Genomic DNA, 72,089 nt, shown 5'->3' with positions numbered 1-72,089 from the left:
CTTATATTTAAATAATTTATTCAAAAACACTGCTTTCAACTTTGTTTAATTGGGCAATTTTCTTTAATGGGACGGTAACTTTTTCTTATTTTTTAAACCAAAACTTTCTCATATTTTCTCCTTCTTCAGTTGGGAATAGGTAAGATTAATATGTTGACAAAAAAAAGATTAATATATGCGTCTTCTTTTCCTAATACTGTATTTTAAAATTTATTGTAGTATTTTTGATTGTTTTATTTAATTTATATTCTCATCTTTGAATTATTTGGGATTCATATGTTATCGTGGTTATAATTTTCTGTTGTTTCTTTAATTATGTCAAATTAATTTTCTTCTAATTTCTCAACCTTGATTGGTTGGTGATAAACCCTTTTTTTTTTGCAAACAAAAAATATAGAAAAAGAGATTAAGAAAAATATACAGTTAATTATTATTTCTAAATTTTATAAATACTCACTTCTATATAAACATAGATCATCTCATATTTAAAGAATTTATTCATAAACATTGCTTTCAACTTTGTTTAATTGGGCAATTTTCTTTAATGGAAAGGTAAATTTTTCTTATTTTTTTAAACCAAAATTTTCTCTTATGTTCTTCTTTTTCAGTTGGGAATAGGTAAGATTAATATGCTGACCCAAAAAAAGATTAATATATGCGTCTTTTTTTCTAATACTGTATTTTAAAATTTATTGTAGTATTTTTGATTGTTTTATTTAATTTGTATTTTCATCTTTGAATTATTTGGAATTCATATATTATCGTGCTTATAATTTTCTATTGTTTCTTTAATTATGTCAAATTTAGTTTTTTTTTCTAATTTCTCAACATTGATTGGTTGGTCATAAACCCTTTTTTTTTTTTGCAAACATAATTGTTACCATTATTCATTCAATCCCAAAGAAAGATAATGAGTAGAAGCTTATCAACCTAATGATGGATACAATAAGCTAATCAAACACAAGCTTACAACAAACATAGATAGATAGATTGGAAAACCATAAATTATCGTTGTTGATAGATCTATATGAGCTCAAAGACTGTGACACTCTGGTTTGCGGAAATGTTTAAAACAATTGATTTGACCACATATGCCACCAAAATGTACTTATTTTTTGGTCAAGGATCCTGAGAGAACTTCATGATGGGTGACCTTTTGTCGGAACTGTGCGAGTGAGGATGAAACACAGAAAAAGATCATTTGTTGATTTGTAGGGTGGTAAACAAGTTTTTAAGGCCCTCCAGACGTAACAAACCGGCCATCGAATATGGGTGGGTCCATAGGCCGGGAATAGATGTAAGGCCCATTTAGGAAGGTTGACCCATGGACTGAGAGTGGACATGGGCTCACTAAGCAAGGTGGTGGTTGAGGCGTTATAGAGACAGAGGCTACATCATGGTGTGTCAAAGACCCTTCCACGAATACATTGGAAAATTTAACATTAGCTATTATCAAAAGATTTGTGACGTTAGAAAAATGTTTTTACTTTCATTGTTTGTCAGAGGCTCGGAGCAAGCCATTTTGAGATAGCAAAAAGACTTGAACATGTTATCTCCACACAGGAGGAGGACAAAGCCGAGGTTCTCTCTATGGTGGAGAAGGTTGGACACAAGGTTATCTCCCCAGGGGAGGAGGGTGGAGGAGGTTGGACGCAAGGTTATCTCCCTAAGGGAGGAAGGCAAAGCCAAGGTTCTCTCCATAGTGGAGGAGGTTGGACACAAGTTCTCTCGATAAGAGATGAGGGTGGAGCCGAGGTTCTCTCCATAGTGGTCATACATTATTGTGATGATACATAATTGATTAGTATATTATGTAATATATTTTTTATTTAAAATATTTTTTGAGCCTACAATTTTAGTAATAAAAAACTATGCAAAAGCGAAAGTAAAATAGTTGGCTTAATATGTTCATATAGACATTTTCTAGGTGGTGATAAAGAATATATTTGTAACATAGAGTATATTTAGGTGTATAAAAAAACACTTTTAATAGTAACATACATAAAAGATTTGTAAATCGATATAAATTAGTGTATTTTAACAAAAATAAAGTTTATAAAAAACATACAACAAATTTTATTTTTCTTAAATTTAATTTAATTTATAAAATTTTGTACCCGCACATCGGGCGGGTCCTCATCTAGTTATAAAATAATAATAAAATTATTGTTATATTATTTTAAAAATTATTTCGTTTGAGATAATATTTCTTTTTAATTGTTCTATAAGTCTATATATGTCTTTTTAATACTAATTATTTTAGAATATTATAATATTTTATTTTTGATGTATATTACAGTTTTATATTGTTTATTTGTTGTATTTGCATCAATATTTTGTGAAATATGAAGTAGTAATTTTAATATTATAATTATGAGCAAATAAAATTTATTTACTTATCAACTATATAAATTTAGTTTTACCAACCTTCCAATGTGAAAATTTAAATAAACAATTTCTTTCCATAGATTGAGTAATATATCTTTTACACTAAAAAAAGAGTAATAAATCTTCGTTTTTAAAAATTCAAATCACAACATATGCAAAAAACTTTTTTTCATATTTATTATATGAAAATTCCAAACAATTTTTAAATAAAATAAAAGAAATATGATAGGAGAATCATAATTTGAAATCTTAATAATATCTTTCAAATCTAGTTATTAAAAATAATTTTATTGTCTATATGAATATAAAATCTTAGTTTTTGAAATTTTAATTGGTTTATATTTTATAATAAATACTTAATAATTTTCGTCCATAATTTATTAGAGAGAGAAAATAATTTTTTAATTAATAACTATCTGTATTTTTTTAAAATCTTACCTGTTAAACTTTTTTTATTTTTTATCAAGTACAATTAGCTTTGATTTGAATAGATTTTTTTCATTTTATCTGTCAGCGTTTTTTAATTAATTATATTTGTTTAATTAATTAATTAATTAATCTTAATTAAAATTTTCTATTAATTGATTTTTTTGTTTTATCTAGTTTTAGTTAATAAAATCTATATTCTTTTATGAATTTTGGAAATTTTATTTTTAGTTGTGCTGGAATTTTTTTTCCCTCGGTATCTCCCAAGTGAACTTGGATTTTATTTTCTTAGATTAATTTATTACGATTCAACATGCAAGTTCGGGCTTTGTTAATTTCCGATGAATTATCCGAAATTAAAATAAGGTTCGTCCAACAATGGATCACACAAGTTTAATTTAAAGGTCTCATTTCGTCATTAGTTTTAAGCTCGTGGTATGGCTAAAATCAACATTACTCGTTTTATAGCATTTACGCTCGTTTTATAACAATAATCGTATCTTTTAAATTTACTTGTAGTTTAATCCTAATAATTATTGTTAGTATTTTTTTTTATTATAAAGAGACAGAGCAAACTAAACCTTTATAACAAAATCTATCACTTCAAAAAAATCGATCGACCATTAACGTACAAAGATGATATCGATAAATTGTTTATCGTTTCTCTTTTTTGTTTTCGCCTTAGGCCTTACTATGAGGAGTAGTAGCACAGCCTTAACATACTCAAATTCCGTGTGGATCAGAAACCTTCTTCATGAAAAGAATGATCTCATAGTCCATTGCAAATCCACGAAACAAGATATGGGATACCATAGAGTGCATCCAACAGGTTCCTACAATTTGGTAACAATTTATATGGTGAGCGGTTTTGGTGTCATCTATGGCAAGGACCTGATTTCAAGCACCACCATGTTTCTAATGTTTACTATGGAAACGTATGGGAAGCTAAAGAAGACGGAATCTACTTATCACATATTGAAGATTTCCGAGATCTCGAGCAGTCAGTTTTTGTGTATGGTTGGGATGTTCCTCTGTCCAGAGCTTCCTCATTGGGATCGAGTTGTATCTCTTTAAGCTTATTAGTCACTTCCTTGTTTTTGTTTTATTTATCTAGTTTTGTTTACAAATTTTATTTTCTTTTATGAATTTTGGGAATTTGATACTTAGTTGTATTGGAAAATTTTACCAAGTGAACTTGGAGACTTTATTTTCTTAATCTGCGTCCTAAATGATGATTTTTTTTCTTTCTTTCTTAGATTAGTAATATTTCCAAGTTCAACAAATGAAAAATGTGTGTCCATATAGAAATATTTTTTTAAAATTTACCGACGTATTGTATTAACTGGGGAAAGTATAGGCAGATTTTAGTAGTTGTTTTATGGGTGCGCAGCGTTTACCTTAGATTGGTGTGTGATATTCTCGATATTACCTTGTCAGCCACAAGTTCTATTGTCTTAATTATGTGGACACTTATATTGGCCTATTGGGATGGTGTTTCAAACGTCGATCTATCATATTTGAAAGGAGAACAATGGTCTAAGATGGCATCAGCGGGTACATCATCATGATTCATGTCTCATAATTCACGTCATGAAGAAAGCGGTTCGTAATTGCATATCCTCGCTAGACTACTAGGAATCATACAAGTTTGGAGGCATCAGTACTCGTTAGTTAGTTTCAAGCTTGTGGTTGTAGTTAAAATCAACATTACACGTATTATAGAATCCAGTTCTGTTTTCGATTCATTTTGTACATATATAAAACCTCCATTTGTTGATCAACAAATTTAAGTTCGACATTGCGTAACAACACTTTATACATAATTGAGATTAGTCGGTTTTCTATCAAAGTTGATCTTAGAGTTGTATATGAGATATCCTTTCGATACGAAGAAAAGATGGTAGTGTGATTCAAATCCCAAAGAGAAAAAGGAACACAAAGGGTTTTGAGCTATTCAAATTCTTGTACAGTCCAAACACTATTAGAACGAGCCCAAAAGACCAAATAGTTCAACTAAGAAAGTTAAGATAGTCACCATGGTCACAGGTGACGCTCAAGCCTCATGGAAAATATTAACCAGAAAGTTTAGCTCCATAATAAACGAGTCAGCAAAACATACTCGTGGATTGAAAAGAATTGTTTGAAAACATACGAGTCAGCAAAACATACAATTTTTTTTTCCCATTGGCATCCTTCACACATGATGTACGGATTTTTTTCTCTTGAAGCTCAACTGTGGTTGGATCGCCACAAGTGAAATCTGTCAAGCATGTTTTGTGAGGCAAAAATGGTGTGAGCCGAAGGCGTGATAGCCTATTAATCGTGGAAGCCCATTTACATATTACTAAAAGTCTCTTCCCATCTTTTCAATGTGGCATCTTTCTTCACAGTGATCAGTGAGGAGCCTAAAGATCCGATATCGAGAAGATTGACTCAATCTTGAAAGGCAATGAAGGACTAGAGCCAAGAACACACTCAAGCAAGAAAAACACAATATTTTGGGGGTATGATCGATACTTAGAGCATCTTTATTGGCAATATTCAAGAGAGATGTCTTAAACGTTTTTTAATATTATAGTGTCTCTATAGGATAATACTAAAATGGATAATATATAGAACTAGAATTTGTACCCGCGCGCACGCGCGGGATTTTAATTTTAAATATTTCTTATCAATAGAAATTGTTAAGCTCAAATATAATCTTTCCAACTTTTGAGTATAAATTTATATAAATACTAAACTTACTTTACTCAGTGATATACAACATATATATTTTTGACAATTTGTTAGAAATACCCTTTTTGGCATATCCATTTTCAAAAATGTCCATTATTTTATACATTTTCATTTTTGCCCTTTTTTACACAATTACACCATGTTAAATTAATTTTTAGAATTTTTTTTTAGGTTTGGGTTCCCAATTTACATTTAGGGTATAGTTTTTAAGGGATAAAATTTAGTATTTGGGGTTTAGGATTTATAATTTTGTCATTTTATATATTGAAAAGGGGTATTTTTGAAAATAGACATTATGAAATGGTATTTTTGAAAAGTGACATAGAAAAAGGGGTATTTTTAAAAATCCCCCTATATTTTTGAAGATAATATTTATTTGTTATATTTATTTGCGATTTTACGTGGGATTTTAGTTAAAATTTATATCAGTAAGAATCATTAAATATGAATATAATTTGAAGATTAAAAGATAAATATATATAAGTGCCGTACTTATTTTACTAATCTATATATAACATATATTGTCTACTGTCGCAATAATATTGTCGACAATCTTGTGACCTTTTATCTTTAAAAGAATTCATTCCATATTCATATCTCATGAAAACATAATTTTAAAAGTTCTAACGTCAATGTCGATCATTGACCTAATTATAGAGACAATTTCAACATATCGATATCCTACATTAAATGCGAATATACAAAGTTTCAGGAACAATTTTAGTGTTATGTCGCTACAATGAGGTTGTCCAAATGCATCATCTGCCATAATAGAATTTCCGACTAAGTCAAGAATGCTTAAATGATGAAATGTTTAAACCCCATAATGAATATCTATTCACTAATCCAAGTTACATATTTTTCTACAATCTCATATGTTATTTGCAGATGTTAATTTTGTGATGCAACCCCAACTTCGTCTTCTAAAAAAAACATAGTGTACTTTAAATATGTTGTTTTTGCCAATGTTTTGGGTTAAAAGCATTTGATAATATATATATATATATATATGTTATATTTGTTATATATGTTTTGTATCATGTTATAAAATTGTAGCTCCAGTTGATAATATACGTTATGAGATATGCTACACAAATCACATGCCACTTTTTGTAACGCCTTACATATCATTTTTTCTATATTTCCTGACCATTGATTTTGTTTTTTAGATAGATTATCTTTTCAAAATTCTTTTTCATATGTTTTCCAAAAAAAAGTGTGCCTCTTACAATGTCTTTGTTTTAGATCAAAACTTTTAATTTAAGTTAAGTTAAGTAATTAATATTTTCTATCTTATAAGTAAAATTTAATAATAAATCTTTATGGTATATGTTTCTTAGAAACTAATGTTTCACTTCAATTTTATTTACATGTTTAGATTTTTTTTTTGTCAACCATTGGGCCACAACTGGCCGGCCCATTAGCCAAATTCCTACATTCATAAGAACCGGGACTCGATCTCGGGTGTGATGGTGTCTTCTGCAAATGGACTTACCTCCTGCACATGTTTAGATTTCTATAAATACAATTACATAACTTGTTTTTTTACCCCACCATGCATTAAATTCTTACTTACATTCTAAAACTCATTAACCCATTCTAAATTTTGGAATATAATCATTTTTGGTTATAATTTTAATAATAACATTATTACTAAAACAAATTTATAGTATTATTTTTAATATTTTAAAATTTTCATTTATTTTACTTAATTCATTTTTAGATAATTATTAATTTTATTATTTACTAAAATATTATATTATTATTTAAACTATTTTAAATTTAATTAATTTTAGTTAATTCATTTTTTCTTTATTTTTACTATTATTAATTATAAATAGTAAATATGAAATAAATGAATATTAAAAATAATATTTTTTATGCAAAACAATGATTAGGTGGAAGCTGATGTGGAGGAAGGAGAAGTGAGCAAAGTTAACTTTATATATATAGATTAGCAAAGATTTAAGAACACAAGACTGTTTTAAGAATAACTCTCTTAATAGCTTAAAGAAAATATCTCAAAACTCTAAGCTCTCTCTTACAATCTCTCAATCTCAATCTCTCAAACTCTATATGTTAATGCCATAACTTGACATACATATATATAGTAAAACCAAAACCTATTTCAACTAGGAAACACCAATATCCTAGATAACACCAAATAAGCTTTGATCCTTATCCATTCACTAATCATAACTCGATTAGGAATGCTCTGCTCTTTCTATTTTAGGTTCTCTTCAAGCTTAAACCAACATACTCCTCCTTAAGCTTGAACTCCAATGCTGCTAAATCCTTAACTCCTATGAACTCTCTCATCTCCTGGAACTTGGTTCATCCCAAAGCTTTTGTGAGTATATCCGCTTTCTGTTCAGTGCCTGCAACATGCTCCACTTCGACTTGTCCGTTTTCCACACACTCTCTTATAAAATGATACCGTCGATGAATGTGTTTACTGCGTCCATGAAAAACTGGATTTCTTGTTAAGGCAATAGCAGATTCATTATCAATGTGAATGATGACTCTTTCAAGAGAACTCCCAGTAATCTCAATTAACAAGTCCTGCAACCAGATTGCTTGCTTCGCAGCTTCAGTTCCTGCCATAAACTCTGCCTCACACGAAGACAAAGCCACAACATCCTGTTTCCTTGAGCACCATGTGATCGGTCCCTTTCCAAAATAGAAAATGTGACCATAAGTGCTTCTTCCATCAATGGGATCACCACTGTGACTAGAGTCACTGTAACCGATCAGCTTAGGCACTCTTGATCTTTCATAGGACAAACCCAATCCGACTGTTCCTCTTAAGTATCTTAAACACTGTTTTAACGCTGCACCATGTGATTCTCGTGGACTCTGCATGTACCTGCTTAATATCCCAACACAATACGCAAGATCAGGCCTAGTATGAAGTAAATATCTCAGACAACCAACCCTTTTCCGATAAATTGTTGCGTTGATCTCCTTCTCCTTCTCTGCTTTCGAAAGTGTCAACTCTGTTTCCATCGGAGTGTGAACTAAGTTGTAGTTTTGTAAACCAGCTTCCTCCAGAATCTTCAATGCATAACTTGATTGATTAAGTGTTATTCCCTTTTGATGCTGTTCTACCTTGATTCCGAGATAATATGACAGTTTGCCGAGATCACTCATGTCAAACATAGATGACATCTCCTCCTTAAACCTCACGATGATCTCCAAACTTGTTCCTGTGACAAACAAGTCATCTACATACACTCCCACAACCAAGAGATTATGACCTGAGCTCTTCCTATAAACAGAGGGTTCCTTTGAGCATTTAACAAAACCAAATTCCATAAGTATCTGGTTTTGTTTGTTGTTCCATGCTCTAGGAGCCTGCCTTAGTCCATATAAAGCTTTGTTGAGCTTATACACCTTTCTCTCTTCACCTTTCTTGATAAATCCTTCTGGTTGACTGACATGTACAATCTCCTTGAGTTCACCATGGAGAAAAGCTGTCTTGACATCAAGATGATGTATCTCCCAACCATAAGATGCAGCAAGACTGATAAGAAGCCTGATTGTTTCGATCCTTGCAACTGGAGCAAACACTTCTTCAAAGTCAACACCATATTTTTGGACATAACCCTTAGCCACTAATCGAGCCTTATACTTGTTGATGCTCCCATCCAAGTTTCTTTTGATTTTGAATACCCACTTCAAACCAATCGGCTTTGCTCCTATAGGTAAGTCTACAAGATCCCAAGTTTTGAACCTTTCGATTGACTCTATCTCTTCCTCGCAGGCTCGTCTCCATTCAATAGACTCTCTTGCTTCTTCATAATTCCTTGGCTCATTGTTTAAACAGAGCAAAGCCAATTCTCCTTCTTCCACTGCAAGTTGAAAACAGACATAGTCTTCTAAGTACTTTGGTTTAGTACGATGCCTTTTCTCTGCAATTTCAGATATTACTGCAGGTGAGTCTTCTATGTGTCTGGTCTCGCTATCAGAAACTTCATCAGATTGCTCATCCTCTCCGGTTTCCTCGCTATCAGAGTTGTTTCTTACCAGAGATTGCTTTGGTGACTCGCTTATTGCACTCTCCTCTTGATTTTGACTACTCATACCATCAATAGTAAACTCGAAGTTCTCATCTCCTCCATCACTGAGATTGTTCCTACTCCAGTTCCAGCTCTTGTTTTCTTCAAAAACAACATCACGGCTAACAATAATTTTCCTCGTTTCTGCATCAAGCAATCGATAAGCCTTGGAACCCGGTTCAGTTCCCAGATGGACAAGAACTGGAGTTCTATCGTCTAACTTCTTCAAGTGAGCTTTCTCTGTCTTGGCATAAGCAATGCACCCAAAAACTCTAACATGTCCAACTGCTGGTTTTCTTCCTCGGTAGCATTCATATGGAGTTTGATCCTTAAGCGACCTTGTCACAACTCTGTTCAACATGTAAGTGGAGTGTCTTACAGCCTCCCCCCATAAGTAATTAGGCATCTTCATGTGCTTAAGAATACTTCTCGCCATCTCCATGAGTGTCCTGTTACGTCGTTCCACAACCCCGTTCTGCTGCGGTGTATAAGGAGCTGTCAAGTGTCGAGTAATTCCAAAGTCTTCACAAAAACTATTAAACTAAAGAGATACAAACTCTCCTCCTCTATCAGTTCTAAATGTTTGTATCTTTTCTCCTGTTTCCTTTTCAACCATAGCCTTGAATTTTTTAAACTTCTGTAATGCCTCACTTTTCTCCTTTAGTAGAACAGTCCACATATATCTTGAAAAATCATCTATAAGGACAAATATGTATCTATTTCCAGCACTTGTAGATGGTGTTATGGGGCCACAGAGATCTCCATGTATTAGTTCCAGCTTCTTTGTTGCTCGAAAGACAGTTGCATTTGGAAAAACCTGAGTAGGTTGTTTTCCAAGTAAACATGAACTGCAATTCTCCTTTTCAAGAGATTTGTTCGGACCACCTATCACAAGTTCATTAGTAAACATGTTCGACAAGGTGACATAGTTAATATGTCCCATTCTGGCATGCCACCTACTTGATTCACTTGCAGTCGTGAAGTTCAAACAAGCTTTGTTTGTTAGTCCCATGTTTACCTTATACAGCCGATTCTTTGTTCTCTCTGTTTTAACGAGCAAGTTTCCTTCTGGATCGCACATTGTAAGATGTTCTCCTTTCAATCGTATTTCACAACCAGCCTCTGTAGCCTGTCCTAGGCTTATGATATTGGTTCGTAGACTAGGGATAAAATACACCTCCGACATCACTCTTGTCTTCCCGTATGAGTCAATGAAAGCAATTGTCCCTTTCCCTTTGATATCAATCTTCGAGTCATCTCTGAATCTTACCTTACCTGTAACTGAACGATCGAGTTTATCAAAGTATCTCTGGTCTCCAGTCATATGATTGCTTGCACCGTTATCAAGAAACCACACATTACTTCCAACAGTATTTGCTTCAAACTTACTCGGTATGCAGCGTTCTTCGTTCAAATAAACAACTTCATGCATCATGAGATGATCTGCTTCCTCAGTGTCTTTATGTTCAGTCTCCTTGTGTTCTGCTAGTCCAAGTTTAAGCAGCCTATCTGGACATTATGAAGCAAAATGACCTATCTTGTCACACCTGAAACAAGTGACTTGAGATGAATCCCTCCAACTATTACGGCCACGTCCTCGTCCTCTGAAATTTCTTCCACCACGTCCTCTTCCTCTATAGTCTCTGTTATACTCTCGATTTTGTGGTTCAAAGTTAGTGTACATCAGCTTACTTTGATCTTCCTCTGCATCTTCTTCCTCAGAGATGCGCTCCTCATAAGCCTTTAGCCTACCAACAATGTCCTCGAAACTTACAGTATTAAGGTCTAATACTTGTTCAAGCGAAGCAACCATGTAAATAAACTTCTTCCTTGGGAGACTCTTCAAAAACTTTATAACAAGTTTTGATTCCTCTATAGTTTCTCCAAGAGAAGCAGTTTTCGAAGAAATCTGAGAGATCTTCTCTGCAAAGTCATCAATCTTCTCTGTTTCCTTCATCTTGAGCCTGTCAAATTCAGCCATCAAGGTTTGTAGTCGAGCCTCTTTGACCCTCTCTGCTCCTACATGTCGAGTTTGAATCGTATCCCAGACTTTCTTTGCTATACTCAAACCTCCGACCTGCAGAATTAGTGCCTCTGGTATGGATTGCAGGATCAAAGCTATGGCCAGATTATTCTTGTCACCATCGGATGACTCTGCTTCGATCACCTCCCAGACCTTGTTGACTTTAAGAACATAGCTCATCTTTATTGCCCAAACCGTGTAGTTGGTAGAACTGAGCATAGGGCATGAGATTGAAGATGACGCTCCTCCTTCTTTTGGTTTATCTCCTGCGACCGCAATTTGTTTATCCTTAGTGTCTGTACTTCCGTCTCCTGACATCTTTTCTATTCTCACAGATTCCTGATCTTCTTTTCAGGCTCTGATACCAAATATAGAATTAGCAAAGATTTAAGAACACAAGACTGTTTTAAGAATAACTCTCTTAATAGCTTAAAGAAAATATCTCAAAACTCTAAGCTCTCTCTTACAATCTCTCAATCTCAATCTCTCAAACTCTATATGTTAATGCCATAACTCGATATACATATATATAGTAAAACCAAAACCTATTTCAACTAGGAAACACCAATATCCTAGATAACACCAAATAAGCTTTGATCCTTATCCATTCACTAATCATAATTCGATTAGGAATGCTCTGCTCTTTCTATTTTAGGTTCTCTTCAAGCTTAAACCAACATAATATTAATTTATTATACACACAGTTGCAACAAACCAAACCTGTGACGAAATTTCATCATGATATTAGATGTTCAGAGTAACCGAGCGTGAAGACGATGCTCATTTCTACGACCCATGAAAGAATGTAAAGTGTGTAAATAGTAGGTATTGATGAAGAGTTCGAAACATAATTCATAGTTTCTGGATCACCGATATGTTATGTACACGTACGCTGGTTTCGTTTTTTTTTTCCTTTTGGTTTCCCGTTACCACTGGAGAAAACGGGTTTATTATTTAATTTCTGGTTTGGTTATGGATAGAAAACCGATTCTCCGATGTAATTTCCGTTTTCAATATTTTTTAGGCTTTTTTTTTTCTTGAGAAATTTGATAACTTGTTATGGCTGACTGTAATTATCCTCAACCTTTTAAATTTTTGTGGCCACGTAATTTAAATATTAATAAGTTCTAAAAAATTGCAATTTGCCAGTCTCATAACCCTAATGGTTTTCTTTTATATATTACCTTTGAGACTATGAATATAGTACGTACTTATATTATAAATAGACAGAGGTGAACCTTCTATAAAATTAAATCGTTCAACACATGGAGATGATATCGATGAATCGTCTAACGTTTCTCCTTTTTGTTTTCGCTTTTGGCCTTACCATGATGAGTAACACAGCCTTATCAGACTCAAATTCCGTGTGGATCAGAAACCAACTTCATGAAAAGAACGATCTCATTGTCCATTGCAAATCCACGAACCGAGATATGGGATACCATAGGGTGCATCCAACTGGATCCTACCATATGCTTGTTGATGCTGATGAAGACGAGTTTTTTTGGTGTCATCTATGGCAAGGACCTAAGTTTAAGCATCACCAAGTGTTTGCAGTTGACAATAGGAACGTATGGGAAGCTAGGGAAGACGGAATCTACTTAGCGCAGATAGAAGAATACGGAAATCTCGGTCAGCCTGTGTTTTTCTATGGTTGGGATGTTCCTTTGACCTTGTCAAGAGCTTCCTCGTTGGGATCTTACACTTGTATCTCTTTATGCTTATTAGTCTCTTCATTGTTTTTGTTTTCTTTTATCTAGCTAGTTTTTGATTCTCTTATGAAGTTTGGAATTTGATTTTAAGTTGTCTTCTCCCACGTGAACTTGGGAGAGTTTGCATTAGTTTTCCAACATACAAGTATTGGATTTTGTTGGTTTTGGATCGAACTACCCTAACCTAGAATAAAGGTTCGTTTAGATCGGGTGAATATAAAAAGAAGAAAAAATAGTAAATCTTAATAAAACAAATTTTAGTTTTATAAAAAAAAAAATAGTTTTATAAAAGAAAAAAGCTAAACAAAAACCATATGACTTTGTGCTCGTTGCGAATCTTAAATCAAATAGGATTCTAATATATATCCGAGTTAACCAACTCAATTATTTGTATATATCCATGTAAAAATAAATATAAGGAATTATTTATCGAGAAGAAAATTACACTAACTGATTTTTGCCTCAACAACTTACAATGGTCGAGAAAAAAAACTAACAATAAAATAAATTTGTTATTTAGGCTCAAGGGCTAGACTAAAAAACATTGCAACTCAGTTCTCAGATAAGTCATAACCCTAAAGTTAGTTATTGTTTATTATTATAAATAAATAGTGAGAAAACCTTCCAACATTCTATATCACTAGACTCACTAGTTCAACAGACAGAGATGATATCGATGAATCGTCTATCGTTTCTCCTTTTTGTTTTCGCCTTTGGCCTTACCACGATGAGTAACACAGCATTATCATACCCACAGTCAACATGGATCAGGAACTTACTTCACAAGAAAAACGACCTCATAGTCCATTGCAAATCCACGGACCAAGATATGGGATATCATAGGGTGCATCCAACAGGATCCTACAATTTGCTGGTTGATTGTGATTATGAGGAGTTCTTCTGGTGTCAACTATGGCAAGGACCTAACTTCAAACATCACCAAGTGTTTAAAGTTGACAATGGAAACGTATGGGAAGCTAGGGAAGATGGAATCTACTTATCGGAAATAGAAAGTTTCCAAAACCTCGGTCAGCCGGTGTTCGTGTATGGTTGGGATGTTCCTTTGACCTTATGAGGAGCTTCCTCGTTTGGGTTGTGTCGTGTTTCTTTAATAAGTTTATTAGTCTCTTCCTTGTTTTTTTTATTATTATTTCTAGTTTATTTGGTTCTCTTCTGAATTTTGGAATGTGATTTTACGTTGTTGTAGGTTTATTTTCTTGGTTTTTAGACATACAAGTGTAGGATTTTATTGGTTTTGGATCGAACTACCCAAACCTAATAAGTTTGTTTAACAATAAAGAGAATTTGTTAAAAATATTTTTTTTGATATATACTTTTTCAAAAATATTTTTTTTGGCCATTTTTATTTTTGTCCTCCTTTAATTTTTAATAACCATTTTACTGTTAGATAAAAAATATTTTATTCAATAAAAAAAAATTTCCTGCAAAATATTTTTCCGACATATTTTCCCGCTAAAAAAAGTTTCAAAACAAATTTCCGCCAAATTTTTTTTGACAAATATCAAAATTTTCGGCAAAAAAGAATTTTCTGGCCATAAAACATTTACAAGGTTTTTAAAAGGTTATATAAGGTAAAAACCTTATAAATACCTTGTAAACGCTTTTACAAGATTTTTAAAAGAATTTTAAAAAGTTTTAAAAGGTTCTTAAAACACTTGTAAACGCTTTTACAAGGTTTTTATAAGGTTTTTAAAAGGTTTTCAAAAGGTTTTTAAACACCTTGTAAACGCTTTTACAAGGTTTTTAAACGTTTTTAAAAGCGTTTACAATGTTTTTATAAGGTATAAATTTCAAAAATTTTGGTGGAAAAAAAATTTTGATGGGAAAAATTTTCGATTTTGGCGGGAAAATTTTTCGTTTTTGGCCGGAAATATTTTTGATTTTGGTGATTGTATATTCTTATGTCATTCAAAGAAAAGGTAATTTGGTCATTTTGTTCATAAAAAGAGGTAGTTTTAAAAATGGTCAACATGGAAAAGGGGGCATTTTTGAGAATGTCCCAACAATAAATAGGTCTAGCAATGGATCGATAATATTTTTCTATATTTGTTTTGATTTACTCAAGATGAAGATAAGATAATGATTAACTTATGCGGGAAAAATGATTTAAAGAAAATTATTATAAGTAAAATTATTATCCTAAAACCAATATCTGTTTGTGTCAAACATAATATGTAAGTTATGTAACTAAAGTTTTTTTATTTATTTATTCAAAACTGCGATTTTTGTGTAAAAAATACGTTTCACCCGTGAAATCTTTGAATATAATGAAAATATTGATAAAATGTTACTATTTATTGCAACATGTCTTTTATGTGGTTTTAAAATAAAATTCATATCTCTTATGTTTTATTTTGTAATCATAACAATTTTGTATGTTTCTTATGTAACCATAACAACATATACTAAATTACTCGATAGTTTAATTATTTAATTTTATTATATGTTAGTAACAATCGGATTCTAAACTAAATTTTCTGAAGATAATCTAATTTATTTATTTGATATTTTTGATTAGGCTATTTAATTTTTTTGAGTTAGTCGGTTTGTTAATATTTTCTATAAATGATGGATTATTACCAAAAAACTATTATGAAAAAATTAATGAAATTCCAAAATCAACGTATTCGTGTAAGAATACATTTCACCCGTGAAATATGTGAACGTGGTAAATAAAATATTTATAAAATGTTACAATTTATGGCAATATATATATTTTTGTGTGCTTTAAAAATCAAATTTATATATATGGTTAATCGAGTAACTATAACAATTTTGCATAATCTAATAATCAATTATTTTAAATATATTATGTTTTTTTGGGTACTAAATTTATTTATAATGATAAGGGTTATTGTCTCATTCCTTTTTAGTAGCACATAGATGAATGTACAATTAGAACATATATTCTTATTCGGTTATCAAAATTTCCATTTTTAATGAATAATCACACTAAATGTTGAAATTAATTAGTTTACATACTTAGATATATATTAATAATCACACATCATGATATCCCCTAATTTGTTGTCATTTTATTTTTATTTATGAATATATATATATCTATATTTATTAAGAATTAAGGTTCTATGATTTTAATGGATTTGGAAATCCATACAAAAATCATGTGTTATTCAGTCATTGACTTTAAAATACTTATCAAAATTATGTGTTATTGGTTCTATGATTTACAAATACTTATTAAAATCCCATGTTATTCATTTAATGATTTGTTTTTGGATTTTAAAATCCACAATATGTTTTAAAGTATGGATTTGAAAGTGTAAAATAGAAGGATTCAAATCCAAGGATAAAACATGTTAGTTCAAAATCCACGTGTTTTGATTTTTAGAATTTACAATTCTTTATGGATTTAAAAATCACCTCTCTAATAACAGCCCCTAAGTTTCTTTTAATGAATTGGAGATAATTCAGGGGTAATATACTTCTTTTTATAATCAATTATAATAACTATTGAAAGCTTGTTATTTAAATTATTATGGTAATAATACTAAAAAAATAACATTTTATTTTTATATGATTTTGTTAATAAGTTATATGTTCTTTAATTTTTATATACTTTATATTAATTGATATGTTTTTATAACCTTTTTAGAATAGTTTATTTATATTGATTTTAAGAAATCAATATAACTTTGACTTGTATATTTGTAAGTAAACTTTAGTGAAATTTTTCCTTAAAATAGTATGTAATTATTAAATTAGTTTTAATATGTGATTTCTAAATTTGTGTTAGAAATGATGACATATCTAATTATTATTCAGTTAATTGTTTTTTTTGAAAATAGACATGTTAGTGTAATTGAGTAAAAAAATTAAAGGTATTGTGTTAAAAGATGCATAGAGCTCTCTAGCAGTGACACATCAGCTTTTTCAAGAGTGTGCTTCTCTATTAATATATAAGAGATTTTAATACAATAAGGAATTTAAAAATTAATTACGAATTTCAGTTGTATAAAAAAGGGAGTCATGCATTTTGATGAATAAAATTTAATATTCATACAAAATAAAAACAAGAATTTAAACTTTATAACTAAAGACAAGATGTAAAACACCACAATGAAAATATAAAGTGACAGTCTTTGTAAAAAAAAAAAAAACTCTAGAATGACACTCTCTCTAAAAGAGAGAGTATTTTAAATTTTTCCTTTCTGTCAATATTTTAGATAAATGATTACTTAGTTAAAACATTTAATTTAATAAAGAACTTGAAGCCCATTAACATGAATCTTCAAAGTACACAATTTCAGGTTATTTTCCCAAAAAATACTATTATTAGTTAATTTTTTAAAAAATTACCATGAAAGTATCATTTTTCTACAAATATCACAAACACAAAAATTGATTTTTTGGGTTTGGGTTGACTATTTCGGATTTATGGTATAGTTTTCAGGGTTTTGGTTTAGTATGTAGGATTAAGGATTTAGTTTTGAATGTTAAAAGTGAAGTTTCAGTTTTTTTTCTTCCACAAAATACAATTTTATTTCACTTAAGAAGAGTCATTACAAATGGATTGCCGAAGCCATTCTGGTAAAGTAACAGAATCACAGTAGAAAGAATTATCTCTACAACCATATTTTGCTAAATTGTGAGCAGCAGTATTACATTATCTCTTTGAAAACAGGAAAGATGTTGAGGCAAATTTTGATACCCAAAATTGAATATCATTCAGAAAATTTGTTAGGGATTTATTGACTTGGACTCCATTTTATATCTTAATGAGATTCTTGCAGTCCCCTTCGAATATAACATTTGTGTAGCCCCCGGTCCATGAATGATGTAATCCAACAAGTAGTGCTTTAGTCTCAGCTTCCAGGGGTGAATCGGTATGTCCAAGTGCAGTAGAGCCCCAGCAGAGAGGTAAACCAAAATTGTTGCGAATTATCCATCCTCCTATAGCTTGCAATGTATTCCTATCAAAAGCAACATCAAAATTACATTTAACCATTGAGCTTGGTGGCGCTGTCCATTGATGAACCTGGTTTTTACATCAATCCATTCTTTTGTTTCAGACTGAGCCTGTAAGATCGTTTTTGTTGCACTTTCCCTGTAACTGTTAAAGACAGTATTGTTTCTAGCCTTCCAAATCCTCCATAGTAACCATAGTGGTAGTAGGGCCGTCTGACGAGGGATATCTTGCCTTGTTGAAAATTCAATTATGTTTAAGAGATTTTCCTCTGTATTATATGACAAACAATTGACATTGAGAGCCGGAGTGTTAGAAAGACGCCAGACCGAAATAGCAAAAGGGCATGTAAACAGGGCATGGTTTATGGTTTCATCATGTTGTCTGCATCTGGAGCATGTTGAATCTATATTCATGCCTCTAGAACGAAGTCTTGTTGTTGTAGGTAGAGCTAGGGAGATAGTACGCCAGATAAAATGTTTGATTTTTGGCATTAGATTTAGTCTCCATAGTTTATTTTTGAGTTCGACAGAGCCATGTGGAATGGAATGAGGAAGTAGATCAGAGGGGTCATGTGTTAGCAGCCAATAGCCTGATTTTACTGTATAGTCACCAGAAAAAGTATAGTTCCAGATCAAACGATCAGTACTGTCCTTTTTTGATAAATAAATGTTTTTGATGATATCAGAGTCCTCTGGTACAATCAAGAGGTCAAGTTTGCTTATGATCCACGATCGGTTATGCTCATGATTATTGATCCACTCCTGTAGGAAGAAAGATTCTTCTGGTTGTATGGTGTTTATTGGCCGGGGCGGATGAGTGTTTACAATGTTATCTAGTCCTGCACGACTCAGTTTTCCATAACCAACAATGAACCGCGGCCCTTTTTTATGAGAGCTATTCCGGTTAGAAGAGATGACCAACCATAGGATTGGGATCGTTTTGGAGTTGCATCTAGTAAGGATCCATCAGGGTAATATCTAGCCTTCATCACTCGAGCAAAAAGGGAGTCCGGAAATTTTATAAGCCGCCATGCCTGTTTTGCTAATAGGGCATCGTTAAATTTTTCTAAATCCCGGAAACTAAGACCGCCTTCTCTCTTTGACATTTGAAGTTTTTTCCAAGATATCCATGGAATCTTGCGATGATTAGAGCTTCTTTCCCACCAAAAGTTCATTAACAAAGATTCAAGTTCAGATGTGACTCCTTTTGGCAATTTGAAACAGGACATAGCATAAACCGGCATAGAGACAGCCACATATTTCAACATTACTTCTTTGCCAGCAGGAGAGAGTTTCTTAGAAGTCCAGTGTGAGGTTCTTTTCTTAACTCGGTCGATTATATATTCAAACATCTCATTCTTTTTTCGCCCAAACTGCTCAGGTAAGCGAAGATATTTACCTCCTCCTCCCTGGTTCGGTATCTTTAAAATGGTCTTTAGTCTTTCTTGAGTAGAACCAAAAACATTTGAACCAAAGGTGATCATTGATTTATCCGTATTGAATTTTTGGCCTGAATAATGTTCATAAACATCAAAAACGTCTCGTAGGGTGGGCAATTCTTTCTGTTCGCTTGACAGAAGAAGAGAGAGTCATCCGCGAACAATAAGTGAGTGATACGGGGGACGCCATTACCAATCTTCACACCCTTTATGTCTCCATCTTTGGCATATGATGTTATAAGATGGCTTAAAATGTCTGAGCAGAGTATAAAAAGATATGGGGAAAGGGGATCTCCTTGACGGATTCCCCTTTCTGGTTGAATGAATCCCTGAGGTGAGCCATTTATCAGGACTGAATAGGTGGTAGAACGAACAGCAGACATGATCCAACTAATCCATCGATCACAGAAGCCAAAGAGTCTAAGGGTAGTTTCCAGGAAGTTCCATTCGACTCTGTCGTATGCTTTGCTAACATCAGTTTTTCACGGCCATGTAGGTTTGGGACACACGTTTTCGAGATTTCAGAGCATGCATGACTTCATGTGCTATCATAACATTATCTTGAATGATTCTGCCCGGAATAAAAGCAGCTTGTGAATCAGATACAATGCTATCGAGATGGGGTTTGAGGCGTTTTACAAGGCATTTAGAGATAATCTTATATAAGACATTGCAGAGAGCAATCGGTCTATAGTCTGAAAGAAATTCTGGATTATCTATCTTTGGAATCATGCATATGTTAGTGTGATTAATGCCTTTTGTCATGGTGGAAGTCTTGAAAAAATGTTGTACTTCATTTACCACATCATGACCAACAATGGACCAACATCGTTTGTAAAAACGTGCAGTAAGTCCGTCTGGCCCTGCAGCCCGGTCATTCCCAATCAAACACACGACATCATAGATCTCTTTTTCAGAAAAGTCTCTAGTTAGATTAGAATTTATTTCTTCTCTGACAGTTGCTTCAAAGTCTGCAAAATCTGTTGGAGTTACCGAATGACCACTACTAGTAAACATTTTTGGTGAAAAAGTCTTGTGCATGATCACCAATATCCTTTTCGCTGTGAATGAGTTGTTCTTGTTCAGTATAGATGGAACTTATTCTGTTCTTAGAAGATCTAGTCTTTGCACAAGCATGAAAGTAACTAGTGTTTTGGTCTCCCTCTGCAATGAAATGATTTCTGCTTTTTTGTTTCCAGTGTCGTTCCTCATCAGAGTATGCTTTCGTGAGAGCACTCTGTATTTCTGGTACACGCTGTCTCTCTGTTTGCAAGTTGCTCTCCATTGCAGAGTTCAGTTGCGAGTGAAGTGCCTTGATCCTTGTTTCTGCATTTAGCTGCGACTTATGTTTCAATGTAGCCATACTCCTTCGACAGTTAGCAATCTGTGATGTAATTGTTGTTGGTGAAGAAGAATTCGTCCTTTGCCAACCCTCGCGAACAGTATCGAAACACAAGATAAGCGTTTGTCAAAGAAAAAACGTCTGTTGCGCATTTCTTGCCTCACATTTAGTTGCAGGGATAATGGTCTATGGTCTGAACCACAGAAGTCCATGAATTCAATAAAAGCATTTGGAAAAGTTCCAGCTCCCACGCTATTAATCATGCACCGGTCAAGACAACTTCGAACTGTGTGTGTATAACGTTCTCCAACCCATGTGAATTTATCTCCTCTTGAGTTAATGTCATCCAAGTCACAATGTGCTATCATGTGTCTAAAGTTTCTAAAGGACCATTCATCTCTTAGAGGACCGCCTCTTTTTTCATGATTTGATCTGATTTCATTGAAATCCCCAATGAGGATCCAAGGTTCAATACGGTGAGAGGATAATAGTTCAAGATGGTCCCATAAGATATATCGTTCACTTTGTCTTGGATGACCATAAACACAAGATAAGTAGAAATTATTGTTCTTATAGGTTGCAGAAACATCAATAAGTCTCTCATCCTTTGAAATCAGGGATAAGGAAACATTGTTGTTCCACATAAGAGCTAAGCCACCACTCCTTCCAAGGGGGGGGGGGGGGGGTGAGTTATAATGTTAGAAAATCCTAAATCATCCTTTAGTTTACAAACTAACATCACACTTATTTAGTGTTTCAAGTGTTTCAATAAGAAATAAACATCACACCTAGTTAATTTACATAATCGCTTTATAGCAGCAGATGTCAGCGCCGAACAGAGGCCCTGACAGTTCCAGGACACCATCTTCATGGAGGCTGTGGGGGTACCGCCCCCCCCCCCCCCGGTGAATCCATTTGTGGCAGAGCACGAACCAACAGAACTGTCACTCTTCGCTTGTTTCTGGAGATGACTCAGGACCGCCATCTCCTCTGCAGCATCCGCGTTGTTAAAAGCCGTTTCAAATCTGACTCGTTTACGTTTGAGGAAGATGAACTCTGGAGTAGCATTGTCTGTATTTTCCTCGAGAAGGTCCTCTTGTGCTTGGGAGATGGCCGATTCTCTCACGTATTTGGCATGGAGGTAACGCAATCTCTCTGCTGTTAACTCTATGTCTTCAAAAACACTAGGCACATCAGAGGAGACAGTAGTGGTTGGAGTCTTTTCACGAATTTGGAGACCCGGGATAGACATCGGAGCGTGCATAGAAGTAGTACCATCAGTGGCATCCATGTTGTTATCCCCATCGTGGTGATCATCACCATCACTCTCATCATCAGAGACGTTGTGATCACCATCATAAAAGTTCATAGGACATTCCTTGACGTCATGTTTCAGCGATCCACACTGGTTACAGAAGTTGCGAAGTCTCTCCAAACGAAAACGGACAATGGTATTCTCTCCCAGCATAAACTGAACATTTTTCTGGAAACGGAGAGGATTGTCGATATTCCAATCTATCCTAACCCTTACAGAACCAACTTGGCTAACATTTTCATCATAATCCACTTCGGTTACATAGCCTAGACTATTACCAACCCTTCTAGCCATGACATTAGTTAAATAAAGAATTGGAATACCTTGGATTTGGATCCAAAAGGGTATGATCTTCAAGTCTTCTTCAGCAATGTTCGGGTACCAACGATGGGTCGTAACCATCCAGTCGTTAAAAGACCATGGACCCCGACGGAGAACCAAGTTCATCGTTTCCTCAAACTGGAATCAAAATTGGACTCTCCCACCATCGATTATTCTTCCGACACACTCCTCTGCGAATCCCCAAACCCTTGGCATCTGGCGGATCAGCGCCCTCAAATTCTGCTTACGAGGATTGACTGAAGTGACCACCAATGAAAAACGGTTTATCGCAGCCTCTCTGGAAACGAATTCCGGTGGGAGAGTAATCGGGGCATCATCAATGCCCAGATCAAGATCCTGGACTGATTTTCTTAGATAATCGCTCATTGTTTGGAAAGTAAGGGATGAATGGTAACGAGAAGATGGATGAGAAGAAAAAAACTGAGAGAAAAGGATGAATTTATACTGAAGGATCCATGGCGGTTTTAAGAAACGGTTATCACCCGCAGAAAGGGGAGAAAGTAAACTGTCGGATTTCTCCAACAGAAAAAACCGCGAACTGTAATAGAACAGAGTTTGATAGTTTTGTCGGTGGAAAGCAGACTCCAAAACGGAGAAAAACACCGGCGATGCCGGACAGTTACCCAGTGGCGAGAATCGCCAAGACAGTCGCCCTCAGAGAGAGACGTCATTTTAAACATACATATCTTAAGTGAAGTTTCAGTTTTGTGGTATTTTTTGGAAAATATAATATTATTTTGAAAAATTAAATTAACAATGGTAATTTTAGAAAAAAACTATTTTAATGGTATTTAATTATTTATGAGAATTTCTCTTAAATTAAATATCCAGAATAATCTCTTAAATTAAATATCCAGAATAATATTATATTTTTTCAACTAAATATAATTGGTTTTTAATAACAAGAATTTAATTTTAGAGAATGATATTCAAAAGGGACCATGGGCCTAATTTTGAAGAGTCTAATTAGTATTCTATCGAGTTCCAAAATGTTTTTGGCCCATTAGAGACCCAAAAAAGCAATGAAAATCATTAATCTCTTTCTTTTTCTTTTACCTTTTCTTCTTTTTCGTATTCTTCTTTTGTCGTTTTGTTTAGATATTTTTTTTTTTTTTTTTTTTGTCTTGGTAACAGTTTCCAAAGAGAGACGACTCTGAAACATTTCATCAACCCAAAAAAAAAAACGAAGAAGAAAGACGATTTCTCGAAGAAGCTATGGCAGATCAACTCACTGACGAACAGATCTCAGAATTCAAGGAAGCTTTTAGCCTCTTCGACAAAGATGGCGATGGTTAGTCAATCTCTTTCCTTTTTTTTTCCCTCAATTTTTCTGATTTTCCTAGATCTCGCCATTTTCGCCTTCGATCGATGCTTTAGAACGGTGTATATCTCGTCCTCTCTGAGTCGCGAACCGCTTTAGATTTTGTGTTATTGACTTATTCGTCCTTCTCGTTTCTTGTGTTTTTGATCTTTGACCGAGTAGTTTTGCTTTTTCGTCTACGATTGGATCGTTTCAGTCTTCTCCCTGTTCTCGTCATGCTTTTGTTGATTTGGTAGCTTGGATCTGAGTTTCTTTTTTTTTATTTCGTCTCATACGTTTTGGTGTTTGGTTGTATGTTTCTTCTAGGTTTCTCTTTATTGATCACGAATCTGTCCCTTTTTTTTTTTTTTCATGTGTGATTTCGAATCTTTAGAAGCTTTGATGTTTCTTCTTGATAGGTTTCAAGGTCTTGATGTTCAGATTGTTCTCTGATAAGTGATATCTGAGTTGTTTGTTAGGCTAATTGATCAAGGGTTTGTTCTCTCATCTAGGAGACTGAAATCATAAATTGTTTGGTAATGATTCTTCATCTCATCATTCTTCAAAAGTATACATGAGTTGAGTTGTTTGTTAAGTTCATTTGCTTTTGACTTTGACATAATTGCGTCACCCTTGGTTCCATTGAGTCTTGATTATTTCTCATGGTTATAGAAGTTTTGATGATTCTTTTTATCCTGTCTCCTGGCCTGTTGTTAGGTTTCAAAGTCTTGATGTTAAGATTGTGCTCTCTTAGCTAGGAGTTTGATGTTAAACGAATTAGTAAATTGTTTGGAAACGTATCTTTAACTGTCTCATGGCTGTATCCTGCACTTTTGAAGCTTAAAGTGCCATTTTATGTAGATTAGTTATCTCATATATTCTAAGTGGTAGGAAAAACTGATTCATGTGCTTTTTGTATCTATCATTTCTTTATCCTTGGTTATAAATTGTAATGTCCTTTCATTTGTGGTCACACAGGTTGCATCACAACCAAAGAACTGGGTACAGTTATGCGTTCACTAGGACAGAACCCAACAGAGGCTGAGCTCCAAGACATGATCAACGAGGTTGATGCAGATGGAAACGGCACCATCGACTTTCCCGAGTTTCTGAACCTGATGGCTAAGAAGATGAAAGACACTGACTCAGAGGAAGAGCTAAAAGAAGCATTCAGAGTTTTCGACAAGGACCAGAACGGTTTCATCTCCGCTGCTGAGCTACGCCATGTGATGACCAATCTTGGGGAGAAGCTAACTGATGAAGAAGTTGAAGAGATGATCCGTGAGGCTGATGTTGATGGAGATGGTCAGATTAACTATGAGGAGTTCGTCAAGATTATGATGGCTAAGTGATTTGATAAAAGGTGATGATGATGACCTTTTATATGCTTCTAGGAGTTTTAACCAAGAACATTTGCATGATTGGTGGAAATATGCTGGAATTTGAGACATTATTTGTTTTTCGTTTTCTTTTATTTTCTGCTTTGCGACTTTTGTGTGTAATGGAAATCAAAGTAAGTTGGATTGAAATCGATGGGTTTGGGTTTTACTTTTTGCCACATTTCGTCGCTCTTGTTTAATATTTCAGAAGAAAAACAAGGGACACCTGGAATCGATAAGGAATACCGATGCAATTGTGGTTTCTTTAAAACAAACGAGTAGAATGGTTGGTTTAACTTTTAATTATCTATCCGTGTGTACGTTAGCCACAGAGAAAATGATTCGCGTCCAAATGTGTGTGTAAAACTATTGTTAACACAGCATATCAAGTGTTTTTTTTCAAGTCTTATTTCTTTGGATACAGAAAAGAAAGTTCATTCTAGGCAAACAACAAAATGACACATGTAAATTGGTATCTACGCCAATGGCCATCCTAACTTGACGTAAATTAATAAAATTCAATCAAACACTATTTTCCACACGTATTAATACAATTTCTAAAGTTTGATGGTAAATTAATACAATTTCTAAGTCAGAAAGTAATTCTTATTTTTTAATATAATTTTATTACTCCTGTTTTGAAAATCTCCACCTAGTCTCGATTACATCCCGTAAAATCGCTACGTCTATTCTCTTTGCCTCAACTAATGACTAATCTCCGCCTAACATCGATCACCTGATTATACCTGTCTAATTTGATTATAACCCGTTTAATCCGATTACTTTCTACTTAATTTTGTTTATACTAATTGTTTTTGGAGCCAAATATAAATCAAATATAAATATATAAATATATATATATATATATATAAACATTTAAATTAAGAGTTTATGATGTTTTACAATAATTAATGTATAAACTTTTAATAAAAATCATAAAATTTTCTTTTAAAATTGTTTTTTTAATGTGTTTATCATAATTTTCTTTTAACATAAACAAAAGTATATATATATTTAGTATTATATTTTTATTTTTATTATTAATTTAATAAAATAACCCTAAAACTAGTTCCCGATTAGTCCCCATTTAAACTCCAATTTTTTTGTTAGGCGCTAGGCCCACCCCAACCGCCCGACTATCGCCTAGCGATTTCTATATTTGAGTATAAAGTAATAATTATGTAAAATTTTTAGAGCATATTAATTATATTTATACTAGATTAGGTTCGCATATTAACGCGGATATAAGAAAAATATGTGAAATTTTAAGTTGTATTTAAAATATTAATTTTGTTTCATTTGATTTTTTTTTTAAAACCGGATTTAGAGTTCACAGACTCCATCTTGCAATACAATTTCTTTGTATATTTCATGATAATAGAATTAGATTTTAATTCTATGCACTTAACGCGGATATAAGAAAAATATGTGAAATTTTAAGTTGTATTTAAAATATTAATTTTGTTTCATTTGATTTTTTTTTTTAAAACCGGATTTAGAGTTCACAGACTCCATCTTGCAATACAATTTCTTTGTATATTTCATGATAATAGAATTAGATTTTAATTCTATGCACTTAATCCCAATGGTTAACATTTATATTTTTCATATCAATAAAATGTGCATTGTATCAAATTTATATCTTACTTAATATTGTTAAAAAACTAAAAATTAATAAAACATAATTCTCAAAGAAAAAACTGAAAACTAATTTTATCTCATATTTGAAAAGTAACAATATCTTAAATATATTTGTTTCATATTTTTTTGTAATCTCATACGTAACAGTTTTACTACTTGTGCAACTAATTTTAAATAAAATTATACTAACATTATCATAAATTAATCAAAAATTCAAAGACGTTATTATAGAAAAATTATTTGTTTATGTAAAGGTGAATATCTACAATCCTTCTCTTTTAGGGTTAATAATTGATAGTATAATTTATTTAATAATGGTATTATAGTAATTAATTGTATAATTTTCATAATTCTTTTTCTTATAGAATTAGTAATTTAAAATTAGAATTAGTATTATTATTATATATATATATATATAAATATGAACTATCTTTTATTTTTATTAAATTGTTATAGTTTTATTTGTTGTACGTTATTTATAAATGTTATTTTTGTTATAATACACTGATTTATATCTATTTATAAATCTTTTATGTATGTTACTATTAAAAGTATATTTTTTACACCTAAATATGCTTTATGTTACAAATATATTCTTTATCACCACCTAGAAAATGTCTATATGAACACATTATGCCAACTATTTTACTTTCACTTCAGCATAGTTATTTAATTATTAAAATTGTTGGCTCAAAAAACATTTTCGATAAAACTATTACATAATATACTAATCAATGATGTATCATCACAATAATGTATGACCACCATGGAAAAAACCTCGGCTCCGCCCTCATCTTTTATGAAGAACATTGCGTCCAACCTCCTACACCATGGAGAGAACCTTGGCTCCGTCTTCCTCCCTTAGGGGGATAAACTTGCTTCCAACCTCCTCTACCTTCCTCTCTTGGGAGATAACCTTGTGTCCAACTTTCTCCACCATAGAGAGAACCTCAGTTGTGCCCTCCTCCTGTGTGGAGAGAACATGTTCACGTCTTTTTGCTATCTCAAAATGGCTTGCTCCGACAACCAATGTAAGTAAAAACCTTTTTCTAACGTCACAAAATCTTTTGATAGAAACTTATGTTAAATTTCTCAATGTATTCGTGGAATTGTCTTTGACACACCATGCTGTAGCCTCTGTCTCTGTAACGCCTTAACCGCCACCTTGCTTAGTGAGCCCATGTTCACTCTCAGTCCATAGACCCACCTTCCTAAGTGGGCTCTACATCTATTCCCAGCACGTGGACTCACCCATATCTGATGGTCGGTTTGTTACGTCTGGGATCCTACAAATAACTAAATGATATTTTTCTATATTTTGTCCTCACTCGCACAGTTTCGACAATCACTTCCAGGAAGGTTACCCATCATGAAGTTCTCTCAGGACCCTTGACCGGAAAAATATGTGCATTTTGGTGACATATGTGGCCAAATTAATTCTTTTAAACCTTTCCGCAAACCAGGGTGTCATATTCTTTGAGCTCCTATGGATCTATCAACAACGATTTATATTTTTCTAATCTATCTATCTATGTTTGTTGTAAGCTTGTGTTTGATTAGCCGATTTTATCTATTCATTAGGTTGATGAGCTTCTACTCGTTATCTCCCTTTGGGATTGAATAAATAATGGTAACAAATATGTTTGCAAAAAAAAAAGGGTTTATGACTAACCAATCAAGGTTGAGAAATTAGTAAAACATTAATTTGATATAATCAAAGACACAATAGAAAATTATAAGCAGGGTAATATATGAATCCCAAATAATTCAAAGATAAAAATATAAATTAAATAAAAAAATATAAATATACTACAATAAATTTTAAAATACAGTATTAGGAAAAGAAGACGCATATATTAATATTTTTTTTGGGATCAACATATTAATCTTACCTATTACCAACTGAAAAAGGAAAAAGTAGGAGAAAAGTTTGGTTAAAAAAAATAGGAACAATTTATCTTCCCAATAAAAAATTTTTCCCAATTAAACAAAGTTGAAAGCAGTGTTTTTGAATAATTATTTAAATATAAGATGATTTATGTTTATATAGAAGTGAATATTTACAAAATTTAAAATTAATAATTAACTGTATATTTTCTCATCCATTTTTCTATTTTTTTTTGTAGAATTAATAACTTAAAATTAAAAATAAGTAAATAATATCATAGTTTCGGATTTTATGAATATATATATATATATATAATCTCCTTATAATTGTTTTTCAAAAAAATTTATATTTTTTTTATAAATTCTGTAATTTCTGATAATTATTTTTTTACATTATTAATATATTTTAAAACAAAATATTTTATTTTTGTTGTAATCAAATTCTTCCTATCAAATATAATATTTTACACATGTCAGAATCTGAGATTAATAAATTGACACATGTCAAAATCTTGTTAATGGCTAACTTTCAAAATTCAACTTTATATAATAAGATAACATAATATAGTATATGCTATCAAAACATTCACCGACTGAAAAATTTAAGAAATTCCGTTAATTTTTTATTTTGATTATCTTATTTTTCTTATATTATGTTAACCACTAATTTTAACACTTTTTTTTCCAGCATCACTAATTTTAACACATTAAACCTTTTTATACTTTAATCAATTTTAAGTATAAACTTCTTTTTACTATATGATTATAATAAATAATAACTGCAATTAAATTGCAAATATTTTCTTTATTAATTGCACATATTTTCCTATTGAAATTTATAATTTAATAGATAACTATCCTATTAGAATTAGTGATATAATAGATTACTTTTGGTTTTATATACATTTTAAAAATATTAATTGTAATCTTTTTATTTTTAGGATTTTTTAATTTTCCTAATAATTATTAAATAAAATTTATTTTCACACATGCTAAAATATTATCAATATACTTGACACATGTCGCGACTATATGAATTTCTAACTTTAAAACTAAAGTTTATATAATAAGATTGATCACAACATCAATCATGAAAATTTTATTTTTTAAAAATATATTTATAAATATATCACTATAATTATGCATAGTGAAAGTAATGGATGTCGACCAATTCAGTTATGTTCGGATCAAAATTTCGGAGATTTGGTTAACAAAAAATTTCAACGAGTTGGACTAAAATATTATCAGATATAAAACATATATAGCAAAAATTCTTTCTCTCAAGATGAAAGTTCAAAAATATTGCTTACTCCCCATCTTGCTAATAAACTTTCGGAAAAGAATTGGAAAAGCTAAGGAATATTAATGCTTGAGTATGATATATGTGAACTATAAAAGAATAAATATCATATCATAAAATGGTTAATGGTAAAAAGTTATATTAGAAACAAAAAACGTTAACCTATATGAACAGATGAAGATTTCATTGTGGAGATAAAAAAAAAAAACCAAAAAGAAAAAATGATTACAGACAAAGAGGTCACTCTATTTTCTCTCATAAAAAAAGAATTCATAATTACTAATGAACTCAAACCCGTAACTAATTGTGTCGTGATCACAAAAAAACTTTCGAAATGTCTTCAAACGTCAAAATTTACCCCCAAACATGGTCCAATGGTACTAAGACCAATTCCCTTGCCAGAAGTTCTCTTGGGGCTTTCCAAAAAGGTATTATGGGCCGTGTGGCTTTTCACGGTGTGAAAGTTACGACAGTCTGTATATACTATAGTCTTGCGCAACAGAAAAAAAAAAGAAAAAAAAAACAGAGGGAGGGATATAACACGAGGACTTCCCGGGAGATCATCCATCCTAGTACTACTCTCGCCCAAACACGCTTCACTGTGGAGTTCTGATGGGATCCACTGCATTAGTGCTGGTATGATCGCATCCGTTAGTATATCCCATGCAATCGCATATACTTTAGTCTTACGCAACAACTGAAAAAAAAGAGAGGGAGGGATCTAACACGGGGACTTCCCGGGAGGTCACCCATCCTAGTACTACTTCGCCCAAGCATGCTTAGCTGCGAAATTCTGATGGAATCCAGTGCATAAGTGTTGGAATGATCACATCCGTTAGTATATCCCACGCAATCGCATATATCCTTTCCTTTTTTGAAAACTCAATGGATCCTTCGATGTGGGTCCCACTTGATATGCGGACACAATTTAGTCACCTTGATTTTACTTCCAACATCAAAAAACAAGCGATAACCATGTCCAAACACAGTTTTGGACCCGTAACAAATTTTGTAAGGATCACAAAAAACCATCTAAAATGCTTTCAAACGTCAAAATTTGGCCTCGAGAATGGTCCAATGGTACGAAGACCCATTGCCTTGCCAGAAGCTCTTTTGGGGCTTTTCAAAAAGGTATTATGAATTGCGTGGTTCCTCACAGTGTGAAAGTTACGACGTTCTATATGTACTATAGTCTCGCGAAACAACCAAAAAAAAAAAAGAGGGAGAGATGCAACACAAGGACTTCTCGGGAGGTCACCCATCCTAGTACTACTCTTGCCCAAGCACGCTTAACTGCGGAGTTTTGATGGGATATGGTGCATTAGTGCTCGTATGATCGCATTCGTTAGTATATCCCATGCAATCACATATATCCTTTTTTGAAAACTCAATGGATCATTCAATGTGGGTCCTACTTGATATGCAGACCGGTTAAGTCACCTTGGACGTGCTTCCAACGTCGAAAAACAAGCGATAACCATATCCAAACACAATTTTGGACCCGTAACTAATTATGTCTGTGTAGTGACCCGTATCAGAGAGTACAGACCGGACGAGGAAAACGCGATAAAAGGATGTGGAAATACCTCGGAAAGACGGAGAAATAAAAATCTCCAGGATCGACTGAAGTAACTTGTGGAGAAAGTCACTATGTCGCGAAATGGCCAATGACCGAAGAACGGACGTGAACCCTATGACAATAGTGTAGTTTGGCCTTAGATGATCGGGGACGATGGTTAAAAGTGTAAAGGATGAATAAAGAGAGGAATGGCCATGGAAAATGGTGAGAAGGACGTAAACGGACCATAAGAATGTAATGGTCGTGTACCAGCCGACCGGCCAAGGTACCACATGACCATGGATGGGTACGTCACGGTACGTGTCTAGTACGAGTGGGACGTACAAGACGAAAGGAGAAAGTGCATTTACACCGTACGTGAGGTACAAATGACCAGAAACCATGCACCATGGACGAGTGTTTAATTGGACGTGGGATGCATTCGGGACGTGGTCGGGACGAGGAGGAAGATGAAGAGTCCAAACATGAGCTGCGACTGCCATTTGTCGAAGGATTAAGTCTCCTTCGCCCAGCACATGAGATACTCACGCCACATGCAGCCAAGATGGTGACACATGGCAAAATCCATGCGTAAAAGGTGTCGTCACACTTTTGCCACCTGCCTAGCCCAAGAGTTCGACCAAAGATCTTATAAATAGCCCCTCATTCTCTTCATTTTCGACCAAAACCTCTCTTAATACCCAAACTCTACCAAATTTTTCTCTCAAACTTTTGGGAAGAAAACCAAGAGATTTTCGACAAAAAGGAGTAAGAAGAGGAGATCTTGTGGAAGCTTGAGAGCTAAGAAGAAAGGGGAGGTGCTGTCAGATCGGCGTGGTGTGGTGAAGACCAATTGGCCAAGTTCTTCATGTTGAGGTGAGTTGTGGTTTGTTGTTGTGGGAGATGCATTAGCTTTCTAGCTCTTGCATCAGCCCTTGTGTGTTGCATTTTCCATGTTTCATGTAGATCGAGAGGGTTACATGTAGACAAGAGGGGATTAAGGGGGGAGGGGGGGGGGGGGGGTAATACGATCTCCCTAGGATAGAACTCCGATGAAAGGCTATAGACTAGTGACTGGTGGTGAGGTTCGATGGTGATGGTGCGGAAGTGACAAATACGATGGAGGTGGTGATGATCACGTGATAGAACAATGATTCGATGGAGATAGATGTTTAGGTGGTTGTATGGATTGAGATAAAGTGAAGAGTTTCTGAATCACAAAGTGTATAGAAACCCAGAAATCAAGAACGCATTCAAGAATTCGAATTGAGAGAAAAAGTGAAACAATACTTGTTCACACAACTTCTTCGCTAAAGAACAAGGAGGCGTGCTATTGGGTTTTATAATCAACCCTAGTCTCGACACTCCAAATAACTGGTAGTTTAAAATAAAACAACAAGACGTTTGAAGGAAATAAGAAAACAGCAAAACGTCTAGGTGACCTGTAGTAGTACAGAAGTCACTTGTACTAGTACAGAAGTACATTATTCCCCATTGATAATGACTTCTAGATAACTCGACGTAGTGATCCATTTGCCTCATTAAAAACCATGCTGAGAAAACCCATTAGGACAAAACTCAGCTATGGGAAAAAGAGTACAAACTTCACACCTAAGTTACCTAGTTATCATTACCGGGTTAAGTCTTCAAGGTGGATATGTTGAAGACTTGGATCCTTGGTAGGTTGAATGACCCATCAACTATGAGTGAATGAGCGTCCTTGGCCATCTCCTTAGCTCTTGAACGAGTGATCCTTCCCACCATCTCCGGTTTCTCTGCAGCCTCTGGCTCTGTGCTTGCCACGATCATATCATCCTCCCCCTCTTCAAAAGGATTTGTCCTCAAATCGGAATCTGCATAATAAGAGAGCAAGTCAGAAATATTGACTGTTGATGATATGGTATACTTACCTTGAAGATCAGTCTGATATGCGTTGTCATGGATCCTCCTTATGACTTCCCTGAAAAACAAGTTAGCTACAATAACAGCATCACCCGTCTTGTGACTTGCAATGACGTGAGCCATCTTGCTAAACCTGTCAACCACAACAAAAATAGAATCTCTACCATTTCTGGTTCGAGGTAAGCCAAGAACAAAATGCATAGAAATTTGAGTCCAAGGTTGAGAAGGATTCGGTAGAGGAATGTACAAGCCGTGAGGCTGTACCCTACCTGTAATGCCCCCAAACCGTCCTATGACCACGCAGGCCAGCGGACAGCCACGGAACGCCACTATGGGAACTGCACCGAGGTGGTCCAGTCGAGGGACGGAAGCTGCAGACTTCCCGACCGGTCCTCCCTAACACAATTCCACCCGCAACCGAGACTACTTAGGCTTTACAACCCTTGCGGCCTGGTGCGTTGTGTTGGCCCGGACAAGGCTGGAACCAAACGAAACCATACAACTTAAATAAAACAACTTTCAACTTTAAATTACTTAACGAAAATACGTTCATAAAACATTAACATCGGCTTTGGTACCAGGCCTAGAGCCAAAACATGATAATTTAATTTTACAACAAAAAGGCAATATCTTGCAAAGGCAACGCAACTCTACACCGGCTGGCCTAACGTCCTTTGCTCCCCTCTAAGGCTTTTCCCACTAAGGTTACCTGCAAAACAATATATGGAGTCTTGAGTGCTAAAAACTCAGTGAGTTCGGAAACCTAACAAGAAACCAAACCCAACCCCAACCCCAGCAAGCAACACACAACATGCAAGCTAAACAACTACACTACATGCTACACTCAAATGTAACATGCAAACCAAAAGTAAGAAAAACAAGCAAGATAATATGCAAGTTAGTCAAGCAAACTCCAAGTATACTATCAAAGTATACGCATGCGGAAGCTAACAACTCTTCTTCATTTTCAAGGCCAAGGGCCCTTCACTCCTTCACTCCACCACCTCTTCACTTCCTCACTTCGTCACTTCCCCCATACCCGTGAACACCTATACCCACAGCCACAAAGGCACGCGAGTATAGAACATCACATGCGAGTCCCTCTCAATAGGCTCTCTCGCCTACACCGTCGTGTAGTACTCGGCCCCAGGCTGCAATCCCGTCTCTCCGAGTCTTTGTAATCCGCACCGATTACGGCCTTTGGGGAAGTCTTCCCTACACAACCTCAACACACAACCAAACAAACCTGCAAAGCACACAAGCTACATGCAAGCTACAAACAACAATATGCAAGGCACACAAGCCACATGCAAGCAACTACCACTAACATGCAATGCACACAAGCAAACATGCAACCACAAACAAACAATATGCAAGCCTTAGTAACTAGAGAAATATCTAGAAACTAAGCGCTAGACACAACCTCATGCCAACATGCAAACAAGTAATAAACGAGACTTAACTTCCTAGAACTTCGATATAGAAAGAAAAGAAACGAATCTACCCAACACCCCAACGAACATGCTTAGATTTCACCCATAAATCCTAAGCGAAAACATCCTAAAATCCCACCTATCATGTGCCATATCACATGCTTCGAAACTCACCTGGCTTGGCTGAGAAGAACACAATCTACTCGGACTCCTAGCAAGGACTTGACGCGAATAGCTCCTACGGCGGCACTTCGCTAACAACTCGCGGAAGAGAACTTCTAAGGGAAGAACTCTCTCTCTCACTCTTTCTCTAACTTCTCCTTCTTTCTCTAACTCTTTCTCTCCAATTTTCTTTCTAAGGCAAACGAAAATGGATTCTCAATGTCCTAAGGCTCCTATTTATAGTGGAGTGTGAGTGCTTTGGGCGGTTTAGGCAGCCAATGCATGTGGCATGCACTCTCCTCATTAGAGCACCACTTAACACTTGGAAGAAAACCGCTTAGCCACCTTGATTTCCACTTAGCTCTCTTGGATTATTTAATTCTCCCACTAAGCTCCACTAATCCACTTTGAATTATTTAATTCCTCCACTAACTTCCACTACTCCTCTTGATTAAAATAATCATCTCACTAACTCCACTTTCTCTTCTTTGAATAAATTAATCCTCCATTTCTCCAACTTAGTCGATTTTGATAAAAGAAGATTTTCTTGCTTTTATCGGATCGGTCGACATCTCTCGGGCAATCGTCGGTCAGCTCTCGGCAATACTCGATCGGTCTCGGCACTCTCGGCAACTCGTCTCGGAAATTCTCGGCAACGCTTCTCGGCACTCTTGGCAACTTTTCTTGGCCTTTGCGATACGTCTCGGACGACTCGGGCATTATTTGATCCGTCCAAATTTTATCGAACTTTTCTTCATCAAACTTGCTTTTCTCCTTGTTGGCTTCCTTTCTTGGTCTTTTGGCCTTGGGATTTCATTTTGCAATTTACCCCTTGGTGAGGGTCACTACATTCTCTCCCCCTTATAGGAATTCGTCCTCGAATTCTCCTTGAACTCCTCTGGTCCTCCTTCTAATGCGTCTTGCTTCAATTCTCTTCTCATACGCTTGATCTTGGCCAACTCTCTCAAACACGAACTTGCTTCCAGCCACCAACCCAACTTGCTCAACCCAACTCAACACTTCCACTAACAGGCTAGGAAAAGGGTTCAACCTAGAACACTAAGGTTTCCCTACACGGCCTATCACTAAGGGTTCTCTAAAACGCTTAGCTAAAAGGCTTCCTGCACACAACAACTAGGACTTGGACTAGCACCACCATGTGCTTCCACAAGCCTAGACAACAATCACACAACAAGACAACAAACACGCAAACACACAAATGTGCAAGCACACAAGCACACAAACACACAATCACACAAAGAGGGAGTTAGCACCCATACTTACCTTCCCGGCAACCACACAGTCATGAAGGTTTAAGGGTTAACTACCTAACGGGAAGGATACACGCGATCCTCTCTCACTTGCCGCTTCACAAGTCACTCCTCTTCGGGACTGGTCAGTGGGGGATATTCTTCTTCTGGTTCCGCTTCTAAGGCATTGATCATCGGACAAGCTGCCATGTAATGGCCACCCTTTCCACAATTGTAACATATGATGTGAGATGGCACTGGGCGATCACTCTCTCCTGCCCTCGAGCACTCGAAAATAATGGCCCGACTCTCCACATGAGAAACACACAACTCTTCTTTTCCCCAGTTCTGGATTACGCCCTTCATGGTCATATCGGCTCCTCTTTCGGGTTGCACTACCACTTGGTATCATCTTCGCCTTGCCCTTCTCTTGGTCTTTTCGCATGGCTTCCTTCTCCATTTCTATGTGCTCCTCCACGTTCACAGCTCTCTCAACCAACTTGTCAACTCGTTGGTAAGTGACGGACATGAGCATACTCTGGATATCTGGTCGTAGCGCATGTAAAAAGTGGCGTGTCATAGCCGCTTCATTGTCTCGCCCTCGGTAAACATACTTTCGCAGTCGAGTAAAAATTGCCTCTAGTTCTCGAACGCTCTTCTCGCCTTGTTCTAAGTTTATAAACTCATTCTCCAATCTGTCTCTGACCTCTGGTGGAAAATACTTTCCTTCGAACTCCTTTCGAAACTCCTCCCATGTTGGATCTCTATGATTGTAGTGTCTCTTCACACCGATCCACCAATCACTAGCGTCATCCTTCAAGTAGTGCACTGCAACATCTTTCTTATAGTCCTCTTGACATCGGATTGCCTCAAAATTCCTCTCCATGCTTCGCAACCAATTATCCGCTTCAAAGGTGTTTGTTCCTCCTCTAAAATACTCGGTTCCCAAATTTCTCATAGTCTCCACAATCTTCACAAAGCTCGGAGCCTGTTGCTGTCGCATGAGCTCTGTCCACTCTAGGATTGCAGCTTGCAAAAGATCTCTTGGTCCACTCTCTTGACCTCTTGGTTCTTCGCGCGCATTCATTTGTCTTGGCTCCTCGGGTGCATTCCTTTGTCTCGGCTCCACTGGTACACTCCTTTGTCTCGCCTCAAATTGGTACACTCCTTTGTCTCGGTTCCAATGGTACACTCCTTTGTCACGGTTCCAATGGTACACTCCTTTGTCTCGGCTCCAATGGTACACTCCTTTGTCTCGGCTCCAATGGTACACTCCTTTGTCTTGGCTCCATTGGTACACTCCTTTGTCTCGGCACTTCAGAGACATTCGTTTGCCTTGGCGGCACACTCCTTGGCTCATATGGTTCGCGATGTGCATGTTGTACTCCAGGTGTTTGACTGAAACTTGCTCGCTGTTGACCCAGATTATTAAATCGCAGGCCAGACCAGTCTCCACCGAAAAATGTTTCCATCACGAATCTCGTTCTTTCTCCAGCTAATGATCCTTGCGACCCGCTTCTTTCGAAACTCAACCTCTCTGTCGTCTGTTTGTTATTCTCTCTTGATCTTGTCTCTCCCTCGACATCATATGAATCAACCTCCAACCGTTCTTGCCACCCTTCCTCGACATCATTTTGATCACCTTCTAACGATTCTCGCCACTCATCTTCAACATCATATTGTTCACCCTCCTATGAGTCTCGCCACTCTTCTCCATCAGCTCTTGAATCACCCCACGACCATCCCTCTTCACTTCCTCGGTCTGACATCTGCACATGCATCCAAGGGTAAGTCCTAATCCCATCTACCTAGAATGCACAAGGACGTACCGGTTTCCTAAAATTGCCTTTGCGACTCATTTACTCGATAAAACATTTGAAATCGCAGGTTCCATAAGCATCATAACCATGCTCTGATACCACCGTTGTAACGCCCCCGAACCGTCCTATGACCACGCGGGCCAGCGGACAGCCACGGAACGCCACTATGGAAACTGCACCGAGGTGGTCCAGTCGAGGGACAGAAGCTGCAGACTTCCCGACCGGTCCTCCCTAGCACAATTCCACCCGCAACCGAGACTACTTAGGCTTTACAACCCTTGTGGCCTGGTGCGTTGTGTTGGCCCGGACAAGGCTGGAACCAAACGAAACCACACAACTTAAATAAAACAACTTTCAACTTTAAATTACTTAACGAAAATACGTTCATAAAACATTAACATCGTCTTTGGTACCAGGCCTAGAGCCAAAACATGATAATTTAATTTTACAACAAAAAGGCAATATCTTGCAAAGGCAACGCAACTCTACACCGGCTGGCCTAACGTCCTTTGCTCCCCTCTAAGGCTTTTCCCACTAAGGTTACCTGCAAAACAAAATATGGAGTCTTGAGTGCTAAACACTCAGTGAGTTCGGAAACCTAACAAGAAACCAAACCCAATCCCAATCCCAGCGAGCAACACACAACATGCAAGCTAAACAACAACACTACATGCTACACTCAAATGTAACATGCAAACCAAAAGCAAGAAAAACAAGCAAGATAATATGCAAGTTAGTCAAGCAAACTCCAAGTATACTATCAAAGTATACGCATGCTGAAGCTAACAACTCTTCTTCATCTTCAAGGCCAAGGGCCCTTCACTCCTTCACTCCACCACCTCTTCACTTCCTCACTTCGTCACTTCCCCCATACCCGTGAACACCTATACCCACAGCCACAAAGGCACGCGAGTATAGAACATCACATGCGAGTCCCTCTCAACAGGCTCTCTCGCCTACACCGTCGTGTAGTACTCGGCCCCAGGCTGCAATCCCGTCTCTCCGAGTCTTCGTAATCCGCACCGATTACGGCCTTTGGGGAAGTCTTCCCTACACAACCTCAACACACAACCAAACAAAACTGCAAAACACACAAGATACATGCAAGCTACAAACAACAACATGCAAGGCACACATGCCACATGCAAGCAACTACCACTAACATGCAATGCACACAAGCAAACATGCAACCACAAACAAACAACATGCAAGCCTTAGTAACTAGAGAAATATCTAGAAACTAAGCGCTAGACACAACCTCACGCCAACATGCAAACAAGTAATAAACGAGACTTAACTTCCTAGAACTTCGATCTAGAAAGAAAAGAAACGAATCTACCCAACACCCCAACGAACATGCTTAGATTTCACCCATAAATCCTAAGCGAAAACATCCTAAAATCCCACCTATCATGTGCCATATCACATGCTTCGACACTCACCTGGCTTGGCTGAGAAGAACACAATCTACTCGGACTCCTAGCAAGGACTTGATACGAATAGCTCCTACGGCGGCACTTCGCTAACAACTCGCGGAAGAGAACTTCTAAGGGAAGAACTCTCTCTCTCACTCTTTCTCTAACTTCTCCTTCTTTCTCTAACTCTTTCTCTCCAATTTTCTTTCTAAGGCAAACGAAAATGGATTCTCAATGTCCTAAGGCTCCTATTTATAGTGGAGTGTGAGTGCTTTGGACGGTTTAGGCAGCCAATGCATGTCGCATGCACTCTCCTCATTAGAGCACCACTTAACACTTGGAAGAAAACCGCTTAGCCACCTTGATTTCCACTTAGCTCTCTTGAATTATTTAATTCTCCCACTAAGCTCCACTAATCCACTTTGAATTATTTAATTTCTCCACTAACTTCCACTACTCCTCTTGATTAAAATAATCATCTCACTAACTCCACTTTCTCTTCTTTGAATAAATTAATCCTCCATTTCTCCAACTTAGTCGATTTTGATAAAAGAAGATTTTCTTGCTTTTATCGGATCGGTCGACGTCTCTCGGGCAATCTTCGGTCAGCTATCGGCAATACTCGATCGGTCTCGGCACTCTCGGCAACTCGTCTCGGCAATTCTCGGCAACGCTTCTCAGCACTCTTGGCAACTTTTCTCGGCCTTTGCGATACGTCTCGGACGACTCGGGCATTCTTTGATCCGTCCAAATTTTATCGAACTTTTCTTCATCAAACTTGCTTTTCTCCTTGTTGGCTTCCTTTCTTGGTCTTTTGGCCTTGGGATTTCATTTTGCAATTTACCCCTTGGTGAGGGTCACTACACTACCCTTCGCCATGTTGCAGATATGACACCTAGAACAAACCTTCTCAACGTCTTTCTTCATTTGAGGCCAATAGAAGTGTTCTTGCAGTCCAAGTAGAGTCTTTGACACTCCGAAATGTCCAGCTAGTCCACCTCCGTGAGCTTCTCTGATCAGCATCTCTCTCATGGATCCTCTCGGTATGCACAATCTATCCTTAAAGAATAGATATCCATCCTGCCTATAGAAGTTTTCAAAAGCAAACTTATGGCATTTGCCATAGCTCTCAGCAAAATCGACGTCAGTCTCATAAAGTCCTACTAGCTTAGAAGGCAAAGTAGAAATGAGAGTGTACCTCCTGGATAATGCATCTGTGACTACATTATCCTTACATGCACTTGGACTGAGGTTCTCTTTAATGTGTCCCTTGCTCATCAGCTCTTCTACTTGCTCATGAAGCTCTTTAGTTTCTGGAGATATCTCTTCTGGAAACTCATACTTGTACTCCTCTTTAATCTCTATGATTTCGCGTGGAAGCTCTTCTGCTGGCTTAGTGCTAGTGAGTGTTTCTTTATACTCAAACATGAATGTGGTCATCTCTGGATCAAATAGATTGTTGAACTCGCTGTGGTTGATGTATAGGCTGTGAGACACTTTCTCTGTATCCTTGCGGTTCATGTGAAGCTGGTCCTTGTAGATTTCGCTGGGTGTAAGTGGTAGAAGAGTGACCTTGCGTCCTTTGAACTCAAATGACTGCTTGTTGGTGTAGCCATCTTGAAACACTCTTCTGTCGAACTGCCATGGTCTTCCCAACAGAATATGACTTGATTTCATCGGAATCACATCACATAACAGCTCATCCTCATACTTCCCAATCGCTAGTTTCACCATCACTTGCTGTGTGACTGTTAAAGCTCCCTTGTTGTTCAACCACTGTAGCTGATAAGGCCTTGGATGTGAAGTGGTCTTGAGATTAAGCTTCTGTACCATCTCTTCACTAGCTGCATTAGTACAGCTACCACCATCTACGATCAAGGTGCAGACCTTGTCTTGAACCATACACCTGATGTGAAATAGGTTCTCACGCTGACCTCTATCATCTGGATGCATCTGAACACTTAAAGCTCTGCGTGCTACTAACATCTCTCCCATGACTGCGGGTTCTCCTTCTTCATCTAGTTCAGGCTCTAGTTCACTTTCTGAACTGTCTACTGGCACACTCTCCTCCTTCTTGAAGAGGAAACATCTTCTTGTTAGAACAGTCTCTGGAATAATGTCCCATTCCTTGGCATTTGAAACACCTGATATGACTTGTAGAGGTGCTACTCTTGGGCTTATAATCAATCCTAACTTCCTCTTTGACTGTGGTTGTCACGGGTTTGCTGTCCTTGGTAAAGGCGGGTTTACTGAACTCTCTCGGCTTGGACATGTCAGGCGTAAATGTAGACCTCACTCCCTTTCTCTTGATCTGCGATTCAATCAGCTCTGCCTTATGTACCATTTCTTGCACATCTTCATAGTTCTGCAACTCTATCTGGTCTTGAATCTCTCTGTTCAATCCTCCAAGAAACCTAGACATAACCATGTCTTCACTCTCCCTCAGATCAGCCCTGATCATAAGCATTTCCAGCTCTTGATAGTAGTCTCTAACAGACTTAGTGCCTTGGATGAGACGCCTAAGCTTGTTAAGAATCTCCCTCTGATAGTGTGTAGGCACAAATTTCTTTCTCATCTGCGTGACTAACTGTTCCCATGTAGTGATAGCAGGTTCTCTCTGTCGATGTCTAGTAAGTCCCAGCTGCTCCCACCACAACAGAGCATAGCCATTGAATTCGGATATGGCTATCTTCACCTTGTTCAGCTCATAAGTACCTTGAACCTGAAAGTTGGATTCCATCTTCCTCTCCCAATCTAGATATGTTTCTGGATCATTGGTTCCATGGAAAGAAGGATACTGAATCTTGAGATGTTTCAGCTGGTGCCTCAAAGGATCATATTCCCTGCCATGATCTCTGTTTCGGTTTCTCCTCATTGTCTCTTGACTATGGTCTGAAAATTCTTCTTCTTCAGAATATTCTCTATCTGACTCAATATATACTCGATGCCCAGCTACTTGTTCAACTCATCGTGGGCGTATATGATCTCTGCCGGTTCTGCATTGCTCTCTTTCTGTACCCTGAGTGCTTCTCCTCTGATTGAAACAAGTCTCTCTCCCCCCAGTAAGTGTATTAACTGTTCTGATCCGTGTGTGCTTGGAAGAGACTCCAACGTGTACCTTTCCTTTAGCTAAACGATGGGCTTCATTAGGACTAGGCGGGTCTGAAGAACTCTGTTCTGAAGCACTAGATGCTTGAGCTATGTCTTTGAACTGTTTCTCAAACTTGTTACTGAGCTGCTCCATCTGTTGCTGAAACTGAGTAGACATTATCTTGTTTGCTTCTGCTATTTGCTTAGACATGGCTTGGTTCAAAGCTTCCATAGCTTCTGGAGAAAGCTCCATTGTACCTGCAAATTAAAGAAGAAACTCGCAGTAACTTGTTCTTTGAATGAGAAAAACGAAAATAAACTCTAAGACTCTGAATTTTAAACAAGAAAACACGACTTGCAGACCTAATTTCGAGCAAGACTATAAGAAAAAAATTCGAACAATACCAAACCCTATAGCTAACAAACTCGAAATAACTAAACCCTAATTTTAAAACAACACAAAACTAACTCCTAAACTCAAACGAATCAACAAAAAAAAACTAAACCCTATTCGATCTAGACACAAACGAATCAACAAAAACAAACCCTAAAACTAAACAAATGAATTTTAAGCAACAAAAACGAGATTAGGGTTTCAGAATCGCTTAGCCTTTGGCACAGAGTTGGCTCTGATACCACATAATACGATCTCCCTAGGATAGAACTCCGATGAAAGGCTATAGACTAGTGACTGGTGGTGAGGTTCGATGGTGATGGTGCAGAAGTGAGAAATATGATGGAGGTGGTTATGATCACGTGATAGAACAATGATTCGATGGAGATAGATGTTTAGGTGGTTGTATGGATTGAGATAAAGTGAAGAGTTTCTGAATCACAAAGTGTATATAAACCCAAAAATCAAGAACGCATTCAAGAATTCGAATTGAGAGAAAAAGTGAAACAATACTTGTTCACACAACTTCTTCGCTAAAGAACAAGGAGGCGTGCTATTGGGTTTTATAATCAACCCTAGTCTCGACACTCCAAACAACAGGTAGTTTAAAATAAAACAACAAGACGTTTGAAGGAAATAAGAAAACAGCAAAACGTCTAGGTGACCTGTAGTAGTACAGAAGTCACTTGTACTAGTACAGAAGTACATTATTCCCCATTGATAATGACTTCTAGATAACTCGACGTAATGATCCATTTGCCTCATTAAAAACCATGCTGAGAAAACCCATTAGGACAAAACTCAGCTATGGGAAAAAGAGTACAAACTTCACACCTAAGTTACATAGTTATCATTACCGGGTTAAGTCTTCAAGGTGGATATGTTGAAGACTTGGATCCTTGGTAGGTTGAATGACCCGTCAACTATGAGTGAATGAGCGTCCTTGGCCATCTCCTTAGCTCTTGAACGAGTGATCCTTCCAAGCATTTCCGGTTTCTCTGCAGCCTCTGGCTCTGTGCTTGCCACGATCATATCAGGGGGGGTTTCATGCATTCTTGGGGGAGAAGTGCCTGAAAACCTAAGGAAGAATATATTTAAAATCAGCTGCAAGTGTGAAATACCTTGCATGCTCGATCTGGGGGTTTTTGGATCATTTGATCGGTGGGAATTATTTTTAAAAAATCAGCTGCAAGTGTGAAATGCCTTGCATGCTTGATTTGGGGTTTTCTTGATCATTTGGATCAATGGAAAAATTAGTAAGAATTTTCTTAGTTTAAAGTTTGGACATGGGGGTGTCATGCATGTTAAAATTAACTTATTTAATTTTGCATGAATAATTTGGGAAGGATAGACCCTCGTAGACTTGATGGGAGATCAGTCTACGGGATGGGTTATTTTTGGTGAGACCATGCGAGAATCTCCAGGGAGGAAAGAGCCGCATGCATGTAAGAAATGTGCAGAAAAATGTTTGCATGCTTAAAATTAAAATGTGGAGAATTAACCAAAAAAATATTTGGTGAGAAAATTAATCATGGGGGATTAAATGTTGGGATGGATGCATGTTTAGGGTTGTGCATGCATGAGTAGAAATTCTTAAGTTGCATGATTGCTTCCTTGCTTCTTAAGATTTGTGTGTGATTATGTGATGTTCTTGCTTGATTGCTTGCATGTGATGCTTGTTTAACTTGTTTGATTTTGTATTAATGTTTTAGTGCTTAATTCTTTGTGTTGATAGACTTAGAGTTAAGTGCTTATCCTAGCTATTCCGCAAGTTAAACGTCTCGGTTTGTAGCCAGAGGTCGATCTCTGTTCCCAACATGTGATTTGGATGTCCAGTGAGCTAATCTAGAGGGATCTCACAGAAAGACAATCCGGTGTCTAGCTAGCTACTAGCCCGAATCGCTGCATGACGATGCGACCTTTAATACCCGGTTGTTTACATGGGGGTAACAACGTGGAGGATTTGGGTGAGTCTGGTTGGTTGCCTTTGTGGTATCAACACGGAATGGGTGTTTGGGATGGAACAGAGGATCGAAGGGCCCAAGTATAGTATATTCTGTGGTTCCCTAGGATGTTTTGTGGTTTCCCTAGGATGTGGTTTGGTGTGTAAGTCATGGCAAGGATACCTGATTGTGTGAAGTCTAGGGTGGTCAAGTTTCCTTCATGCACCGCTAGCACTATCTACCCTAGCAATGTTGCAGGAATTGTGGCGTCGATGCCAAGTTAGAGTCAAGGTCTAGATGAGTCAAGTGTCTTGATTGTTCCTAGACTTGATTGTGTGTGTTTGTTTGCCTGCTTGTTGATGCTTCCGCATTGCGTATTTGTTGTTTTTGATTAGGGGTAGTTGGATGGGGAAGATAGCATGTTAGAGAGTTACCCAACTCACTGAGTAATCTTAGCTTACTCACTCCTCTCCACAAAAGTTTTTGTCTTGCAGGGAAGACTAAGTGGATAGAGTTGGGCATTAAGAAACCTGATAGGGTGTTTTCGTGCTGTGATGTAAAATCCTATGTTTCTTTAACATGTTTTTCTTCGATTGGATTCAACTGTTTTACTTAAGTATTTTTGTTTGAATTGTAAACATTTTACTTAAGTAATAAATCAAGATATTTTCATATATATATTCGGACAAGTGGAAATGGTACGGTCTAGTCCGGACCAGCACAACGCGAAGTGCGTTCCAAGGGATGAAAAGCGTAAGGGACGTACATAGCGGGCAGGCGGATGCCAGTGGACTGGCTGGGGAACATAATCCGTTGGTGGAACCTCGACCGGATCGCGGGTAGTTTTCCTCTCGTGATGACCTCCTGGACGGTCCACGGTTTGTCTGGCCGGTAGGACGGTTCGGAGGCGTTACAACCGTAGTACCAGAGCGGGTTGAGAAACTCGTGTATACTTGGGCTTTTCAATCGGTTTTATCGAGTAAATGAGTCGCACACAGCATTTAGAAACCGGTTTTTGCTTGTTTAGTTTTAAGAGAGCCTTAGACTTAACTAGCAATTACCTTGTTGTGGTGCAGATGTCTTCAGGTAGCGTGAACGGCGGTAATGGTTTAGGGGGACAAGGTCCGGAACAGGAGGAGTCAAGTCATCATAATGGATAACTTTCGACTGAGTTGGACAGTACCCATGCGACTATCGACCCAGATAATTGGAGTCTTGATGGGTTGCTGGACGGTTATGAGGAGGAGGTGGACCAGCGTGTTGAGTCCGACCCTTCCCTGTGTATGGGAGGAGGAGAGAATGGTGAACAATTGGACCAGTCAGTTGAGACTGATCCTTCCGAGTGTTTGCGGGAAGATGAGAATGAGAAAGTATTGATTGTGATCTGGTCGGTCTTGGATGTGTCCGTACAAGTAAATCACTAAGGCCGAGTCTTGATATACCGTATGGGAAGAGATGAGGCCTGGCAGCTTAAGGAAGCCCAAGAGAAGGATCTCGAAGGCATCATTTAGCCGTTAGAAGATAAGGTTCGAAGAGATCACATGTTGGTTTCACTTAAGGAAACCTTGATACGTCGCTATCATCATTGGGATCGACCGTATCTCTCTCTTTTTGTCTCTATCACCAAGTTGTATTACGACTAAGGAAGTAGCCCTAGTTTATTTTGCTATTTAAAGGCTCCAGCCTACATTGTAATATTCATTCTAATATAATCTCACCTTTCTCTCATTATTTCTCTTTGTTCATCACAAACTCTCAAATCTATTACATCTATCAATTCCGCTTAAACTAACAGAATGATGGTTAGAATTACCAGGCAACTTCAAGTGAGCTTGAAGTGCCAAGCCAGATCCAGATTACCATTTATGGACGTGGCAAGACCGTGACAGTTCCGGATACGGTGCCGGAGGGAGAAAGAGAAGGGATTAGGAACCAAGTCCTGGATATGTTGTCAGAGATAATAAGGGAGATAGACGATGAGACCCATGTTGGAATTGAGACAAATGATGGAGCCGAGACTATTGTTGGGGCTGAGACCAACAATGGCGGTGAAACCAATGTGAGAGAGGATGGAGCTGAGGGTGATGGAACCCTAGTTCGAGTGATAGTGACTAGGAGGAGTACCAAGAAGTTGTGGAGATGTTGTCCAGTGATGATGAGGGTATACCAATGTTGGCATTTAAGCAGAAGAGATTGAAAAGAAGAGAGTTGTCGGCAAAGAGAATGAGATAAAAGTTATATTCCATTAGTATATCTTACAAAGGTTTACAAAAGTCTATTTATACTAAGAGAAACTAGGGCTACACCCTTTACGGCCGATCACATAAGAGATAAGGAAAGAGAATTGGTTCTTCCCAAGAGTGAAAGCGACCCCTCCTTGTTTCCTTAAACGAAGCACAACCCGTGACTCCTCTCTCTCTTCTTCTCTAACGGCTACAAGGAGGATCTCGAACCTTCTCATGGGCTTTAATGCAACCAGGCCTCCTCAATACTCCATATATTCGTAGATGACTCGGCCTTATAGCATAATTGTACGGACGCCCTTAGCATAGTTGTACGGACGACCAATACTTGTTCGGACTAGCATGATCACTTGTCAATACTCCCCCTCAAGCTTAGCCATGAGAGATCACCTCATTAAAAAACCTTAACATAGAAAACCACATGGGACAAAACTATGCTAAGGAAAAGAGTGTGATCTCCATAGGTTAGAGGAGTTTCTCACAGATGTGTTGGATCTACTAGCCCAAGCTTCCTGGAAATGTATTCGCAAATCTGAGGACTAGTAGCTTTGGTGAAAATGTCCGCCAGTTGGTCTTTGCTTGGAGTGTAACACGACAAGACTACACCTTCTTCAATCATTTCTCGCACTTTATGGCAATCTACCTCAATGTGCTTAGTCCTTTCATGGAAGACCGAGTTGGTCGCTATGTGAATCGCTGCCTTATTGTCACAATGCATAGTGATTGGTTGATCAGACTCCACTCCAAGATCCATGAGGAGGCCTTTGAGCCATGTGAGCTCGTTGGTTAGCTTCTTCATAGCCCTATATTCCGACTCAGCACTTGATTGAGATACAACCTTCTGTTTCTTCGACTTCCAGGTTACTAGGTTGCCTCCAACAAATGTGCAATACCCTGTTGTGGACCTCCTATAAATCGTATCACCCGCGTAGTCCGCGTCACAGTAACCAACAACTTCAGTGTTATCATTCTTTCCCATCCAAATGCCTCGCCCCGGACGGCCCTTGAGATAACTTAGGATCCGCTCGAGTGTTTGCCAGTCAAAGTTCGTTGGAGCCTTCATGTGTTGGCTAACTTGGTTCACCACATAGCATATGTCCAGCCTCGTGATCGTGAGATAGATAAGTTTTCCCACCAACCTACGGTAGCGTCCCATATCTTCATATGGCTCGTGCGACTTGTTAACTGGAGCACCGGGTGTTGGCTTCTCCCCCTTTTGCTTGACCTGGTAACCTTCCTCAAGTGGCGTCGACACTGGTTTGGCTCCCATCTTACATGTCTCATGTAATAGGTCAAGTGTATACTTCCTTTTAGAAAGAAACAATCCCTTTAGAGAGCGAGAGATTTCTATCCCAAGGAAGTATTTAAGTTCACCCAAATCTTTAATATCAAAGGTAGAGTTAAGAAGAGCCTTTGTGGTACAAATACCCTCCTTACCATCACCGGTGATAAGAATGTCATCGACATAGACGAGAATGACGACTCGGCCACCGTTGGTGCGGAGAGTGAACAGCGTATGATCAGCCTCAGAGCGCTTGAAACCATTCGTGCGTAGGGTAGAGCTGAGCTTATGGTACCACGCCCTCGGAGATTGCTTGAGACCGTAGATCGCCTTGTGGAGCCGGAGAACTTTACCCGGAGCAACAATGTGCTTTAAACCCGGTGGAGGATGCATGTAGACTTCCTCTGATGTGACCCGAGGACACGGTCACGGTACGAGCGCGGTACGGACGCGGCTTGAGCTCTCGGCCAACTTTCAATCGGTGAAGTTGTTCACGGCCGAGGTTCTGGGCTTCGGATCTAGGAGAGAATCAAACGAGGGAAACGGAGTTTGAAGGAATTCAAACGAGCCATTCGGTAGATACTTCGGGAAGCCACGAACGGTTCAATCGGACAGTACGGATGCGGGATGAGCGGGTGGACGTCTTCGAGGGAAACGATAGCGGGAATGACTTGAGGTGACTCGAGGGGATTCGAGAAAGATGAAAGAGGACAGATGGAAACGTGGTGAGGGGAAAATACGGATGGATCGATTAACGACACAAGAGGTTTGGCTCTCCTCTTGATACGGTCGCTAACAAGGGCGAACCCGGTTCGCGGCTTGTTAGGGTTTTCTCAAGGTTCAATCCCGGATTGAAGAAAGAGAAGAGTGAGACAAGTTTCAAGAATGTCTCTTGAGGAAAAGTTTTATTTTCATACAAGTCTAAGGAGGAACAAGGGCTTAAGGAGAGTTTAAATAGCTAGGTCTAGATAGGAGCTTAAGGACACGCGGATTCATCTTGATCCGCACATCGTCCTTTTGACGTGTCCCCTTTACAAAGAGAACACATCGCCACCTTTTGACTAACACGCTTAGCCACAAACACTCTCCAACGTTCACAAACATAGGATCAAAAGAGAATATTCTCAAGTTCAAAATTAAACCAAAAATAAGAGGGAAAGAGAGATAACCGCCTTGGCCTTGCGCGTGAAGCAACTTAGCCTTTAGGCGTTTTGCGTTTAGCTCCATGCCTCGTTAAAACCTCCTCCGGTAAACCCATTGGGACAAACCCGGAGTGAGGAAAAAGAGTACACTTCCTCGCTTAACGACTTGACCGTCTTCACTCTTGGGTAAGAGTGAAGACTAAGCGGACTGAGCCTTCGGAGTCTTCGTTGGGTGGCTGGTGTCGGACGTAGGTTCGGACAAATAGGTTGAGCCGCTGTTTGGCCGCCTTTGCTGAGCTCTTGGAACGTGTGGTGGCTCCAGGAAGCATCGTTGGAGCCTTGGCCACGTCTGAAGAGGTTGCCCTGGTCGCGTCCGATGCGTCTTGGTCAGGCGTCTCGGTCGCGTCCGGCGTGTCTTGGTCTTCTTGGCCGAGGTCGCGTCCTGCGATCACATCATTCCCTCCCCCTTGAAAAGGTTTTGTCCCCAAAACATCTTCGTCTTCACCTACATCAAACGGAACGAGGTCAGTGACATTGAATGAGGTGGATGTACCAAACTCACCTGGAAGCTCAAGTCGGTAGGCGTTATCGTTGATCTTCTCGATGACTCGGAATGGGCCATCTCCTCGCGGGCTGAGCTTGTCCTTGCGTTTCTGCTGGAACTTCTCCGGCCTTAAGTGTAACCAGACCCAATCACCAGGTTTGAACAGCATCGGTTTACGTCCTCGGTTGCGGAAGCGTGCATACTGCTCGTTCCTTCGCTCTATGTTGGCTCGGACCTCCTCGTGCAAAGCCTTGACCATTTCTGCTCGTGCGACTCCGTCTTGATTCTCGGCTTCATTCGGTGGTATAGGGAGTAGATCCAGGGGCGTCAAAGGCTTGAATCCGTATGCGACCTCGAATGGCGACCTTTTCGTAGCTGAATGCACCGCTTGGTTGTATGCAAACTCGATGATCGGAATGCACTCGAGCCAGGAGCCTTTGTTGCTGGCGATAGCTGTGCGGAGTAAGGCGCCTATTGATCTGTTGACGACCTCCGTTTGGCCGTCGGTCTGAGGGTGAGCCGCGGTGGAGTACAGTAACTTCATCCCGAGCTTGCGCCAAATAGTTCGCCAGAAGTGACCAAGGAACTTGGGATCCCGATCGGATATGATGGTGTGCGGAACGCCATGAAGCCTTACGACCTGACTAAAGAACAAGTTTGCCAATTGCACAGCATCATTGTTCTTATTGCATGGAATGAAGTGAGCCATCTTCGAGAACCTATCAACAACCACCATGATACTATCTTTATGCGCCAAGAAGGGTAGGCCGAGGATGAAATCCATGGAGAGATCGATCCATGGTGCGGTGGACACGGGCAAAGGCAAGTAGAGGCCATGCGGGTGAGTTGTCGACTTGGAGGTGCAACAAACTATGCAACGGCCGACGTGCTTCTCTACCATACTTCGCATCTTTGGCCAGTAAAAATGCTCCTTGAGCACGGCCAAGGTCTTGGTGATGCCAAAATGACCCGCTAAACCTCCACTATGGGCTTCACAAACTAGCAACTCCCGGATAAAACCATTTGGTATACACAGCCTTCAACCTCTGAACAGGAAACCCTCGTGAATGTAGAACTCGGTGTAGATTCCTTTCCCATGGTTCTGGAAGCAATCTCCAAACTCAGCATCTCCAGCATAAGCATCTTTGATGCTTTCAAAACCCAATACGCGCACGTCCATTGTGGTGATTAGTGCATGCCGTCTCGACAAGGCGTCGGCGACTACGTTCTCCTTGCCCTTCTTGTACTTAATGACGTATGGAAACGACTCAATGAACTCCAACCATTTCGCATGACGTCTCTTGAGGTTGGTCTGGCCGCGGAGGTGCTTGAGAGTTTCGTGATCAGTGTGAATCACAAACTCTCTCGCCAATAGATAATGTTGCCAAACCTCCATGGCACGAACGAGGGCGTATAACTCCTTGTCATAAGTAGGGTAATTAAGCGTAGCTCCACTAAGCTTCTCACTAAATTACGCCACCGGTTTGCCTCCTTGAGTCAGGACAGCTCCGACTCCAACTCCCGACACATCGCACTCAACCTCAAAAGTTTTGTTGAAGTCGGGCAATGTAAGCAAGGGTGCTTGCGTGAGGCGTTTCTTGAGCTCGGTGAACGCCTTGTCTTGTTCCTTTCCCCATCGAAACTCGCTGTTCTTCTTGATCACGGAGGTGAGAGGCGCGGCGATCGTACTGAAATCTCGCACAAACCTCCGGTAAAAACTGGCTAGGCCGTGGAACGACCGGACTTGAGTGATGCTCGTTGGTGTGGGCCACTCCTCTATTGCGCGTATCTTCTCTCCATCAACCTTGAGGCCCTGCGAACTCACAACAAAGCCTAAAAAGACCAATTCATCAGCAGCAAACACGCACTTTTTCAAGTTTGCGTAGAGTTGCTCTTCGCGGAGGGTAAACAAGACAGCCTCTAGGTGTTTTACATGATCAGTCAAACTAGAGCTATATACCAATATATCATCAAAATATACCACTACGAATTTATTGATAAACGATCTCAAAACATGGTTCATAAGACGCATAAAGGTAGAGGGGGCGTTAGAAAGACCGAATGGCATTACCAGCCATTCGTACAAACCCTGTTTTGTCTTGAAGGCCGTTTTCCACTCGTCACCCTCCTTCATCCGAACTTGATGGTAGCCGCTCTTCAGATCGATCTTTGAGAAGACACTGGCGCCGCTAAGCTCGTCTAGCATGTCATCGAGGCGTGGAATGGGGTGGCGGTATTTGATAGTGATGTTGTTGACGGCTCGACAGTCAACGCACATCCTCCATGATCCGTCTTTCTTCGGGACTAGTAGCACTGGTACAGCACACGGACTCAAACTCTCTCGGACGTAACCTTGCGCCATGAGCTCTTTGACTTGTCGCTCAAGCTCCTTCACCTCTTCGGGGTTGACACGGTAGGCTGGCCGGTTGGGAAGCTGCGCTCCTGGGACTAGATCGATCTGATGTTCGATGCCTCTGATCGGTGGTAGGCCTTCGGGGAGTTCTTCGGGGAACACATCGGCGAATCGCTTGAGGACGCCGCGTATGACCTCCGGTAAGGCTTCTAGTGAACCATCAAGACCTGAAAGCAATGCATCTCGAAACAACATCAAAATCACTTGGGCTGAGTCCTTAAGGGACTTTCTAACATCACCATATTGAATCAGGAAATTCTTTTTATCGTTCGAGTCTTTAGACAACTTGTCTTGCATTTCATGTACTTGCGTGGGGCTAAAGGGTTTCAAGCAAATACGTTTGTTGTCATGAACGAAAAAGTATTGGTTAGTATGGCCGTAGTGTGTGGTGCGCTTATCAAACTGCCATGGGCGCCCCAATAAGAGGTGGCTAGCTTGCATAGGCACCACATCACAAAGAACTTGATCCTTATACGGACCGATACTGAATGGGACCGTGACTTGTTCCTTTACTTGGATCACGGTCTTATCATTTAACCATCTCAAGCGATAAGGGCGAGGGTGGTTTGTGGTTTCAAGAGAAAGTTTCTTGACAAGACTGGAACTTGCCACATTAGTGCAAGAACCTCCATCTATGATCAAGCCACAAACGCGACCACTTACAGTGCATCTCGTGTGGAAAATGTTGTCACGTTGGTTGGCGTCATCCGTGGCTACACTGGCGTTCAGGATGCAGCGTATCATGAGCAGTTCTCCGACCTCGGGTTCCGCAACAGCTTCTTCCAGCTTGGTTTCTCCTCGCACCATTTCTTCAGTGGCCTCATCGTCGGACTCGATCTCGCCAGCCTCAGTCAGTATCATCGTCCATGCGTTCGGACAATCACGAGCGTAATGGCCTCTCCCTTGACACTTGAAACATACAATGTCGCGGCTCCGGACGTCGGTGCTGTTGCGTCGCGGATCTTGGCGCTCATTGGTGGCCGGCTCCCTAGGTTTGAACCTTGAGTCCGCGCTGGTCGCCTTTGGTTTTTGCGGCAATCGATTTGATGGCGACGCGTTAGGAGTCCAATTGGTAGCTCCTTGAGTTCGGCCACGAGGCGCAGAGGCGCTCTTCTTCTTGATTTGAATCTCAATTTGCACCGAGAGATGCAATAACTCCTCAAAGGTTTGATAGGGTTGGCGCTCAACCTTGCGTGCAATGCGTTCTTGCAATCCGTCCAAGAACTGAGCCATGAGTGACTCTTCGGAGTCATCGACTTGCAACCGGTTGCGCAAGTGTTCAAATTCTTCGTAATACTCCTCCACGTTCCGTGCGCCTTGCGTTAGTCGCCGAAACTTCTTCTGGAGCTCGCGGTGGTAGTAGGGAGGCACGTAGCGCCTTCGCATCTCTGCTTTCAAGACCTCCCAAACAGTGATAGGTCGGTCGCGGTTGCGTCGTTGTTCAGCTTCCAGTCGATCCCACCAGGTAAGGGCGTGATCGGTGAATTGTGCCACCGCATATTGGACCTTTCGTAGCTCCGGATAGGCATGGCACGAGTATAAGTGGTCCATGCGACTTTCCCATTCAAGATAGGCCTCGGGGTCTGACTTGCCTGCGAACGTTGGTGGGACCATCTTGTGGTTCGGCTCATAACGTCTCGGACCTTCGTCGTCTTGATCATCATAGCGGTGTCGTCGTCTAGGCTTCGGTTCAAAGTCCTCATCGGACTGATCACTCGCCGGCTCGCGTCGTGGTCGCCTCGCGGGTAACGGATCTTCGCGAGGAGGATTCATAAGTTCAATCCTCGTGAGGTGATCAGCTAGTTGCTCTAGGCCGGTTCGTAATGCGGCGAGGGTGACACCAATCTCTGGTGGCGCTGGTGGAATTTCTTCGGCCATCGTACGGACTGGTTGTTGGTGACGTGGCGTGGCTCCGCGGTATAAGTTTGAATTTAAACCTTGTAAAAAGAATACCACACGTGAGTCTCACACGCTCAAGAGGACCACACAAAGATTCGTTTCACTAACAATGATTGAGGACAGCTATGACACATCCAATCCTATGACTAAAACAAATAAATTAAAAGCAAAAGAAAAAGTGCTACGCGACAAGAATTGCTTTATGCCTAAGACTGGAAACACAAAAACTAATCGCGAAACTAGCTTTATGGATCTAAAAGTGAGCTCGCAAGAACACAAAGGAACAGAGATATGAACACGAAGAACAAATGCGAATTCTAACGACCTAAGCGGACGAAAGACAATCCTAAGCATGCACCAAATTAAACCAAAAAGAACAAGCGAGTCCTATGGAGCTAAAAGATGCAAGCTTTAAACTCAAAGATTGAAACTTTAAAGGAACAGAGAGTTCTGGAAAGAAACAACCTCGTAGGAGCTTTGAAGCTCTGATACCAAGCTGATGTGACCCGAGGACACGGTCACGGTACGAGCGCGGTACGGACGCGGCTTGAGCTCTCGGCCAACTTTCAATCGGTGAAGTTGTTCACGGCCGAGGTTCTGGGTTTCGGATCTAGGAGAGAATCAAACGAGGGAAACAGAGTTTGAAGGAATTCAAACGAGCCATTTGGTAGATACTTCGGGAAGCCACGAACGGTTCAATCGGACAGTACAGATGCGGGACGAGCGGGTGGACGTCTTCGAGGGAAACGATAGCGGGAATGACTTGAGGTGACTCGAGGGGATTCGAGAAAGATGAAAGAGGACAGATGGAAACGTGGTGAGGGGAAAATACGGATGGATCGATTGACGACACAAGAGGTTTGGCTCTCCTCTTGATACGGTCGCTAACAAGGGCGAACCCGGTTCGCGGCTTGTTAGGGTTTTCTCAAGGTTCAATCCCGGATTGAAGAAAGAGAAGAGTGAGACAAGTTTCAAGAATCTCTCTTGAGGAAAAGTTTTATTTTCATACAAGTCTAAGGAGGAACAAGGGCTTAAGGAGAGTTTAAATAGCTAGGTCTAGATAGGAGCTTAAGGACACGCGGATTCATCTTGATCCGCACATCGTCCTTTTGACGTGTCCCCTTTACAAAGAGAACACATCGCCACCTTTTGACTAACACGCTTAGCCACAAACACTCTCCAACGTTCACAAACATAGGATCAAAAGAGAATATTCTCAAGTTCAAAATTAAACCAAAAATAAGAGGGAAAGAGAGATAACCGCCTTGGCCTTGCGCGTGAAGCAACTTAGCCTTTAGGCGTTTTGCGTTTAGCTCCATGCCTCGTTAAAACCTCCTCCGGTAAACCCATTGGGACAAACCCGGAGTGAGGAAAAAGAGTACACTTCCTCGCTTAACGACTTGACCATCTTCACTCTTGGGTAAGAGTGAAGACTAAGCGGACTGAGCCTTCGGAGTCTTTGTTGGGTGGCTGGTGTCGGACGTAGGTTCGGACAAATAGGTTGAGCCGCTGTTTGGCCGCCTTTGCTGAGCTCTTGGAACGTGTGGTGGCTCCGGGAAGGATCGTTGGAGCCTTGGCCACGTCTGAAGAGGTTGCCCTGGTCGCGTCCGATGCGTCTTGGTCAGGCGTCTCGGTCGCGTCCGGCGTGTCTTGGTCTTCTTGGCCGAGGTCGCGTCCTGCGATCACATCATCCTCGGTCAGCTCCCCCTGAAGAAAGGCGTTCTTGACGTCCATTTGACAGAGCTCCCAAGAGCGGTTAGTGGCCAAGGACAAGACGACCCAGACTGTATGGAGTTTGGCCACCGGAGCAAAGGTGTCCGTATAGTCAAGTCCATAGGTTTGAGTGAAGCCGCGTGCGACCAAGCGGGCTTTGTAGCGCTCTATCTCTCCAGTGCTAAGATATTTAATAGTGAATACCCACTTGGAGCTGACAGCCTTTTTACCTTTAGGGAGATCAGCCTCGTTCCAAGTTCGATTCCGGATCATAGCTGCCGTTTCATCGTCCACCGCATCAAGCCACTCCTTATATTGCTTAGCTTCCTCGTAGGTTTGAGGAACAAAGTGCTCATCAAGCTTACCGAGGAAGGCAGCGTGATCCGAGGAGATAAGGTCAAGCGAACACACGACCTGAATAGGGTGGGCGACAGCCTGATTGTTGTAGTAGACTCGTTGATTCTTTAACCTTTCACTACGCCGAGGTTGTTTTAAACGTTCACTGCGCCGAATTGGTGGTGGAGATGGTGTGGGCTGGCCTGTCTCAGTTGTACTATCGTCAGGTGATAGATCAGGTTGTGTAGTCAAGGCTCCTCCGGATTGTGTCTCTCTTGGCTCTTGAATAGTGTCCTCCGAACGGGAAGGAGAAGCATCATTGTTCCCGGAGGTTCCGGTAATATTGTAGGCCCATCGGAGGGTGGTTTTGGTAGAGACGCCTCGGGATATGGTGGTTTGGTGATGCCCAAATGGTCAAGGAGGAACCGCAAGTTGGCCGCCTGGTTAGTATTGGATTGAGATAAGTCTTTTAGGCCTTCCTAGTCCTTCTTATCATAATACCCTTGTTGTTCAAGAAACTTCACATTTCTAGAGACTAGTGTGCGGCCAGTGATCGGATCGTAACACTTGTACCCCTTCTGACTTGTTGAGTAGCCAATGAACATACTTCTAGTGCTTTTGGCCTCAAGTTTATTCCTTTTTTCTCCGGGCACTAAAACAAAACAAACACACCCGAACACGCGTAAGTGATCAAGAGAAGGTTTAACTTTGTTTAGTACCTCATAGGGTGATATGTCACTTAAGACTTTTGTTGGTGTCCGATTGATCAAGTAGCACGCCGTCATGACCGCATCCCCCAAAACCGCTTAGTGACATTCGTATGAAACATCATTGACCGAGCCACCTCCATCAAATGTCGATTCTTCCTCTCGGCCACTCCATTTTGTTGAGGCGTGTATGGAAAACTAGTCTGTTGGAGGATTCCATGCTTAGCTAGGTGCTCTTTGAGTTTGTGGCTTGTATATTCACCTCCATTATCCGATCTTAGTACCTTTATTTTTGCATTAAATTTATTAGTAACATAATTCTGAAAATTGACAAAGGCATCATAGACTCTATCTTTAGATGGTAACAAGGTAAGCCAAGTATATTTAGATTTCTCATCAATAAAGGTCACAAAATACTTGTTATTATCCCTAGATAGGCATGGAGATGTCCACACATCAGAATGTACTAAATTAATACAATGTTCATAAATAGTACTTGATTTAGGGAAAATAGTCTTGCAATGTTTACCAAGGATACAAGACTCACAAGTGGAGTTATCAAACGAAACATTAGGCAAAATTAATTCAAACGCACGAGAGTGAGGATGGCCTAATCTAGCATGCCACACATCACTTAAACTACTACTAAGATTTGAAGCAAAAGAAAAGGAATTAGAAGGGCTTGAAGCTTTCTCTAGGACATAGAGATCTCCTCTACCATCTCCTTCTCCAAGGACTTTTCCACTCTCAATATCCTGAAAATGTACACTATTAGGTCCAAAAATCGCATAACAATTCAAATCTTTAGTAGCTTTCTTTACCGATAAGAGATTCAAAGTAAATGAAGGCATAAAGAAGGCTTTAGAGCTTTTATCAAACAATTTTAATTCTCCTATTCCTTTAACCTGTACTCGATCTCCATTAGCTATAATAACATTACCTAGTGATGGTTTATGTTGTGTATAAGACAAGGGTTACTAATCATATGGTGAGAAGCACCCGAGTCAACAACAAGCGAAGTACTAGGTTTTGAAGCAAAGAAAGTGGTAACGGAGTCCTTTAGTGCGGCAATGGACTTGATGAGGGCCTCTAGGTCTGATTTCCTCACCAGGTCTCCAAGGGAAGCTGCCATGGCTGTGGCTGCTGCGTCTCCTTGATTCGCTGCTCCGGTGCCTTGACCGCTTGGTCCTCCTTGCGATAGGTTAGCCTTGAACTTTGCTGGCTTGAGATGTGGGTGAAGGATCCAACATTTGTCTTTCAGATGGCCCCTCTTCTTACAATGGTCGCATACCATCATTTTCCGGTCCTCATGCTTGTACACTCCCTTGTTAGCTGTAGCCAAGTCCTCCTTACCGCTAAACAGGCCTAGCGATCCTTGCTCCTTTTGAACTTGAGAACACACATCATCAAGGGTCGGAAGCTTGTCACCACGGAGGGTGTGCTTGATAAGGTCGTTGAACGCCAGATTCAGAGTGAGAAGGAGACCGAAGACCTTGTCTTGTTCCTTTCTCTCGTTGAGGATGGCCGGATCTATGGTGCTTGGCCGAAGCATCTCTAGTTCGGCCCAAAGAGACCTAAACTTGCCGAAGTGCTTTGTGAACTCCAAGTCTTCTTGGTGAAGACATTTGATAGCCTTTTTGACTTCAAACACCATGGTCAAGTTAGTCACGTCCCCATATACGTTCGCAAGTGTCTCCCATAGTTCCTTGGCCGTCTCACAGTAAGAGTATGCTTCAAGGATTGGTGCATCAAGCGAATTCTGAAGAATGGCAAGCACGGTCTGATCTTCTTGGAACCATTTGATTTCCTTCTCGAGTTCAGCCTCCTTGTCTTCTTCCTTTTCTTCTTTACCGCCGTTCTTGGTGGCTTTCTTAGGGAGCTGGTTCGTTTCAACGTGAATCCATAGTCCCCGGCCACTCAACACGGTCTTTGTGGTTCTTTTCCACAACAAATAGTTGGCCCCCTTTAAGACCACCGGAGTAACAATAGGTTTGGTAGTGTCCATGAGCAAGATTTGCGAGAGATAGAGAGAAAAAGGACTAAGTATGTCGAGTAGCGAGTAGAAAACGAGAGTATACCGAGAATAGAGAAAAAGAATGAGAAGAGAATAGAGTATAAAGAAGAATAAGAGTAGGTTTAGAGAATCAAAGATCGAAAAATTGCTCTGATACCATGTTGGGATTTAAGCGGAAGAGATTGAAAAGAAGAGAGTTGTCGGCAAAGAGAATGAGATAAAAGTTATATTCCATTAGTATATCTTACAAAGGTTTACAAAAGTCTATTTATACTAAGAGAAACTAGGGCTACACCCTTTACAGCCGATCACATAAGAGATAAGGAAAGAGAATTGGTTCTTCCCAAGAGTGAAAGCGACCCCTCCTTGTTTCCTTAAACGAAGCACAACCCGTGACTCCTCTCTCTCTTCTTCTCTAACGGCTACAAGGAGGATCTCGAACCTTCTCATGGGCTTTAATGCAACCAGGCCTCCTCACTACTCCATATATTCGTAGATGACTTGGCCTTATAGCATAATTGTACGGACGCCCTTAGCATAGTTGTACGGACGACCAATACTTGTTCGGACTAGCATGATCACTTATCAATAACCAACCCTCATTGTTGAAGCAAAAAGGAGGCCAAGGGAAGCGGCTAGAGAGGAAGCTCAACCTGAGCCAGTGGTGGTACCAGTACCAGACCGTGAGGAGTCGATGGCTGACCCAGTGTCCTGGGCAAGCCGAATTCGTGATGGAACAGCAGAGTGTGGAGGCACAAGAGATTGAGAACTAAAGAGATGCGGCAAGGAGAATGGGCCAATGGGATCCAATGTTGCTCAAAGTCGAGATAAACAATGAGACCTTGATGAGACGTTTGAGAGTGCCCTAGACGGAACCGGAAAACAAGCATGAGGGTATGGCCGAGGCAGAACGAGAACACAGAGGGTGGAACAAGAGGAGGAGAACGAGAACACGGAGGGTGGAACAAGAGAAGTCGGGGGTGAACCCAAAGAGGATCATGACATAACCACCGGAAGTGAACCTAGAAGAAACCAAGAGATGGTACCTGACCAAGAACCAAGGGATGAGCAAGTGGACGAAGCGAGTCAAAGGCTAAGAGACTCGATGATGGTGTTAGTGGAGATGTTAGCCAAGGAAGGAAGGCTGAGGAAGGAGATTGTCCGATTAGAGCATAGACAGGGAAGTGAAAAGCGGACTAAGCACTTGAACGATATCATCAGACCAACGGGATGTTAGGAGATGCGACCGTTGAGGGGGATGCCAGGAAGCGAGTAACCAATCCTTCCCGAGTTCAAATGAGAAACACGGCTTATTGCGTGGCGTGTCGGGAGAATGGACATCGAGTTCGCTACTGCTGGAGAGCAAACCTATGCACTCTAGGACCGGGAGCTGTTATCGTGTGTTAGGAGTGTGGTGCATTTGGGCACCAAGGACACAACTGTCCGACCAGACCCGTGAGAACGGAAGAATGTGGACCGAGTGAAAGTGAAGCTCTGGAGCCTGCGGCCTCGACCTCTGTTATCCCACCCGCTGAACCAAGTACCGACCAGCCGCCTGAACGATGTGAGTGTAACTGTAGGATGTGTAAATTCCTGAGAGAACCCTAGGCACCTGTTAGCCATGTTGTAGGGTTATGTGTAAACCTTTTGGGGGAAAGGTTGGAACTTAACTTTTTGGTTTTTAATATTTCTATCTAGGTCTTGAGGACTAGATATTAAACCTGGTAGCAAGCAGAACCCTTTATCTTTTGGTTTAAGATTTTAAGGGAAGTGGTGCTAATTTTTTAGCCTTGTTGTGGTGGTGTGATGTGTGATTGCTTGCTAACCCTTGTGTGATTGCTTGGTTGTTGTTTTGTGTGTGATTGCTTGCATGATGGTTTAGAATGCATATAGGTTGCATAAATAACCATATGTTTGAGCTTGTGTTGAATTGGCATGATTGATTGAGGATTCACCTAAACACCGCATGAACACGATCCGACAAGACAGCAGAAAAGTGATTGAGGAGGACACTCGAATCTGTTGAGAAGAGAAAGAGAGAAGATATTTTTGCTAAGGCAAAATGTGGAAAGGTCGAACGATTGATCCGGGAGGGACAATAAAGTTGGAAAAGAATAAAATGCTGAGGCAAGCTAAGGGCAAGAGGTGAAATCAAACCAAGAGAGTGGTTTAGAAATCGAGATGACGTATTAGTCTGATGCAAAAATCGACTAAGTTAAGAAAGAGGGTGCAAGAAAATAATGTGGCAAAGAAAGAGGGTCCAAGAAGATAATGAGTCAAAGCAATTAAAATCTGTGCAAAGTGTCAATAACCAGAGAAGGTTCCACTGAACCAAATTGGAAGGGGTGAATAGAATAACCAGAACAAGAAAAACGAGATCATATCGAGTCACGAGGATGAATAAGGAAACGTGAAGAAACGCTCAAGATGAACGTGGAGGTTGTAAAACAATAAGTCCGAGAATAAAAGAACCGGAAGAGACCAAAGGATGGGAAAGTGGTAGATCCGGACGTGAAAGGATTATGACAAGTAGAGGTATGATGAGAAGAAATTCATAACCGAGGTAATTAGGGATCCAGGAGAACCAAGGAGATGCTGGAGATGAAGAAGCTTTTGAACAATGCCAGTCGATAACCAAGTCACCAGAAGTGGCAGAATGGGTGAATGTTACAACGGTGATGTCAACATTGGTCATAGAGACATCAGGAAAAAGGACCCAGATGATAAGAGTCGTGGACATCACAGAGAAGGTGATCGTGACGCTAGAATTCGAGGACGAATTCTTTTAAGGGGGTTAGAATGTAGTGACCCGTATCAAGGTGTACAGACCGGACGAGGAAAACACGATAAAAGGATGTGGAAATACCTCAGAAAGACGGAGAAAGAAAAATGTAACACCCCAATCCACCATTGTGGACCACCTCCTATTTTTTTTGAAAAGGGATCCAGCCCATAAAAGCCCAACTTCTCTAATAAAAAAAAACCTAAGTGTGTGTATGTATATATGTGTACGTAGCTTCGTTCTCGTCACCGCAGCTTTTTGTCATCACTTTCATTGATTTTAACCTGGAAGATCATAAGAAAATATCGATTCTAAGCCTCAATCATTCCCCATAGTTGAAGTTGGAGGTTACATATATGGTAGTATTGTGTGTTCCCATCGAGAAAATGGAGAAACGGAGAAGTTTAGTTGATCATCGCGTTCCCACAATCTAACACCGGTTTCATTAAAGTAAGGCATATCTTTCATGGATATATGGTCTATTCCATTGAGTATACCTCTATTGGTTACTGAGATTGTAATTTATGGTTCGACAGTTGGTTTTGGTGAAGAAGAGGAATTCAGAAACAATGTCAAGTAGGGGTTTTGGCGACCAGTTTCCCGTCGGATCTGAAAGACCAAGATCATGGTTTTGGTGTCGTTGGATAGATCCTGCTGCAAGAAAGAAGTAGAAACTTTTGGTTCTTTATTACGAGGTAAACTCCATTCGCAGTTCAAGTTGCAAGTTGGTGAAAAACCATTGTTTTCTGAACCCAGAAATTAACTAAGTGTCAGAATCAGTTTTCAGTTTCGACTTGAGGTTTTGGTGTTAGAATTCCGGCGTTACCTTAGAACTTCAAGTCATTTCGACGGTTGATACAGATATAAGGAGTGTTAAGGAAGCCACCTGAGCTATCATTATCACCAAAAAAGGTAACTCTTAGCTTCTGGGTTGGTTACTTGTCGATCAAGAATCATCTGCTTCTGTCAAAACCCAGAAACCCTAATACGTGTTGAACTATTTTTCTTCTGCTGCAAGTTTCAGATTGTTGCTACCTGCTCCAGCCTTCTTTCTTCCAGTTCTCACCAGCTCAAAGTCAGGTGAGGGCGTGATCTGTGGATTTTGAACACCAAGCTATTTTGACCGTAATCGTGCTATGCTTGGTTTACTGATAAGTTGTTTGATTGTTTGTATGATATAGGTTGATTAGTGATGATATGTTTATTAATGACAGATATGTGTTATGTGAGTGTTTGATATCGATATGTGGATGCATGACCACTAGTGTCTGAATGAGGAAAAATGATGTATGACCATTAGTGTCTGCATGAGTAAAGTGGATTTATGACCATTTGTGTTAACATGAGTAAGAGATGTATTGATGTGACCGAGGGTCGCGACTCCGGTACAGACGGAAAAAAACGACTTCGGACAGAACTCGACTCGCGAAAGTTTTCTCGGACAAGGATGGAGGGTTCGAATCTATGGAAGATTCAAACGAGGAAAACGAGAAATGACGAGATTCCAACGAGCCGTTTGTGAAATCGGTCGGAGGTTTCTATCGGATCGAATGGATACGGCCGGATGGGTCAGATGCGGCTATCGGATGAATGCGATGGAAGCGACAGTGGAAATGAGTGGAGATGGAACGATGAAGGACTCGAGAACTTGTGGAAGAGGTCTTGAGGTTGCAAAGGTGGAACGATGGAAGTGAAGCGAGGGGGAAACGATAAGTGGATCGAGTCACGACACAAGAGGTTTGGCTCTCCTCTTGATACAGTCACTAACAAGGTCGAACCCGGTTCGAGGCTTGTTAGGGTTTTCTCGAGGTTTAATCCCGGATTGAAGAAAGAGAAGAGTGAGACACGTTTCAAGAATCTCTCTTGAGGAAAAGTTTTATTTTCATACAAGTCTAAGGAGGAACAAATGCTAAGAGAGAGTTTAAATACATTAGGTCAAGTGAGGGCTTAGGGACACGCGGATTCTTTATGATCCGCATAATAGTCCTTAGACGTGTTTCCCTTGTAAATGGAACACGTCGCCTCAATTGACTTTCAACGCAAAGCTCCCAACGTTCAAAAGCAAAAGGATCACAAGAGGAATATTCCCAAAGTTCAAATTTAAACCAAAGATAAGAGAGAAAAAAGTTAACCGCCTTGGCTTTGCGCGGGATGAAACTTAGCCTTTGGCGTTGTGCACTTAGCTCCATGCCTCGTTAAAACCTTCTCTAGTAAACCCATTGGGAAAAAAAACCCGGAGTGAGGAAAAAGAGTACACTTCCTTGCTTAAGCGACTTGATCGTCTTCACTCCTGGGTAAGAGTGAAGACTAAGCGAATTGCGCCTTCGGAGTCTTCATGGGATGGCTGGTGTTGAGTGAATGACCGGACGAATAGGTTGAGCCGTGACCTGTTCCTTTACATGGATCACGGTCTTATCATTTAACCATTTCAAATGATAAGGGTGGGGGTGGCTTGTGGTTTCCAGAGAAAGTTTCTTGACAAGACTGGAACTTGCCACGTTAGTGCAAGAACCTCCGTCTATTATCAAGCCACAAACGCGACCACTTACGGTACACCTCGTGCGGAAGACTGATTGGCGTCGTCGGTGGCTACACTTGCGTTCAAGATGCGGCGTATCATCAACAGCTCCCCGACTTCAGGCTCAGCAACAGCTTCCTCCAGTTCAGCCTCTCCTCGAACGTTCTCCTCGGTGGCCTCATCGTCGGACTCAATCTCGCCAGCCTTGGTCAGGATCATTGTGCGTGCTTTCGAACACTCTCGAGCGTAATGGCCTCTCCCTTGACACTTAAAACACACTTCCTTGCTTAAGCGACTTGCTTGCTTAAGCGACTTGATCGTCTTCACTCTTGGGTAAGAGTGAAGACTAAGCGAATTGCACCTTTGGAGTCTTCATCGGATGGCTGGTGTTGAGCAAATGACCAGACGAATAGGTTGAGCTGTGACCTGTTCCTTTACATGGATCACGGTCTTATCATTTAACCATTTCAAATGATAAGGGTGGGGGTGGCTTGTGGTTTCAAGAGAAAGTTTCTTGACAAGACTGGAACTTGCCACATTAGTGCAAGAACCTCCGTCTATTATCAAGCCACAAACGCGACCACTTATGGTACACCTCGTGCGGAAGATGTTATCGCGCTGATTGGCGTCGTTGGTGGCTACGCTTGCGTTCAGGATGCGGTGTATTATCAACAGCTCCCCGACTTCGGGCTCAGCAACAGCTTCCTCCAGTTCAGCCTCTCCTGGAACGTTCTCTTCGGTGGCCTCATCGTCGGACTCGATCTCGCCAGCCTCGGTCAGGATCATTGTGCGTGTGTTCGAACACTCTCGAGCGTAGTGGCCTCTCCCTTGACACTTAAAACACACAATGTCGCGGCTCCGGACGTCGGTGGTGTTGCGTCGCGGATCTTGGCGCTCATTGGTGGCTGACTCCCTTGGTTTAATTCTTGAGTACGCACTGGTCGCCTTTGGCTTCTCTGGCAAATGGTTCGATGACGACGCGTTAGGAGTCCAATTTGAAACTCCTTGGGTTCGGGCACGAGGCGCAGAGGCGCTCTTTTTCTTGATTTGACTCTCGATTTGCACCGAGAGGTGCAACAACTATTCAAAACTTTGATAGGGTTGGCGATCGACCTTGCGTGCAATGCGTCATTGCAATCCGTCCAAGAACTGAGCCATGAGAGACTCTTTGGAGTCATCGACTTGCAATCGGTTGCGGAAGTGTTCAAACTCCTCGTAATACTCCTCCACGGTTCGCGCGCCTTGCGTAAGTTGCCGGAACTTCTTCTGGAGCTCACGGTTGTAGTATGGAGGCACGTAGCGCCTTCGCATTTCCGCTTTCAAGACCTCCCAAATAGTGATAGGTCGGTCGCGGTTGCGTCGCTGCTCAGCTTCGAGCCGATCCCACCAGGTAAGGGTGTGATCGGTGAATTGAGTCACCACATATTGGACCTTTCGCAGCTCCTGATAGGCATGACACGAGTATAAGTGCTCCATACGGCTTTCCAATTCAAGATAGGCCTCAAGGTCTGACTTTCCCGCGAACGTAGGTGCGATCATCTTGTGGTTCGGCTCGTGATGTCTTGGAGCTTCGTCATACTGATCATCATAATGGTGCCGTCGTCGAGGCCTCGGTTCAAAATCTTCGTCAGACTGGTCGCTTGTTGGTTCTCGTCGTCGTCGCCTCGCGGGCAACGGATCTTCACGGGGAGGGTTCATGAGCTCGATCTTTGTGAGATGGTCGGCGAGCTGCTCTAGACCGGTGCGTAATGCGGCGAGGGTGACACCAATCTCTGGTGGCACTGGTGGAACTTCTTTGGCCATTGTACGGACTGGTCGTTGGTGACGTGGCGCAGCTTCGCGGTGAAACTTGAATTTAAACCTCGCAAAAATAAACACAATAGGCACACACGCGTGAGTTTTACTCGTTCAAGAGGACCACACAAGATTTTGTTTCGCCACCAATGATTGAAGACAGCTATGACACATTCAAAACCTATGACTAAAACAAATAAAGCGAAAGTAAAAGTGCAAAACGACAAAGACTGCTTTATGACTCAAAATTAAAACGCGTAAACAAGAACACACTCCTAGCTTTATCGATCTAAAAGTGGACTCACAAGAACATAGACGAACAATAATATGAACACGATGAACAAAATTGAAAGCTAACACCCTAAACAAACAATAATCAACCGCAAACATACACCAATTTAAACCAAAACTCTAACAGAACCTATGAAACGAAAAGATGTAAACTAAACTACCAAACAAACAAAGATTGAAATTTTCTAACGAAAGAGATGAGTTATGAAACGAAACAACCTGACAGGAGCTTTTAAAGCTCTGATGCCAAGCTGATGTGACCGAGGATCACGACTCCGGTACAGACGGAAGAAACGACTTCGGACAGATTTCGACTCGCGAAAGTTTCCTCGGACAAGGATGGAGGGTTTGAATCTATGGAAGATTCAAACAAGGGAAACGAGAAATGACGAGATTCCAACGAGCCGTTTGTGAAATCGGTCGGAGGTTTCTATCGGATCAAACGGATACGGCCGGATGGGTCGGATGCGGCTATCGGATGAATGCGATGGAAGCGACGGTGGAAATGAGTGGAGATGGAACGATGAAGGACTCGAGAACTTGTGGAAGAGGTCTCGAGGTTGCGAAGGTGGAACGATGGAAGTGATGCGAGGGGGAAACGATAAGTGGATCGAGTGACGACACAAGAGGTTTGGCTCTCCTCTTGATACAGTCACTAACAAGGTCAAACCCGGTTCGAGGCTTGTTAGGGTTTTCTCGAGGTTTAATCCCGGATTGAAGAAAGAGAAGAGTGAGACAAGTTTCAAGAATCTCTCTTGAGGAAAAGTTTTATTTTCATACAAGTCTAAGGAGGAACAAATGCTAAGAGAGAGTTTAAATACATTAGGTCAAGTGAGGGCTTAGGGACACGCGGATTCTTTATGATCCGCACAATCGTCCTTAGACGTGTTTCCCTTGTAAATGGAACACGTCGCCTCAATTGACTTTCAACGCAAAGCTCCCAACGTTCAAAAGCAAAAGGATCACAAGAGGAATATTCCCAAAGTTCAAATTTAAACCAAAGATAAGAGAGAAAAAAGTTAACCACCTTGGCTTTGCGCGGGATGAAACTTAGCCTTTGGCGATGTGCACTTAGCTCCATGCCTCGTTAAAACCTTCTCTAGTAAACCCATTGGGAAAAAAAACCCGGAGTGAGGAAAAAGAGTACACTTCCTTGCTTAAGCGACTTGATCGTCTTCACTCCTGGGTAAGAGTGAAGACTAAGCGAATTGCGCCTTCGGAGTCTTCATGGGATGGCTAGTGTTGAGTGAATGACCGGACGAATAGGTTGAGCCGTGACCTGTTCCTTTACATGGATCACGGTCTTATCATTTAACCATTTCAAATGATAAGGGTGGGGGTGGCTTGTGGTTTCCAGAGAAAGTTTCTTGACAAGACTGGAACTTGCCACGTTAGTGCAAGAACCTCCGTCTATTATCAAGCCACAAACGCGACCACTTACGGTACACCTCGTGCGGAAGATATTATCGCGCTGATTGGCGTCGTCGGTGGCTACACTTGCGTTCAAGATGCGGCGTATCATCAACAGCTCCCCGACTTCAGGCTCAGCAACAGCTTCCTCCAGTTCAGCCTCTCCTCGAACGTTCTCCTCGGTGGCCTCATCGTCGGACTCAATCTCGCCAGCCTTGGTCAGGATCATTGTGCGTGCTTTCGAACACTCTCGAGCGTAATGGCCTCTCCCTTGACACTTAAAACACACTTCCTTGCTTAAGCGACTTGCTTGCTTAAGCGACTTGATCGTCTTCACTCTTGGGTAAGAGTGAAGACTAAGCGAATTGCACCTTTGGAGTCTTCATGGGATGGCTGGTGTTGAGCAAATGACCAGACGAATAGGTTGAGCTGTGACCTGTTCCTTTACATGGATCACGGTCTTATCATTTAACCATTTCAAATGATAAGGGTGGGGGTGGCTTGTGGTTTCAAGAGAAAGTTTCATGACAAGACTGGAACTTGCCACATTAGTGCAAGAACCTCCGTCTATTATCAAGCCACAAACGCGACCACTTATGGTACACCTCGTGCGGAAGATGTTATCACGCTGATTGGCGTCGTTGGTGGCTACGCTTGCGTTCAGGATGCGGTGTATTATCAACAGCTCCCCGACTTCGGGCTCAGCAACAGCTTCCTCCAGTTCAGCCTCTCCTCGAACGTTCTCTTCGGTGGCCTCATCGTCGGACTCGATCTCGCCAGCCTCGGTCAGGATCATTGTGCGTGTGTTCGAACACTCTCGAGCGTAGTGGCCTCTCCCTTGACACTTAAAATACACAATGTCGCGGCTCCGGACGTTGGTGGTGTTGCGTCGCGGATCTTGGCGCTCATTGGTGGCTGACTCCCTTGGTTTAATTCTTGAGTACGCACTGGTCGCCTTTGGCTTCTCTGGCAAATGGTTCGATGACGACGCGTTAGGAGTCCAATTTGAAACTCCTTGGGTTCGGGCACGAGGCGCAGAGGCGCTCTTTTTCTTGATTTGACTCTCGATTTGCACCGAGAGGTGCAACAACTATTCAAAACTTTGATAGGGTTGGCGCTCGACCTTGCGTGCAATGCGTCATTGCAATCCGTCCAAGAACTGAGCCATGAGAGACTCTTTGGAATCATCGACTTGCAATCGGTTGCGGAAGTGTTCAAACTCCTCGTAATACTCCTCCACGGTTCGCGCGCCTTGTGTAAGTTGCCGAAACTTCTTCTGGAGCTCGCGGTTGTAGTATGGAGGCACGTAGTGCCTTCGCATTTCCGCTTTCAAGACCTCCCAAACAGTGATAGGTCGGTCGCGGTTGCGTCGCTGGTCAGCTTCGAGCCGATCCCACCAGGTAAGGGTGTGATCGGTGAATTGAGTCACCACATATTGGACCTTTCGCAGCTCCTGATAGGCATGACACGAGTATAAGTGCTCCATACGGCTTTCCAATTCAAGATAGGCCTCAAGGTCTGACTTTCCCGCGAACGTAGGTGCGATCATCTTGTGGTTCGGCTCGTGATGTCTTGGAGCTTCGTCATACTGATCATCATAATGGTGCCGTCGTCGAGGCCTCGGTTCAAAATCTTCGTCAGACTGGTTGCTTGTTGGTTCTCGTCGTCGTCGCCTCGCGGGCAACGGATCTTCACGGGGAGGGTTCATGAGCTCGATCCTTGTGAGATGGTCGGCGAGCTGCTCTAGACCGGTGCGTAATGCGGCGAGGGTGACACCAATCTCTGGTGGCACTGGTGGAACTTCTTTGGCCATTGTACGGACTGGTCGTTGGTGACGTGGTGCAGCTTCGCGGTGAAACTTGAATTTAAACCTCGCAAAAATAAACACAATAGGCACACACGCGTGAGTTTTACTCGTTCAAGAGGACCACACAAGATTTTGTTTCGCCACCAATGATTGAAGACAGCTATGACACATTCAAAACCTATGACTAAAACAAATAAAGCCAAAGTAAAAGTGCAAAACGACAAAGACTGCTTTATGACTCAATATTAAAATGCGTAAACAAGAACACACTCCTAGCTTTATCGATCTAAAAGTGGACTCACAAGAACATAGATGAACAATAATATGAACACGATGAACAAAATTGAAAGCTAACACCCTAAACAAACAATAATCAACCGCAAACATACACCAATTTAAACCAAAACTCTAACAGAACCTATGAAACGAAAAGATGCAAACTAAACTACCAAACAAACAAAGATTGAAATTTTATAACGAAAGAGATGAGTTATGAAACGAAACAACCTGACAGGAGCTTTTAAAGCTCTGATGCCAAGCTGATGTGACCGAGGATCACGACTCCGGTACAGACGGAAGAAACGACTTCGGACAGATTTCGACTCGCGAAAGTTTCCTCGGACAAGGATGGAGGGTTTGAATCTATGGAAGATTCAAACAAGGGAAACGAGAAATGACGAGATTCCAACGAGCCGTTTGTGAAATCGGTCGGAGGTTTCTATCGGATCAAACGGATACGGCCGGATGGGTCGGATGCGGCTATCGGATGAATGCGATGGAAGCGACGGTGGAAATGAGTGGAGATGGAATGATGAAGGACTCGAGAACTTGTGGAAGAGGTCTCGAGGTTGCGAAGGTGGAACGATGGAAGTGATGCGAGGGGGAAACGATAAGTGGATCGAGTGACGACACAAGAGGTTTGGCTCTCCTCTTGATACGGTCACTAACAAGGTCAAACCCGGTTCGAGGCTTGTTAGGGTTTTCTCGAGGTTTAATCCCGGATTGAAGAAAGAGAAGAGTGAGACAAGTTTCAAGAATCTCTCTTGAGGAAAAGTTTTATTTTCATACAAGTCTAAGGAGGAACAAATGCTAAGAGAGAGTTTAAATACATTAGGTCAAGTGAGGGCTTAGGGACACGCGGATTCTTTATGATCCGCACAATCGTCCTTAGACGTGTTTCCCTTGTAAATGGAACACGTCGCCTCAATTGACCTTCAACGCAAAGCTCCCAACATTCAAAAGCAAAAGGATCACAAGAGGAATATTCCCAAAGTTCAAATTTAAACCAAAGATAAGAGAGAAAAAAGTTAACCGCCTTGGCCTTGCGCGGGAAGAAACTTAGCCTTTGGCATTGTGCACTTAGCTCCATGCCTCGTTAAAACCTTCTCCAGTAAACCCATTGGGAAAAAAAAACCCGGAGTGAGGAAAAAGAATACACTTCCTTGCTTAAGCGACTTGATCGTCTTCACTCTTGGGTAAGAGTGAAGACTAAGCAAATTGCGCCTTTGGAGTCTTCATGGGATGGCTGGTGTTGAGCGAATGACCGGACGAATAGGTTGAGCCGTTGCTTGGCCGCCTTCGCTGAGATCTTGGAGCATGTGGTGGCTCCGGGAAGGATTGCTAGAGCTTTGGCCGCGTCCGAAGGGGTTGTCTTGGCCGCGTCCGAGGCGTCTTGGTCGGGCGTCTCGGTCGCGTCCGGCGTGTCTTGGTCTTCTTGGCCGAGCTCGCGTCCTGCGATCACATTATGTATGGTCAATTGTGCCTGCATACGTTATGAGTTATTATATGATATTATGTGCTGGCATGATTTGATGTTTTAAACAGAGTTAAGTTTGGAATGTGAATTGTGTTTAATTAGTGAATTATATAGGTTATATGTTGTTAAGGAAGCATGTTTTATTATTGGAGATAATAGGAAGTTTGTTGATAACTTCTTCTTAGATTTTGTGTATGCGCTTTCTGGTGTGCTTAGATTTGTGTTGACGGTCC

General features: G+C 40.1%; 3 protein-coding genes, 2 long non-coding RNA genes and 3 pseudogenes across 5 annotated transcripts; 2 read left to right on the top strand and 6 right to left on the bottom strand.

The window, feature by feature from the left end:
* Nucleotides 1–18: 18 nt before the first annotated feature.
* LOC147932878 (uncharacterized) lies at nt 19–1,931 on the top strand. The gene is made up of 2 exons (XR_015573563.1): nt 19–1,399; nt 1,504–1,931. It is a non-coding gene; the product is annotated as an uncharacterized LOC147932878 (long non-coding RNA).
* An 8,218-nt stretch (nt 1,932–10,149) lies between these two features.
* Nucleotides 10,150–11,949, bottom strand: LOC147932877 (uncharacterized). The gene is made up of 2 exons (XM_087477209.1): nt 11,156–11,949; nt 10,150–11,113 (listed from the first exon to the last, which is right to left on the bottom strand). Exons 1-2 carry the CDS (start codon nt 11,947–11,949, stop codon nt 10,150–10,152), a joined length of 1,758 nt encoding a protein of 585 aa, XP_087333335.1.
* A 5,925-nt stretch (nt 11,950–17,874) lies between these two features.
* On the bottom strand, nt 17,875–23,097 carry LOC147932876 (uncharacterized; annotated as a pseudogene).
* A 677-nt stretch (nt 23,098–23,774) lies between these two features.
* On the top strand, nt 23,775–25,591 carry LOC104732668 (calmodulin-1). Its single transcript, XM_010452237.2, has 2 exons — nt 23,775–24,022; nt 25,010–25,591. The coding sequence occupies exons 1-2, from the start codon at nt 23,947–23,949 to the stop codon at nt 25,381–25,383; spliced, it is 450 nt and encodes a 149-aa protein (XP_010450539.1). The 5' UTR covers nt 23,775–23,946; the 3' UTR covers nt 25,384–25,591.
* Nucleotides 25,592–30,769: 5,178 nt separating this feature from the next.
* Nucleotides 30,770–30,888, bottom strand: LOC147932875 (5S ribosomal RNA; annotated as a pseudogene).
* Nucleotides 30,889–31,463: 575 nt separating this feature from the next.
* LOC147932874 (5S ribosomal RNA) lies at nt 31,464–31,582 on the bottom strand (annotated as a pseudogene).
* A 1,455-nt stretch (nt 31,583–33,037) lies between these two features.
* Nucleotides 33,038–35,496, bottom strand: LOC104732667 (uncharacterized). Its single transcript, XR_758941.3, has 3 exons — nt 35,306–35,496; nt 34,348–34,407; nt 33,038–34,176 (listed from the first exon to the last, which is right to left on the bottom strand). It is a non-coding gene; the product is annotated as an uncharacterized LOC104732667 (long non-coding RNA).
* Nucleotides 35,497–36,808: 1,312 nt separating this feature from the next.
* On the bottom strand, nt 36,809–37,630 carry LOC104733888 (uncharacterized). The gene has a single exon (XM_010453416.2). The coding sequence runs from the start codon at nt 37,628–37,630 to the stop codon at nt 36,809–36,811; it is 822 nt and encodes a 273-aa protein (XP_010451718.2).
* Nucleotides 37,631–72,089: the final 34,459 nt, after the last annotated feature.

Source organism: Camelina sativa, chromosome 12 (assembly GCF_030686135.1).
Source record: "Camelina sativa cultivar CO46 ecotype springtype chromosome 12, ASM3068613v1".
In the NCBI taxonomy this organism is placed as follows: Eukaryota; Viridiplantae; Streptophyta; class Magnoliopsida; order Brassicales; family Brassicaceae; genus Camelina; species Camelina sativa.
Note: the sequence above shows the minus strand (reverse complement) of the source record. Positions and strands in the feature narration are given on the sequence as shown.

Coding starts and splice junctions, on each gene's coding strand:
- LOC147932877 (XM_087477209.1), bottom strand. CDS start 11,949: ATGTCAGGAGACGGAAGTACAGACACTAAGGATAAACAAATTGCGGTC. Junction 11,114..11,155: donor TCTCAAGTCACTTGTTTCAG/GTGTGACAAGAT, acceptor ATGTCCAGATAG/GCTGCTTAAACTTGGACTAG.
- LOC104732668 (XM_010452237.2), top strand. CDS start 23,947: ATGGCAGATCAACTCACTGACGAACAGATCTCAGAATTCAAGGAAGCT. Junction 24,023..25,009: donor CTTCGACAAAGATGGCGATG/GTTAGTCAATCT, acceptor GTGGTCACACAG/GTTGCATCACAACCAAAGAA.
- LOC104733888 (XM_010453416.2), bottom strand. CDS start 37,630: ATGAATGCGCGCGAAGAACCAAGAGGTCAAGAGAGTGGACCAAGAGAT.